The 72089-nt window shown below is 38.6% G+C and overlaps 1 protein-coding gene across 2 annotated transcripts; it reads left to right on the top strand.

Moving 5' to 3' along the window:
- Nucleotides 1-15326: 15326 nt before the first annotated feature.
- LYPLAL1 (lysophospholipase like 1) lies at nucleotides 15327-43331 on the top strand. 2 transcript variants are annotated; one of them, XM_074579307.1, is made up of 5 exons: nucleotides 15327-15701; nucleotides 19834-19933; nucleotides 30873-31042; nucleotides 42335-42450; nucleotides 43076-43331. In XM_074579307.1, the coding sequence occupies exons 1-5, from the start codon at nucleotides 15617-15619 to the stop codon at nucleotides 43307-43309; spliced, it is 705 nt and encodes a 234-aa protein (XP_074435408.1). In that variant the 5' UTR covers nucleotides 15327-15616; the 3' UTR covers nucleotides 43310-43331. The 2 variants fall into 2 exon arrangements, with proteins under 2 accessions (XP_074435408.1, XP_074435409.1); XM_074579308.1 differs by lacking the exon at nucleotides 15327-15701 and adding an exon at nucleotides 15898-16111.
- Nucleotides 43332-72089: the final 28758 nt, after the last annotated feature.

The raw sequence follows: 72089 nt of genomic DNA, 5'->3' as shown, positions 1-72089 counted from the left end.
TTAAAACTTGGTTTCATGGGAGCTGTGCCAGTTAAAACCAACGCAAGAGGCAGCCCACAGCCCACAGCTTTTGGCTTTGACCAAACTGCACATCCCACTACATGCCCTTGATGTGGAAGCATGGCCTTGAAGAATGAGCACAAGAGCAAAAAATCCTGAGCCACTTCATGCCTCTGCTCCAGTTGGCTTTTCTACACAACCAGTTCATTAAACAATACTTCAAGTGCTTTATTCATCCTCTTTTATGCCAATGAAATTGTTGGATCCAAACCAGCATAAAACTGGAGCCGCACAGGGCTCAATTAAGCCCAAGGATTTTGAAAGGATTGATTAGCTAATGTTTTTTCAGTTCTTGTTAGTATAAAGCACCGAATGTGTTTCTCTTGCAGAGACTTTTTTGACTTCCAGAAACTTAGGACATGAGGCTGGGGGAGAGCGGCAGTGTGACAGTGCCAGGTATCAGGGAATGGGTTTTTGAGACAGTCTATCTACCAGGTAGCCTTCTGTAACTCTGAGACTTCTGCTCTGAAAGGCAGCGTCAGTCCTGCACTCATCAGTTCAGGAAAAATGAATCCAACTTTTTCTGTTTATAGTCTCTCCCTCCTTAGCCTAACATCACTCCTTTCTCACTGTCCTACAAACCACCAAAACATCTGGAGTGGTGGCCCATGCCAGAACTCACACCAAGTTGTCCAGTTGGTTGGATGTTCCCAAGGATACTACAAATGCCTCGTATCAGATGTCTCTCCATCCCACTAATAGTTTTGCTACACTAAGAAAATAGTGCAATGGTTTAAAAAAGAAAAAAACCAGCAACACCACCCCAAAATACAACAGTGGGATATAAGCGGTTTGGGAGCCAAGGTGAGGAGAGAAAGAAAAAAAAAAGCCTAAATACAGTTGTGTGTGTGCATGCATGCATGCATTTACTCACACGTACACAATATATCGCATTCTCTCAAAATATATAAGATGGCCGAGAAATTTCAAGGGTGAGCACAGAATATTACCAGAAAGCATAAGAGAAATAAAGTAGTTGACTTTGAAAAGAGTGGAAAGTACTTCTGATTGAATTCCTACTAACTGTGGGAAAGCTACTAGGGGAAAAGTGGCAACTGTTGGAAAGAGTGCAGTTGAAATTCTTCCCACTTCAATCTAAACAGGGAAAAGTGCAACATAGGCCATTGTGGTTAGGTAAGGAATGAAATGCAAAGAGTTTTACAAGCAGAGAGCTGAAAGCTTTTAAAAAAGATAAACAAATCTGGTGCAGAGGATTTGGAGGCACTGTATGTAAAAATAAGCAGAAGTAAGTTAAAGGATAAAATTAAAGGAGCAAATGGAATTACTGAATGCTAAACTACATAAATAGTTCAACTGACAACAATGGGCTCTTTAGACATATTCACATTAAAGAAAAGGGAAAATATAATAGTGGGCTCCTAAAAATGCATAAAAATGAGAAACAGGGACAAAGGAAATGGTCTAATAATAATATAGAGAAGGAAGGGAAAAAACAAGGATTGTATTACTGTTCCTGATTTAGAGCCCAGTCCTACAGGAATTGAAATGCATCTCTTTACTCTTTTAGGGGCAGATCTTCATCTGCACCAAGTGGAGGCCAAGACAAACTGTGTCACTTTTTCCACCTTTTCTCCCAGTCGTGACTATGGGGCTGGTTCAGGCTGCTGTGCTTGTACAAAGAGGCATGAAACACCTGCAAATTTTGCCTGGCTGCAGTGATCCTAGAAGCACCTTTCTGCTATTTGTGAATCACTGGGAGTCAGCTGTTTTCTGATCGCTCCAGCCAGATAGTCAGCGACCTACATTTTCCGGACCTAGAAGGCTTGCTTTACGTGGCTCTCTTCTGTCATACGGACCTTCAAAGCTGGGCACTTACGCAGAGGAGAATTTACAGGGGGAGTGGGCTAGGAAGGCTATACCCCTCTTTGCTCATCTATGCTCATGCTGTTTGATGGAGAGAGACCTCTGCACTGCTCTGCGGTGGATAAACAAGTATTTTTCTTTCAAGCTCTCTCTCCCCATCTGGCTCCACACCTGTTATGTGTTAAGCTTATTTTCAGTGACGATGAAAAACATTTAGGATGACCTAATAGATGTGTACAAAATAATGAAGGAAGTGATAATGATGCACATGGTAAAACATCCTCCCATCCAAGAGGCCCAACAGCCATGAAATGTGGCAGAAGCATTCTAAATATAAACATGAATAAAATCCAGTAAGAACCTTTCTCATGAACATAAATAAACACCTGGAATAAGTGGTCACACTGGGCAATAAAAACAAATTGCAACAGTGATTTAAGTATTTTCATACTGCAAATAAAAACATAAAACACTGGGAAAGGGAATGAGATAAATAGAACAAGAAAATAAAAAGAAGACACTTGGACGTGTCCATGTGCAGACCGCGTATGGAATAAAAGCAACCATAAAAGAGCAACTGTTTATTATTATTAGAGTTATCATTACTTTGTTCATTCTTCTGACACCAAATGTATGTGAAGCCAAAGTCATATACTTACAGTGTAATTGTAAGTACATACATGCTTACAAGGTTTACAAGAACAAATCCTGATTTCTTATTTTGAGCAATCACTGTTGAAAAAGTTGGCACTGATGTGTTATGCCTGACCACTCACAAAGGATGTTAACCTTTCAGAAGTAAGAAAGACCACTGTTACCAAGAATATTTTCTGCTTTTAAAAACCCACCTGACCTCTCAAACCGATTTGCTCTATTTCAAGTTAGCCCTGAACCTGAACCACAAATTCAAAACCTTAAAGGTATGGATCTGTCCCTAAATTTGAAACTTGGACCCTTCTCTGGGCCTGGTTCTCAATAGCTTTATTGGTGACACATTGATTTACATTTGCTGACTATGGGGTTCTCTATGTTTATTCCCTAAAGACAAACCGAAAAAGTACATATACCCTGTGCCCAAAGTATGTACGTTTTGACACAGCCTTTGAAAGTGTAAAAGGGTAGTGTTAAATCCTTAATATCATTGAAAATATGGAAGTACATTCAATTTCTTCTTCAACAGCTCTGCTCTCTCTCAGTTCTGCCAATTTTTGCCCTGAGGCACAATGCTCACATGTTCAGATATTGCCCAAACACTCTGGATGACAACCCTCTGTTTATACACAGGACAACTCTCAGCCCAAGTTTCTCTTCTCAGGCTTCAGAAGATGTTTTCATGTTGTTCTCAACAGTGTCCTGGGGCAAGAAGCAACATGGTTTTGTTATTGCTTTGCTTGGATGATTGCTGAATACCGCCCACTATGAATGTGGGGGTTTCCGCCGTGTATTGGCTCACGTGTGCTGGAGGTCTTGCCCCGTGTCCCACGGCTAAACCAGCAGAAGACGGTGATGACTGTCACTCCCCATTGCCCTCTGCCAGCTTGGAAACCAGACACTGCGAAGCTGCATCTCATTACTGCCGCTGGACAGTGCTGAGCTGCGTTTGCGTACAGTGATTAATTCAATATATTTGGCATGCAGAAAAGACGTGTCTCAAAATTGCATTATTCCAGTGAAAACACCTGGATACCCTTAGGAAACAAATATAATAACACTAGCATTGAGAAAAAAAGATTCACTAGGAATTTTAAAAGGGGGAAATAATTTGAAGTCACAGCTTTTATGTATCAGAACCAGCTTGGTAAAACATCCTTTTGTAGTTTTATCAAATGCTCTGGCACATGGATGACATGCAAACTGCAGGCTTCCCGTTCTGCTAAAGTACTAGGGCAGGACTTCATTCACTGAAGGTTTTGCTTTACTATTAAAAACTTTGATAGGTGCTTTCTATGCTGCTATGAAACAAAACCATATCAAAAGGAGTTATATTTGTATGCCCCATAAATTAGACCAAAATCTACAACTTTGACTCACAGACAGTAATGTCTCTCTCCTCCTTCCTCCCCTAGCTTTTTGACAAGAGAAGGCACGGGAGAATTTGAGATTCACTGGTCTTCTTCCTTCTCCCTTAATAAAATATAGTGAAATTGAAAGCTTTAGTAAATCCACACACCCTGTCCTCATGTATCAAAAGGCTGAAAGGTACTGGTAAAACTCAGAAGTCAGGGTGTTTAAACCAGCAACTTTTCTACATCGTTACAACAAAGGCTCTAATATTAAAACACTTCAGCTGATTAAAAAGTGTCGTAGTGGCACAACTTTTTGGAGTCTTTCTGAAACTGAAGTTCAGAATTACAAATGGTCATACAATGCAAGAATCAGCAAAAAAGCTTTGTCTAACCGTTGTCATTTAGTATTTCAAATAGTCACCAAACAGAACCGCAGTGACCAGGACAGAGAGGAGTAGAAGAGAATTTCACCCCCAAATCTACTCAACAGGATTTTATTTGTTGTTTTAATTAAAAAAATAAAACTCTGCATTCCTGAGCATTGGCACCAGATACATAACAATTGATTGATACTATGTATCTCTCAGTTACCCATTTGTGGACAATATAATCTAATTTCAGTACTATGAGCTAATCAAGAGGGGCGAGTGTTTCCAGTACTTTTCTGAGGAAATCTCCTGTGGACAATTCTGTTAAAAAAATAGAGATTCCTTTTAAAACTATAATTTCTGTATTCGGTCAGTAGAGCTAAGTTCATATATGACCTCATGGAACAAAAGAAAGGGAATGTGATGATGTGACAAAGGTATTTATTTCCCATGTTCCATTGCTATGAAGACCTATCTGTTCAAGATCACTGCCTATAACATCAATTTAAATGAGGTATAACAGGACAATTCAGTCTTGTTCTGCAGCTTTCACCTAGCTTGCAAAATCCTTTCAGTAGTTACGATTCCTTATTTACTTTTCAGAACTATTTTTTTCAATTCACCGGTGTGATGAGTAAAGCATCTTCTTCACACCAATGGTCTCTAGAACATTTCTCTATGCTCATAACTTAATTAGGACCAACCATATTCAATAAAAATTCCTGGGTTCAAAACCCACAGGGTTTCTTTAACTGAAGTACAAGAACCATTTCTGCTTACAGTCACTGTGACAGCATACCCAAAGGTGTTATGTGTACATACAAAATACACCATAATCTGAGTTGCACTAGTCTTGCCCACACAATTGTACCTACGCGTATAGATGATAAATGCTTGCCCCATGTTACGGACTTTTACATTCTCTGTATCTGAATAGCAAAACGTGATATAAAAGCAATATCATAATTTGTAACCAAAGCTAAGCTGAAATCCTTACACATTCAAACTGTTGTTTGAGCCCCTGTAAACTAGCATTTTCTTGATTGAGATCTTACTGCAGTATTTTGGATGAGACTCTTCCGTATAAAATACTGATTTTGTTCATTATAAAACAAGAGACCATGACAGAAATCTCTTACCTCATCCTGTACTGAACTTTTGCTTAACTTAAAACTTAGATAGCAGCCACATTTGCTTCCACAGTATCTCTAATAAATAAATACACTCATTTGAAAAAACTTCACCCCAAGTTCGCCTTGGTCCTCTTCTTAAAGAAAAGGCCTATTTTTTCACTCTGACCTCTTTCCTAGCAAAGATAGATAGATTGCGTACAGAGTTTATTACAAGATCGATCAAGATAATTGAGGTATAATTTTCTCAGCTATTTCTGTCATCATTTTTAAAGGCAGAGATGATTATGTTTCTCTTTCACCCATCTGGGAAAACACACTGTGTTCTCATTTAATTTGAACATTTCAGCAAGGATGTGAGACCATCTTTTTGGATGTAGCTAATAGCTCTGCCGTTAGGCCATCCTCTCTCAAGACTTCATTTTTCTTATTAATAATTGCCAACACTATCTCTTTTTCAGAAACAACCAACCACGCCTAAGTCTTCTCTTCCTCTCTGGCACGCCACCAGCTAATATTAAGTCCAAAACGTGGCTATGGCTCTGAAGCTCCTTAAAGATTCACTTGCTCCTTATGAAAAGACATTTCATAGACAATCCCTTTTCTACAGCACACTTTTTCTTTTTAACAATGATTATTGAACATTTATGTGAAAACAAGCTTCTTTTTTTTTAAGGTCACATCAAAATTAAACTCCAAGCTTCATATTTTTGCTGAAGTGGCCATACACAAAATTCTCTTCTCATTCATGCCAATCTTCCAGTGCCATAATTTAAACGAATTACTCTTAATTGCACCTAACCTTTCAGAGAACAAGATCCTGATTGTTTGCTTTGTTGTTTTTCACTCAGTCCTTTTTTTTTTCCCCTCTGTGCCGTTCTATTTCTGGTAACTGTGATATCAGTTACCACAAGAAGCATTCCTGTTCTGAAATACATTTTTTTTGATTCAATATTAGATAATTTTCAGGATCTGCAATGAGAACACTCTGTTTCACTATGGTCACTTATATTTCAATCTATTTTAACCACCAGTTTTCTACCCAGGAATTTTGTATCAGTCACCTTCAGTCCATAACACTTGAAAAGGTTAAGACCTCAAGTGAAGGTTTTTGCCTCTGCTTTCCAGTAACGTAAAAACAAGGCATCAAATATGTTAACAACACATGCGTAAGAGTATATTATTGTGTATATCAGTGGTTTGAACCCCGACTTAGTTATTTTTCTAGAACTGGCAAAGATAAAACATTCCTACTGGATTTAAAGCCAGTAAGTTCCAAGCATGTTTGTGACATTAGCATATCTAAGCTTCAGTGTCCACACCATACCTAAGCACCTGTGCCCAGATTAAACATTCTTGTATATATATATACATATATATACACATATATGTATATCTTTGATGTACCTTGTGCACCAAATCCAGTCATTTTATAAACATAAGCAAATATAGCTGCTTGCTCTACATTTGGCTTAGAGAAATAATAGTAATAATTAATCCATACTGTTCCAGCTTATCCTTTAACAAGTTTTTTTCTCTACTACCAAAAATAAGGCACCTGAACTAAACAGTTTTGTGAAAATAACTACAAAACTGAAAAATCAAATCAAATCCAATAGTAACCTTTGAATACTGGCTTTTAGCTCAGCAGGACTTTTTTCAGAACTGTCAAAATCTCTTTTAAAATGAACCGCAAATTATTCACTATCTGGAAAGTTCAAAGCACATCAACACTGTAAAATTACCATTACCCACGAGTTTGCCTGTTCTGACTGGCAGCAAAATAAATATGATGGGTGGTCTGTTTAAGGCACCTGTCCAAGTCCAATCACATTACATTTTCATAGCATCAACATTTGAAAACACTATAGCTGTTGCGTTAACAAAAGTGCATGGGAATATCTCCAAAGCAGATGGCAACTAGCACATCACAAAAACATGCAGATTCCTCAGCCAATTTATATAGCAAAACAGCATCTACCACAGAGCAAAGGGAAGAATAATTAGCATATTCAAACGTTCTGAACTTCCCAACATCACATGGTTTATACTAAGGACCATGAAAAGTAATTGCTCTCACGTAATACTGGCTTTCATTTGGACAGGACCAACTTACAGCAGGGTTTATTCAACTGAGTAATTCCCTTTGAATCTGAAAGAATAGACAATTAATTTGAAAATATTGTCTAAATTTTGCGTAACAGAAAGCACAGAAATCCAGACAAGGATCGTCTTAATTCAAGCACTTAAGTATTTTGCTGTCAGTTCTTTTAAAGCAATATGTTTCTAATGTCGTTAATGTATCAAATTTTATTTAATTCACAGGTATCTAATAAAGGTCACATTTCAAAACAACAGCGAGCAGTTCGCCGCTATATAATGCATAATGCTTCATGCTGGATTTTCTCACGTAACACATGCTTAGGTCTCCTTGCAATTGTTTCTGAAAACACTCATTACATTACATTAATGCAATGTACATGTTGCACATTGTCTGAAAATCTAATTATTTAATATTCTACATAATTCTCTCTGTGCTAATGGAGAATGGAGTCATCCAGTTATCCACAGGTGGCCCAGTTTTGCAGTTTTCAAAGGTATGAGAATTCATTCAGATATGTAATGGAAAAACTGCTCTACACCCAGGCTTAGAGCAGATCCAACACCCTGGTGGGTAAGCTTTCTACAGTGACCTGTTCATATTTTTCATACTCTAATTCCATAGTTCCTCTACTTCAGGAAACAAAACAAAACCTTGTTATTGCTAGCTTGATGGTGCCGATTTTAAAAATGTAGGTACATTTCAGATGTGACAGAACTGGGTCACAATTAATTTGCTGTCACACAGCCATCACACTCCAATAAGAGTTAAGAGATCCAAACTGAGACCCAATTACATTTCTCAGAGACATCATTTTCAGAGGCCTGCTAATAATGGTACAGCCGTGACCTGGAATCCAACAACACAAAACCAAAGTAGAAATTTAGGATGTGCTTAATCTCACCTAACTTGAGATGTCCAGACTTCAGATGGATATAGCTGAGCTCATCACCACAGGCACCCTTTACTATAGACCATACAGAAGACCCACTGCCTCTACTGACTACGGAAAAGGGCCAGTGTTACTGAACCAGAAAAAGATGCCTAATGCCCTTAAAGCCCACTTAAACAAATTAGTAAGGACCAGCTATAGATTTCTTCCTCAGCACATGGGAAAAATAGCACATCCAGAACTTATTATCAGAGATTACGGAACTACTCTTTTTGGGACATATTCTCTTTAAGAAAAATAAATAAAACATAACAAATGGATATATGATAGTCACTCTGCATATTGGTTTTATAGTCAACCATAAATGTTCCTGTAGGAAAAATGTATTGATGTATCGTATGTCCTTACGCTATATCTGGTCTCTGATGAAAAAGACACACCACAGCGGTTCAACTTAAGGCATCACAAGTATTATCTTAAAAGCTTGGAGAACGGTATTGCACCGTTCAGCTTACCTCAATATTAATACTATATGTATGTTTGTGTATATAGACGTTGGACAGTCTCTTTTGGAAGAATTTGGTGCACTGACACTAAAATAATTTAAAAGATAATGTATTCAATTTAAAGAAATGGGGTTTCCATTAATCCACTGTATGAAAGTGGAACTACATATCTTTAGGACACCCTCTGATTTCCAGTCTTCCAAAGGTCTTGGTGGTTGATCTTGTCAAATAGTCACAAAATTGTACTGGAAATGGGAACAAGATACTCATTTTCCCAAATGAAATGCTATAAATTTAGGCCAATATAAACCTGTCAGAATTACCCCTCTATAAGTTTCACACCAGGGTGTGGTGCTGCACAGCTGAGGAGCTGAGCTAATAAGTGTTGAAAAATGAAAAACGCTGCTTTATGGCATCACGTAAATTGGCACCAAAAAAAATGCTTGCACCTACGCCCCAGTTTTGACAAATAAATGCAAAAACATGGAAGCCACACAAAGTCCCACTGGTACGAAAGCAGAAGGAAAGCAACAAATAGGTCTGTCATGGAGTTCTGTATTATACATTTCCAGTGTTGATATAAATTTCTACATTTTACCTGCTCAGGCTCAGAAGGAGTAAATTAACCAAAATCAATGTGAACATAGACACTTTCTACTTGCAGATTAAAAAAGCGATACCTGCTATTTCCATGTTCTAATGTCATTACAGCATTGTGAGTCCCAAAGACTCTTTTGTTGGGTTCAATTTATCTTTGGGTCAACCAGAGGGAGTTACTCCAGGCTGACAGTAATGTAACCAAAACCAGATTTTAGCATTAAGAAAGCAAATTTAGATTTTGTTGTGACTGTATAAAGTCTTGCCAATATATTTATATGAGCAAAGCCCTCTTTCAGACTTGCAATTTATACCGGCAAAAGTGCTCCACATTGACATGAGATACTTCGGTTGGATAGATTGCATTCCTACGGAGAAAACGAGAGAGCTTGCTAGCACAGCTATGTTATTTGAAAGCGTGATATATTTAACACTTCCGATTCACGTAGATACACATGAACACAGAACCGGGCAGCACAGATCTGGGCACACTCATGTATGAACTCCAGTGCAGTAATCTCACTAGAGCACTCCTGTTAATTTCAAGAGATGCTAATTCATAAGTCAGAACTCAAAAAAATGACTCAAAATTATGAGAGTTTTAAAATAGGAATCTTGGGGTTCTTTTTCTTGTATGTCTGGATTTTAAGGTTCATGTTTTCACAGCTTTTTCCTCCATTCAAAAGCACTTATGTCCTTTTAAAATAACAAGAACCTGAGATTAGTATTCAGTAACATATATGCAGGAACACTGGTCCTCAAGAGAAATACCAAAGCACACAACAAAATCACAAAGTGTAATACACTTGACAGATGCACAGTTTAAATGGATGAAGGATCCTTCATTCCGAGTCCAGAAATTTTACTGAAGACTGGAATAATATTGTAATCCCAGTACCAACACCTTCCCACAGGCGCAGCTCCAATGGGGCCAAACCCTCCCATGGCACTTTAAACTTCCCCTAAAAGTCTTGAACTCGCATTTCCTATGGCCAAGGTGAGATCACTACCCAGGGTAAGCATCTTTGAAATACTCTCTGCTATATAAAGCTGCTTTGCTAGAAATTGTCAAGTCAATGTAAAACCAGCCATACCAGTTAGCAGCCACAGCTCTAATCACCAACAAATTAAATAAAAGAGAGACACCACCAGTCCACATATTACTAGAAAACAGCTTTGCTATTTGCTGAGAATACTGTTAATGTGCTTTTGGTAAGCCCTGAGCACGTCTGTGAGATTCCTTAGGGGATTCTGGTTGAGGAACATCCCTCCAGGCTCCATCAGGCTATAAGCTGAACAAGACAGGCCAAGGAGCTTGCCTGGGATGCAGCAGCTGAGTGGACGTCCAAATGACTCAGAAGTAGCAAACCCGCTGCAAAGAACAAGCAGAAGAAACACACAGGCACCAGTAATGCAGCCAAGCCTGGATTTGTTTTGGCGGGGTGTTGGCGAGTTGCAGGCTCAGATTTCTGAAGAAGGGAACTGCCACCTGTTGTCCCTGGGATTGCGCCCTTATTTTTAAACAAGTTGCATGGCATGCAGTAAATATCTGTCTCCTGCTAGCAAAATTATCTCACAAGGCCCTAAATACCAATTATCTCTTAGGCCAAAAAGAACATGATTTGTTTATTTATTATTTGTTTACCTTGCTGTGGTAACCAGAAACATTGGGTCAAGATCTCATTGTGCCAGACAATACTCATCCTGCGTTCTACAGAACGCAGCCTGCTTTTCTCTTTGTGTATTGGTTTCCCCCACCCAACTCCCACCTTAAATCATATCTGTGATGCACAATATTAGGGATGTAGCCTAGCCAGGAAGCCTTTTTTCTAGTAAGGAACTGGGGAACTCGGCATCAAAATATATTTGTCACTGGACAGGAAAACAACTTTTCAAAATCTACATATTTTGAACATTGATCACTTGCAAAAACTCAGTTTTCTAAATAAAAAATATGAATGGAAATACATATTTATTTGGCTTGGTAAGGCTATGCATAGTTCAGCATGATCAACAGACCACTAGGTTGCGTGCCTGAATAGCAGCCCCTATAGCACTTCCTACCTCAACTGTAGCAATTGTGCAGGGAACTGTTTACAAGAACTTTTTTAGAATAAACTATGTCAAGATGTACACTTAAAGAGGAGACCTAAAAAAACCCCATGCCATATAAATTCTACATCAAAGCACTGCCACTGATTTCCAGTGAATGAAACCACCTGCAAATCTGAGGATAGCTGCTTATTTTTATCAGATCACAGTAACCAGTATGACAGTCTTAAAAATAGTGGACGTACCCTTCAGCACGTAAGAAATTGGAAGAAGGATAAGAGAGGGAAGGAATGTACAAAAGAGTCAAATCATTTCAGCGTTTAATTTCAATGCCTTAATAATGAAGAAAGTATAGGATAGTTATCACTCAAACCACAAAGACTAGATATTAATGATGTTATCTTCTAATATGGTGATGACAATGTCATGATACTGAGAAAGAAATAAAGGGTGTGTGTAGAAAGATCAAAATACTTGATATTTGTATTTCCATACCAAAATCTCTGCTTCTGTCAAAACCATCTAAATGTGAATATAATCAACTACAAATCAGATATACTTCTTTGTAATCATCGTCCCAAGTAACAGGTGATAGGACAAGCCGAAACGGCCTCAAGTTACACCAGAGGTGATTTAGACTGGATATTAGGAAAAATTTTTCCACTGAAAGGGTTATCAAGCATTGGAACAGGCTGCCCAGGGAAGTGGTTGAGGCACCATCCCTGGAGGTTTTAAAAGACGGGTAGAGATAGTGCTTAGAGATATGGTTTAGTGATGGTTTTTGTCAGAGTTAGGTTGATGGTTGGACTAGATGATCTGAAAGGTCCCTTCCAACCCAGGCGATTCTATGATTCTATGAAGCATCTGTGGAATAACTCACCTACCAAAAAAACCCAACAGCAACTGTACAATACCTATGAACTATTTTTCAATGTGGGTTGCAAGAGCCTTAGTTCTGCATACACAGTTATAATAGTATTTCTGGATGTTATATATGTACACATGCTGGACATAAAAATTACTCTGCATCATACTGTTTTCAGCTAAAGTTAATTTTAAAGTGCACAGCCATTTTAATGAGAAAAATATCAAAATGGCTGCGAGTAAATTAAACTCTTCTGGTTTCTTCTAAACAGAGTCAGTGTGAGAGAACGGAGTCGGAACAGAGAGCACTGTGAGAAAGAGCCTATCCTAAGGAACAAAAAGCAGCTCACACTTAACATTTACTTTCTTTAGAAAACTTAAATATGGCCACATATTTACATTTCAATACTTATTTAGCATTTAAATCAAAATTTAATCTGTTTATTTCATTAAGCCCAGGGGAAAAATTAAAAAGAGAAGCAATTGCAACAGAATATGTTTTTAAGGGTGTGGGAGGACATTTTATTGACACTGTGAAATGTAATAAATTCCTTTTGGAGATGTCAGCAGTGAAAGACTTGTAAAAAACCATAAGCATCAGAACTTGAGCATATGTTAATTTAACAAAATTTGCAAGCTATTTTCATATTGCCTATAATTTTCTACACATATTAACATACTGTTAATTCATTCAGGATAGTTCTTCCAGTTAGTAAGGCTAAGTTTTAGCAGCAGCCATGATTTTCATGGTGTTCATGGGTTACATCTGTCTGCTTCACATTCTTCATAGGTTTGGCCCAGGGAAATACTTATAACCCTTTTCCAGTTCCTACTCCAAGCACGTTCCCTCTTTCAGGTAGATGCCAGAAGACTGGCATCACCCCTTTAACAACAGAAAACTCCTAGAAACAACAGAATCATCTCCTGGCCATTTCTGAGCACTTGATTCAGACCTATCACGGTTACAAGGTTCTTTTGCTGCGGTTTGTGGGATTTTTTTATTTCAATGTCATTAAATTATATTTTTAATATCATTAAATATAATTAATATACTTAAACACACTCCAAGAAAATATTTTCCTCTGGTATAAATAACAAGTTATTACAGTAAATTTGTTGTCATCAGAACTTTAACTCAGCTCTTTTCCCTTTGTTTGTTCAGAGCTCCTATTCTTTCACAAGTTTCTATTCAGTTGTCTATTTTGTCTTTAATTTTTTAAAAATACTAGTCTTTCCCGTCAAGCCCTGGAGTCTTCTCCACTCAGGGAAAGACAAAGATAGCCCTTTGCTAGTTTTTTAATGGAAAAGAAAGAATAAATCTTATGCCTTGACAGTTTATTAAAAAAAAAACAAACACAAAAAAAACCAAAAAAACCCCAAAAAACAAAACAAACAAACAAAAAAACAACAACAAAAAATTCTCCAAACCTAGAGTACTATTTTTGCATCGTCTGATATTTTCGCCTTTGTTTTATTCCTGGCATCAAGTTTTATTTATTGGCACAAGGAAACCTTGTACCTCTGAGTTTGTAACTCAGAGGCAGGGAATGACAAACTATAAGCTTTAAAAAGGCTTGATCATGTTTTGTTGCCCTAACTGTGCAGAAGAGTTTGTCCAAAGCCACATGTCACTGTTGTACCTTTGTTCAGTCACCCTTCACATATAATAGCCCTAAAAAGTTACAAAGCTCATGAAAGATGGCAAGATAAATTAAAATATAACAAGTAAGTACAACTAAATGAGTATGTCCTATAATCATGATTAAACTGTCCTGCTAAGTTGATTTTGAAAAAAAAAAAAAAGAGCCTTTATGTCTCAAATACCACAATTATTTTCACATACTGCGAAAATAATAGCTAGTGCTATTAGGCACCAGCAATACTGACTTGTTCATGGTGGCACTACTTTGCTGAGATTTTGTATTCTTCAATCGGGCAACTGACACTAGAAATTTTTAGATATATCTTTCATCCCTCCCCACGATGCAATTTTCTCATTTCCCCAACAATCAGATTTTTTTACTTCTATTTACTTCTTGGACCCACTGCAGAATGTTCCTAGATACAGCTGCATACATTCTGAAGTGGCAGTATAACATGCCGTTTGTCAGTCTACGTTTAACTGGTGCCCTAAGATTTCATGGCCTAAATACATAGGAAAATAGTAGTCAGGACAGTAATTTGAACAGAAATACAAGCACAGCATGCTCTTCATATTACACACACACTGATGTTTCATCTACTTAACCCACAGGCCATTCTGAAGCTAATAACATGCTACCTCAAGGGGCTAAGGTTTCATTACATTTTTAAGGACTAACAGGTGTGCCCCTATGGCTTGCCAAAATACTTCATGATGAACTGCAAAACTAATCTGTAAACTTGCTGCTCACCCCCTGGCTCGCCCTGCACCTGGCTAGTGAAATGACAATGGCGGAGTTTATGCCTGGTAATCCTTGTTTCCACTGCCACAGAACTCAAAGCACCAAGGCAGGTGGTTAACTGACACACCACCAGGGAAAAAAAAAAAAAAAAAAAAGTCTTACAACTTTGAAAGTGTTTAGGTTACCTAAAAGTGCAAAAGAAAGCTCCTACTCCTTATCCCCCTACAGCAGTTCAGTAAACACTGCCAGGAGCACCAGAGTAGCTGTGCTCAGACGCGGATTCAGAACAGACAAGCTTTCAAATGTCTTTGACTTTCCCAGCCTTGGGCCTTGCACGCCAGTCGACTCCTGAAGTGCCTGGCAGGAGCCTTGGGAGCCCCCCGCCACCTGCCTCCCTCAGTTCCCCGACCAGTAGGGCCTTCGCTCCTGACAGTGAGCACCTGGCCAGGCCAAAGCCTCATTGCTTTTCCAAACGCATATTAGGACATGAAAGGGGCGACACCCGCCACTTCACCATTTGATCCCCCGTTCGATCACCATATGGGGCCTGTAGGGATGCAGCACTTTCTATACATAGATTTTTGGTAACGGCGCGGCCATTAAACGCGAGAACTTTTCGGGTTTGCGTCCAGGAGAGCTGCTGCTGGGCGCAAGGGCGCCCGAGGAAAGCCGGAGGCGGGAGGCAAGGCCCCGCGGCCGGCAAGCGCCGGAGGAGGCCTGACTCTCCTTCCCGGCCCGGAGCTGCCTCTGCGCCGGCGCAGTGGGCCGCGCTACAGGCCAGGCCAGGCCAGGCCGGAGCGGGAGGAGGAGAAAGAGAGTGAGAGTGCTGGGTATGGCGGCGCCCGCAGCTTTGCAAAGGAGCGTGGTGTTCCCCGCGGGCAGGCACACCGCCTCCCTCATCTTCCTGCACGGCTCAGGTGGCTGCTTCTCCCCCCTACACTCCCTTCTTTCCCCTGCTACCCTGCGGCGGGGCCGGGGCTTGGGGCTCGGGGTTCGGCGGGGCCGGGGGAGGCCGCCCTCTGACCGCGGGGCCGGGGTGGCTGCCGCCGCCTCCTCCTGCGCGGCGGGGCCCTGCCGGCAACCTGGCCTCTCGGTGGCGGCCCGGCGCTTTGTGAGGGGATCAGCGGGACGCGGCCAGCGCGGCAGCCGGCAGGCTCGGCGCGGCTGGAAAGCGAGGAGGAGGCGAGTGAGGTGTCCCCGTCCCTGCGGCTCTGCCCTCCCCCGGGGACAGCGCGGCGACGGCCGGCCAGTAGGAGCCTCAGTGAGCAAAAAAAAAAAAACGGTGTGCGGGGACTGGGTCCGGCGTTTGGGCCGCCCCGGGGCTGAGGTGGGTAGGCGGTGTGCGGCTTAGGGACGGTGCCGGTACGCACCAGCCCGGCCTTCTTTGCCATGAGAACTCCTTTTCCAGAAGATATTCCCTTAATCCCTCCGCTCTCAGGGTAGCCACGTGCGATTTACAGAATTAAAATGGCTCTTGGCCTTTTTAGGCTCAGGGTGAAAGTATTGTTGGCGCCTGTTAAAAGCCAGTGTTGATAGACTGACTTCTCTCCATCCAGAAGGATCCTGGCCACATCCAAACTGGCTTCATGGCCACCATCTGCAGGAGGCAGCCACTTGTATCAGTGACCAGACCGAGGGCAGGAGGGGAGTGTGTGCTTTGTCAGGGTTTTTTCTTAAAGGTTATTTCTAAAATGCTAAATAACAACAACAAAGTCCACATGACTTTACAAAAAACCCACACAACAAACAAACCCTGAAAAAAAACAGTCATCGTTGGTCTTTATTACATCAAGGCCCTGGGAATCAATTCTATTGAGCTGCCCACGTGCATGTGGCAACATGCTCAACTCTTTCAGTGTCTTTCTCTTAGTTTTGCTTTTAGCTGATGCTTCTGTTTAACAGAGATGTATGTGCTTATTAAATTAGTTTCATTTTTATAATCTAGTTTAATTTTGCTTTTCTCAAGTTCTGTGAGTTAAAGAATGAAAGAGTTCACTAGATGTGTTCAGCCCTCTTGGTAATGCTAATGCTTTTAATGCTTGAGGAAATAATTTTCTGTCATGTTGGAGGAGTAAGGGAAGATTATGGTTAGAGGTTGATTCCACATGTGGTTAAAGTACTCTACAATTTTTCATGTTTGATATGATTTCATTCATAATGTTTGCAATGGGGAAGTACAAGAGCGCTGTTACTTGGTTTTGTTTAGCAGTTCTGCAGAGTAGAATTTAAAACAGAAATAGCCGCAGTGCCGTTGCTGTGGCTGGCCTGTGAACCTGAATTGTAAACCTTCTGTACAGTGGTTGTGGTGGAAAGTGGCAGTCAAATGGCATGAATCCTTTTTGTTCATAATGGTTGCTCCAGATAAATTATAACAAGTGGAGAATGTTTTAGAAAGAAAATGTTTTAGAAAAATATTAGAGAATTCCCGTGCATCAAATTTAGGTAGAGGATCCATTTAGTAGGTCATCAGGGAAGGCAAATGGAAGTAACAAATGTATAATAGTTGTTTAGACTTAGATTTACAACTTTGTATCTTGTAACATGCAAAGAATCATAGAATCCTTTAGGCTGGAAAAGGACCGTAAAGATCATTGAGTCCAACCGTTGACCTAGCACTGCCAAATCTACCACTGAACTGTGTCCCTAAGCACCATATCTACATGTCTTTTAAATACCTCCAGGGATGGTGACTCAACCACTTCCCTGGGCAGCCTGTTTCAATGCTTGACAACCCTTTCGGTGAAGAATTTTTTCCTAATATCCAGTCTACATCTAACATGTTTTTAAGTTTAAACTTTGCACTGAAAAAAAAATTGGAAATTCAAGCTGTATTTGAAAGGAAAATAATTCGACTCAAAGCAGAATTTTCTGTGCACTCTTTTTAGTAGTGTTCAGAAGAGCATATAATGCTAAAATCTAAGAACAGCCTGAAAGACAAGCCTTTCAGAAGGTTGTTGAGTTTTGTTTGGTGTCACAGTCTCCCCTCTTTTCCCCTCCCCTTCAAATTCTATTCTTACCAAATCAAAATACAAATGCTCTACAGCAGTTGCAGAGCATTTGGACCATGGGGACTCTTGACACACAGAAGGTCGTAGTTAAATTTTCTCTTACTGAATGAGTTTTCTATGAACTTTTCATAGACAAACTAGCTTCGTTAACTGTAAATGTTTCTGCTGATCTTGGCAAAGCTAAAGAAATGTGAATAAATAATAAAATATGTGTCCAGCACCATTAATGACTTTGTAAAGATCTAAGTAAGTCCCAATTCTGTAAGCATTCAGATAGTTGCTTAGGTTGACCTACTTGAGGGTTGGTCCTGTGTATTTGCAAAGCCCAGACTTTTGCTTTCTAACTGAAAGAGGAGGAGTGTATAGGAAAAAAAAAATTATTTAAGCCTCCTTAAGATATGTTGTTCATAAATTAGGTGACAGCAACCATGAGGAAACCCTTGCATGTCAAGAGTGTCTGCTGAGAATCGGAGGTGTGTTTGAACTTCAGACCATACTGCTCACATAAGGAAAGTGTTTGTGGGAATGTGTTCTGAAGCATCCACTTAAAGATGTAACTTTGATTCTAATGTAGCACAGAATAAGATTTTTGTCAGTTTTGTGACCCTGTTGCTTATTTGTCACTTGGAGTATTTAGGCCAAACAGAGAACTTCGTGATTATGCCATTTGTGCTCAACAGAAATCCTTCTTGCCTTCTGTTTTAATTCTGAAGGTACATTAATTTGTGTGTAAATCAAGATCACTGAATTTTGTTTGAGTGCTAAAGCAAGATCACATCTTTTCCTTTGGGGAATTATAATCATTGTAACAATGAATCAGTATATTCATGGGACCTTATTCAGATGAACCCATGTAACGTGGCAGTAAGCCTGGCTTCGGCCAGTGGTATTTTTTCTTGTGGTTTAGCCATTTTATTGAAAAGAATAAGGTGAGTTCTAAAGTTAAACTGACCAACTTGAGATAAAATAATAGAGAATACTGTTAACTCAGATTAGCAGTTTGACTTGATAATATGTGGGAGCCTCAACTTCAAACAAGACTGAAGTCCTATGGCATGAATGACAACCAGTTAGCTGAATCCCCACCAATTTTTTAGGGTCGACATTACTCCATGTTGTATTACTGCCTACTGTAAACCATATTCCTTGATGGGCCAGTTTGCTCAAGCTTGAAGCATTGTTTAACTCATATTGTGTGTGCATGCTGTGCAGAGGGATAGCAGTGAAGTTATAGTTGAAGGTACCAGTGATGCAAAGACAAGCTCTAGAAACTGTCTGGTGTATATACATACATTTCTTAGAAAGGAACACGTGTTGTTGTCTGCATAAAAGAATTCATCCTGTGTATCCGTTCATAGCACTTCAATCTGCCAGGGTTTTGGCTATAGGCTGAGTTGATAAGACTTGGAAAAAACACATTGAGAGTCAGATCTCAACTAGCTTTCAAACGGAACTCTGGAATTAAGGTTTTTGAGGAGTCTGCCAGATATTTAAACCCAAACTCGTGTCTTGAGCTCTGTTACAAAACATTGGGAGTATTTGACTGATACTTTCCCTAAAGTCTACGTGTAATATTAGCATAATTAAATGTGAAGATCCTTTTTACGTTCTTGACTAGGTTTTGAGGTGGGTTAACATAAAATTCTGTAAGAAAAATAACTTTCTTTTTTAAGGGGAGCAGCAGGTATTTTATCTCACGTTTTAAAATATTAATCAGTATTTTTTGATTATCACTGTTACCAGCAAATAATGTAAACTGCAAGTAAGAGGTTAGGCCTTGTGCCTGATTAGGAGGTACTTAAGCCATTGGATGTAATAAAGTATTAAACTTATGCTGTGAGACTTCTTAAGTAGTCTGTTTCTAAGAAGTTTTGAGTCTGTTTTCATTGAAAAGGGGATTGAGGTTATTCTAGAAAGTTATTTGAGGATTAACTTTGTGATTTAGAAATTAGGTCAATCTGGTTTAAATATGTTTTATATTGTATAGTTTCTTTTCTAAATGCACTGAATAATTCTTGTTGTACTCTTTTGTGTGATACAGGTGATACTGGCCAAGGAGCAAGAGCATGGATAAAACAAATTTTGAATCAAGACATGGCTTTTCAACATATAAAAGTAATTTACCCAACAGCTCCTACCAGGTATTGTTTTATATATGATAACTGTAGTATTAAATTAGTCTATTCCAGTACTGTAAAATACATTTATGAATGTTGGTACGAACTGTCATAAGACTTCCTCCTTCTTTCTCATGTATATGTTTTTTGGCAAAACTGGAGTTCCATAGTGCATTGCTGCCCAAGGACTGTGATTTTTAAGTGTTTAAGACTCTAAAGGATTAAGACTTCATGGAAGTCACAGTCTCTAATTCAAATTCAGGTATTGTCCTCATAGTATCTTTCCATCTCCTTGATATAAAGAGAAGAAGATACTCCAGTGTGTGTTGTAATGGCATTATAGAGCCATGTTCTGGATCACAGTCTTACCTAATATTAATTCCCATAAATTAACCACTAAATTATTCTGTTGTATTTAGTGTCAGGTTTCAGTTCTGACGGTGGTCAGTGTTTTTGGCAAGTAGGACATGAAAGATCTTCAGCTGTTGGAGAAAGGACTGGGAATTTAGAATTACACATTTCCTCTACTTCGAATCCTGACCCAACTGTTTCAAAGATAATTGAGTTCAGCATTTGCTGTAGGCACAAATCTCATTATTAAATGACACCCTGTGTTCAGTGTTAGACCGGAAATACAGAAAAATATATTTACCCCTAGTGAAAGTTAATGAGGTCAAACCTAAAGGCTAAAAATTGGGCACCTACCTCCATATTTAGCTGTCTAAAGACATGATGTATATTTCAGAGATGTTTAATTTTTCATAATATAAATTCATTTTTAAGGTGTCTGTGACTAAGTCAGGAAAATGTTTCCTTGAAAGGTAATGGGGCTTAAGTTTCTGAGTTTGTGTGTAAGCATGGATGAATGCTGAAAAGAAAAGGAAACTGTGACATTCTACATGGACTGTCGAGGTACAAGTTTGAAAGTCAGAAAAAATTTTCTTGGAGGGTATAAACAAGTATAATAGCAGATTTTGTCTGGCATTCACTAATACATGAAAAAAAACTTTCCCATGTATTTTTTTATGATCTACTTAGGCAGGAAAAGCAATTGAGAGATTGCAGTGTGAATGTACTCACTGTGTAACAGAAAATCACGCCTGTGAGTGGAAGTCTTTGAAGCAGTGTGTTTTGGGTTAGCAGGTAGTGAATATGATTTTCTGTAAATAACATGCTCATTACTTCATTGAGGACAGGCTAAAGTGATGGCTAGAGTTATCAGTGGCACATCACACGTACTGACAGGCTCCATTTCTTCCCTATCAGCACAGCAGTTACTGGAGAAATGCAGGAGTTTTTGCTTCCCTATGAAATAGTCTTTCTTCGCATGTTATATGCAGCCAGAGCAGCTCAGGCCACATCTGTTATGCCAGTGCTTCATTTTTCTATCCTGCTGCACTTCTGGGGTCCAGTTGTTTTCTCGTTTGTTTTGGTTCCTTTGTATAACTACAGATGTAAACTATGTATAAATGATTAACCAGCAAGATCTCCTGACTCAAATGAGTGGTGTTTGTGGGGTGTTGTTATCTTCAGACTTTGGATTTCAGTATTTTAGTAAACAGATGGGAAGACAGATAGTGTTGTAATTAAAAGATGTGAATAAACAGTTAATTCCACTTCTTTGCTTTTTTTTTTTTTTAAGTCGAGGTTACTCTTCTTTCCTAGAGCAGACAGAGGTCATGCATGAGTTGATTCAGAAGTGGTTTTTAACAAAACTGTGAAAAGTTGTATATTCAAAGAATAAAAAGTACCCACACTGTTTGTCTTTGACTGGCAATATGAAGTACGCTTGGGAATATTACTGTACAGCCCTCTGTTGCTGATAAGCACCATTAGCTGACATATTGAAATAAAGCAGGTGCCCTTAAGTACAATAATATTTGCCACTGTTTGCAGCAATGCTGAAGTGAAGTTTGTGAAGATATGCATTATTGGTTGAAACCGAAATAACAGGAGCCTTTACAGACCCATTTCATTCAAGTCCAAAACACAGTATGCTTTTTGAAGCATTTGTAATGGTTGCTCTCCTTTCTTCAATAGAAAGGAAAAACAAGGCCTAGAACATCCAACCTTGAATGGCAGACATTAAAATAATTATATGTGCATTAGGAACTTAAATATATGGTCTGGTTTTGTGTGCGTATGTATATATGTTTTGATAAGAATTCATAAATGCTTCTGGCACCAATGAGGGAATTCAGCATCCTTGATAATAAGACCTGTAGCTAGATGGTTACAGGTGTGTAGATATGCTGAAGAAGGTTCTGATCCAGTCTTTTGGTCATGTAGAGACAGAGCGATATGGAGGGAGAAAGCTGCACTGGTGTGAGTGGGAGTTTCTGTGGGTGGCACAACCTGCCACTGCATTGTCCATTATAGGAGCAGAGTGCAAAGCTTTGCCAGCAGGTTTTTACACTGATGATGCAAAGAAAAGCTTGAAGTCAAGCAAGACCATACTAGGATTGCTTGGCTAATACACTCTTCTGGCGAAATACTGTTAATGTGGATGTAGTTCATACTCTATAAACTCCTGTCTTTTCCAGCATAACTTACCACATACACATTGAACGCTCTCCATCAAAGCAGTTATGCCAGTAAAAGCAGGTTTGATGATATTACTGCAACGTTAGAGGCTTTGGCAGAGTAAACTGCAGGTTGGGAGTATCTCTTCATGTGTTTGATGGATATAAATGATAGCTCTGACTATAGATCTATAGATTTGGCCTTATACATTCTTCATGTCTATTAAATAGAGTTCTGAAAAGCAATGGAATTCATGCTTTTCAACAAAACATTGAATTTTATTTTTTTTACTTTGTGGAGGGTGGATGGGGTTTTGTTTACGTTTTGTTTAAATTTTGTCCCAGGCGCTGAAACATACATACTTTTCATTTACTAAAACATCAGAGGTTCAGACATGTTTTGATTCAGGAGTGCGTATGTTTGAAAATTATTTTGGAAAACCAGCCCAGCATATAATCTAGGAGAATTCTAAAATATGTTCTCTGGCTTCATTAGCATTGATTTCGGCAAACACTAGAGAGGATACTTCCATTTTATGGGTAAAAGCAATAGAACATTATTGAACTACATTTTATAAAACTGTTTTTTTGTTTTGTTTTTTTTTTTTACTCTTCTCTATAGGTCTATTAAAAAAGTTACACTTTTTAAAAAAGATTTACTTTTCTTTAATCATTTTTATTATGTGCAGGGTATGATCATTAGATGTCCCCTGGACAGGTAAAGTCTTTGCAGTGTTTTGTCACACTCATCCCCCATCACTTTGGAAAGTCCTGAGTCTCGTATTTGTTTGTTTCCTGAGCAAAAATAACAGAATGTAGACAGTGCAATTTATATCAAAAAAAGAAAAAGTTGCAAAATTTCTAAGTAAAAAGCTTGTGGTAAAAAGCATGCTTAAATAAAAAAGGGAAAAATATGTGGATTTGAAGTCTCAGTGTGATGTAGTAAGGGAAGTGGCACCTGAATTTGCAATATGTTTGGAAATTAAATACAGGTATCTAGTACATGCAAATTTTGCCTTACAAATGAAAATGTTTAGACATAGCTTAGAGAGGTTTTGTTTTTTCTCTGGTAACATAGGCAACTGAGATACTTGAATAGAGAACTTGTTTTAGTAGGTTGTTCTTTTAACTTTATCTAGCTTTCTTTCAACATCAGTGCATCCGTACATAGATTAAACTTGTTAAACACAACAGAATTCCATTTCTTCTCCCTCATAATGCTAATGTGTATCTTTCAATTAAAAATGAGAAGCTGAAATCATAGTCCCAGCAGCTGATGCAATCCCTAAAGCCACATCTACAGTAATAGTTTTAAAGGAAAGAGTTTCCTTTTTCCTTTTTTATTTGGGTCAGGACGTATACAGCTTTAAATACTGTTTCAGCTGCTACAACTGTGACTTAAACATTGGATGTCTATTGAGTTTCTAAATCAGAACTGAATACCACCCAATTTAACCTTCTTTTTTTTTTTTTTTTAAATAGAAAGCGATAGTTTAAATTGGCATTGCAGGAGCTAACGTGGTAAAGTTAAAACGATTTAGGCTCCACTTGTTTTAATAAGTATACCTTACCTTCTATAATTCCCTTAAAAAATCTAGGTCAAAGATTCTTTGCGTTGTCTAGCATTCCATTCTGACAGTCTTTCTCTTTTGCAAGTCAGAAAGTAAACTTCTGAAATTAATAGTTCTTCGGCTATTTTATGGATCTTTTTGACATTCACTCAATGTACCTTTCTGTGGCCAGTAAGTCTCTAAGCAGAATTCGTTGTCTGTTTTTTTTGTTTGTTTTTTTTTTTTCTCAATTTATTCTAATTTCCCTTGTCTCTAAGTACGTGGCTTGTAAGGACTGCTCAGCTTTATATGGCCTGGTACCCCAGCCTTTCCTTTAAGTTCACATCTTTGCTCAGCTCATGGGTGGAAATGAGTTTCAGCTCATCGTAGTCCCCATTTGGCTGTGTCACAAAACCACCAGACAGTTTGGCACCGCTCAGCTACATTGGCAGTCTGTACTTGCGAGAGGCCTAGGACTGGAAAAGCAGCAGGGGTACTGCAGGTCAGACTGGAGATGGATTGGCGGAGCTGTGTAGGGGAGCGTGCACCGTGCCTATCATACTGTTTTTGGCTCAAGCAAGTGTTATTAATCCTTCACTTTTGTAAGCCCTAACCTCATTCATAAATTTAACACAAAGTCTTTCTAGAGGTGGAAATTTGAGGGACAAATGGGAAGGGTTTTGGTTGATGTCATGGGGTGGTTCTTTCATCTCCTGTAAGTCGAAATTTAACATATTTTGCATAATGAAGATGGAAGCGTGCTTGGATAAACTTCTTATTTTCCTTTTATTTCTCCTCTTGCATTAAGTGAGGAAAACATATGAATATACATACATCTAATGCTTATGTCATGTACTAAATGCCATGTGGAATGCAATAAGTACTTGTCAGAGATACTTTAGTCACGCTTGGGGAAAACCAAGTAGAATATAATGGCAATAATCTTGGATTTCTAATCCCTTTAACTACCTCATGCTCTTAGACATCCTTCCTCTTGTTTTTCTTCTCTCAACCATTTTCCAATACAGAAGAGCTGGAGACAGTGGTTTTTATATGGCCCCTCCAGCAAGCAGTTTTGGGTTCTAAGTTATGCGTTGTTCTGTGCTCTTGTTTTACAGCCTTTTCAGGGATTTCTGTGCTTAGCTAGTGTCATTCATCCATACTCAGTGTTGTTTGCCACCAGCTTGTGAAAGATACCACTTTGAATCCCAGAGTGTCTTTTAAACCCCGTAATGGAGAACTGATGCAGATTGAACCCTGATTTGCCTCTTGTCACTTTCTTTCAGTGAATTCGTAAAGCAGCCACTGTTAGCTGGTTGCCGAAGAACTGGCAGTGTGTAGAAAAGGTCATTTATGGTCTTTTGTCAATCATAACGTTATTGACATTTCTCTGATTAGTACAAATCCACACAATTTATACCCCTACCCCCCAAAAAACCCCACAACCCAACAACCAAATAGAAACAAAGAAACAGGAACAAACTTGGAATTTGTCCTGCTGAGTTTTATGTCAGCTTCTATTGCAGCTTCCTTTGTCTTGAATAAATAAGATACTGTCCCAAGTAACAAAAGCTGTCAACATTGTATTTCTTCAGGTGACGATTCTGTACTGGCTCAGGTAGCTCTCATTTCAGGCAATATATATCCAGAACAACTCTATCAAAAGCATTTGCATGTGTTTAAGTGAACAGGCACAGCCTTTTCTGAGGAGCAGGTGAAACTACTCCTCATGGAGATGACTTTTGCCTTCATTTCTAAAACTTTTTAAAGTATACTTCCAAGTTTAAGCAGTTTGAATTTCTGACACATCTTATGCTCTGTTACCATACTGCAAAGCTTCGTTATTAAGATATGTTGAACCTCAGTATAACATAAGATCTACCTTGGACTAGAGCGTTGAATTAACACTTCTGATTTGAATAGGTGGATTCTCTGCCTTCCCCCTCTTTTCTTTTAAAATTCACTTTCTGCTTCTAGCAGATAGTGGGAATTAAAAAGCAGAATTATGGACCAGATTTTCTACTGCGGTGTACTAGTATCAGCAGTGAGATTATGCTAGGAGAGAATTTGGGAGTGGGAAATAAATTTGCTTTCATTGGAAAAACCTGCTATCAGCTTTAGGAGAGTCAAGACTTGCTTATAGAATAGTTTGAGTTGGAAGGGATCTTTAAAGGTCATCTGATCCAACCCCCCTGCAATGAGCAGGGACATCTTGAACTAGATCAGGTTGCTCAGAGCCCCGTCCAACCTGACCTTGAATGTTTTCAGGGATGGGGCATCTACCACCTCGTCAGGCAACCTACTTCAGAGTTTCATAACCCTCCTGATAAAAAATTTCTTCCTTGTATCTAGTTGAAATCTACCCTCCTTTAGTTTAAAGCCATTACCCCTTGTCCTGTCATAGCAGGCCCTGCTAAAAAGTTTATCCCCATCTTTCTTATAAGCCCCCTTTAAGTACTGAAAGGCCTCAATAAAGTCTCCCCGGAGCCTTCTCTTCTCCAGGGTGAACAACCCAACTCTCTCAGCCTGTCTTTGTAGGAGAGGTGCTCCAGCCCTCTGATCATTTTTGTGGTCCTCCTCTGGACCTGCTTCCACAGGTCCATGTCTGAGGGCTCCAGAGCTGGACGCAGTACTCCAGGTGGGATCTCACCAGAGCAAAGTACAACTTAAGCAGTCTGGCAGTGTGCTCTGTAGATTTTCTTGAAGGGCTCCACAGTCTTCCAAAAGTCTTCTTACAATGTCTCGTGCAACTCTGTGCCTCCTAACTGAGAGGAGATGGGTTTGAGCTGAAAGCAAAAGTAAGGATTTAAAAATTTTTGATCTTTTTCTTTCTTTCTTTGATTCTTGAAGCCTAACTTCACTATAAATTCCCAGTTCTGTCTGACATCTCAGGAAGTGCTGTCTGGAACTTCAAGAAAGCTGTAAGCCAGCACCAGTGGTCTGGGTTTTATGTGACTGCATTAGCAGGGTGATCATAGCACTGAGTGTGAAGGTAGCACTACAATTGTGCATCAGGAGAAAGAGTTGGGGGAAGAATATTTACTATTTATCAACATGCTGTCTGCTACTCTTATGTTTCTTATTTACAGCAGCTAGAAGTGCTTGCTTGTCTTTTAACTTAAAATGTTGGACAGGGACAGTGATTTATTGGATAAAGAACAAAAACAGCTGTAGTTTTATGTGAATTGCTATGCTATAATAGCATCATTTTGGAGATAGGATTTGACATGTTTTTAGAGCTGAATTTAAACCTTGTGTAGCATCATTCAGTTGTTCTCCATTTCTGTTAATTTAAGATAATTTCAAACTATTTAGCAGACTTCTAAATGTGATTAAGAAGGTCTTGAGTATATAATCTTCAGGAAGGCAGAAAACGATGATGTTATCGCTTCCTGCTTTGATTATGTTTTCGTGGTTAGTATATAACTCACATTAGCAGAAGCTAACCTATTTTCAATTTTTGAAAACTTGAATGATCTGTATTACTTTGAAATTTTACAGTGAAATCAACAGTGAAAATTACTTCTATCTGAACACATGTTTAAAAGATTGAAAGGATGCTAAATACTTTCAGAGATATTACAGGATCTATTTTCCTCTTAAGACATTGAAATGTTAGGTATGTAGGATCTTCTTGAAACTGCAGTCTCATCCACACCCTTAAAAAATAAGACCTATAAAGTAAGCAGAAAGCATGGTCTAGAGTGATTTGAGGGTGTTGGGAAGCATTTTAAAGATTCTTTTCCTCAGGGTGCCAGCAGTTTCTTAAATCCTGTTTAATATTATCCATGTCTCCTTTACGTCCTCTTTTCTCTTTTACTTTTAAGTGTTAAGAGTTAGTTCAATTCATAGGAAATTGTTTCAAATGTCTCTTAAATATGAGTACAAGTTTTGAAGTTGTATATCCCAGTAGAGAGGGTTCTTGATTCTTGTTTTGTTATACGGGTTTGAATCTTTTGTGTGCTTCAGAGCAAGCAAAACAAAAACACATACCCCTGTTAAAACTAAACAACAACAACAAAAAACACCCCCACAGAACTTGGGGGCTATATATTCATTCCGAGTTTCAACAGCACACATTTTAGAGACATGGAGCTTTATTTTTAGTATCATTTTAAAAAGAGAATAATGGAAGTGAGGCACAGAGGAAAAAATCATTGGGGCTAATGTTTCAAGTTTTGATTAAACTTAAGAAAACAAAAAACACACAGACTTAAAGGTCTGACACTGTCCTTAACAGACCATGCTGATGTTAGCGGATGGAGTTTTAACTCCACTCTGTATTTCTTTGCTTTTGTGTATTTTAGTTCAGCCTCTCGTGTCACTGTAACATAGGGATTCTTTTTATTTTTTCTTTTGTGGTTTAATTGTATGAAAAAATTTTGTGCTGTATTCTTGGAGCTGTACAGATGGTTCCATGCCAAACATATTTGTTTACCGTGGTAATGTCTGAGTTGTAGTGTGCCAGCTAATAAAGGGATTTATTTAAGGAACAAGGTGAATGACTTAAACAGATGTGCCAGTTGGGTGAACCATTAAAAGAATCTTACTTCTCAGCTTTATGTAAAGGTTATTTTTAATGCATTTTTGAGAAATCAAGAGTGGTTGCAAGGATGTTTTTGAGACAGCTGAAAGCATCTTGTCCAATTTCTTGGGGGTCTTTTCCTGTGGGGTTAAGAAACGTTAGTCTTTCATCTATCTCGCTGAAGAATTTGCAAAGACAGTGGGTAAAAGTCCTGACTTTCATTGCCTGATCAAGTATTATAATCTTATCATGGGTTTTGTCCTGTTTATAAATTGTATGATTCTGCCTTTCAGTTGTGGGGAAACACATTTTAATATTTCTGTAATGTAATACAAATATGTATCTTCATTCCATGGAAATCCTGAGACAACCTGCTGTAATAATAAAACCTTACACATCTTTTCTCACACAAATATAAGGTACTCTGGGTTTACCAGAAAATGAAGCACTCTGACTGCTAAACATTTTAACCAGGATTGATGTAAAAATGTTTAAGAGAGAAACTAAAACCATGAATTAAATGCTGTTTGCCCAAGTGCTTAGTCTGTTGTACATCACATCATCCAAGTGACTTCCAGAAACTCTACTGATTCTGCTGTTGTTGATATTTTTGGCTGGAATGTCTCCTCTTAGAAATTGATTTTTGTTAACTAGAGACCTTTTTTCTTAGGTGTTGATCAATTAATTGTGAAGAATCCTGGAGAACAGTGGTAATGCTAAGGAGAAATTAAAAAAGGAAAAGAAAAGCACTTTTTAAACTTAGCTTTAACTTGTTGGGTATACAAAATATTTCCACTTTAATTTAGGAGTTACCTTTTTTAATAAACAAGTAAGGCTTAACTTGAAAAAAAAAATTGTTAATTCTGGTGCTTAATTATATGGTTTGGTTTGAATTAAGCAAATGAGGGGCTACTTAAGGCACACACAGTACTAAACTTGACTACATAACTTGTGTGCCATTTTGAATAACATTTGATTTTAGGTACTCATTCTTGAAGCTGTGCTCAAAAAGATGAAACAGTGTAGTCTGTCTGTACCTATCGTTGCTGTTTACTGCCTCTTTCTTTCTATTTGGCTTACCAGCTTCTAAGTCATGGACTTTATTTCATGTTCATGGCACCGGGCAGAAGAAAATCTGTGTTCTCTCATTTTTGACTTGTGTGACTGAGTAATGCAAATAGTATACTGCCTCTTGTACACTCATACTAGTAGCAGTATTTCTGGTTAGAAATAGCCATTTACATATGTGAAGCCTCTCTGATATTAATAAAGGCAGAATTTGTTCCTTCATTAAGAATAATTGAAATAGTGGCTCTTTCATTTTAGCTTAGTTGTGTTTTTGTTTAATCCTAGTACTGAAAAAAACCACAGAGACAGCACAGAAGTCAATTGAGCGTTTTCAGTGGGTTCCCATTCAGACAAATTTATCAAAGGCCGTCTGTTTATCAGCAGTGATTGTAATCTGATCTGAGCTTAAGTAAAAATGAAAAATGTGCCCCCTGATTAAACATCGCAATTAAGGATTTTAGGGGGCTTGGTTTTGGGATGAAGCATTGATCTCGAAGTAGTGAGTTTGGTATTAAATTGTAGGGCCATTGCAAGGCAATTAGATCACCTTTCTTGGGATTTCAGGGCTCTATTCATCTTCTTTATTTAAAAACAAAGAAAAGGCTGCTTTGAATTGCAGTTTCCCTGATTATCTGAGGATTGATCAGCATGTTGAAGTACTTGAAATACTAATATGACAGCACAGTATTATGGGGGGTAAGTATCATCATGTCTCTGATTTGTGTCTGTGCACCAATCCAATAAGGAACATGGCGTTTCTTTGAGTTATTTTTATGAGATACCTGCCCCATTAAGGTGAGGATGGCTGTATGTAAGGAAAAGAAAATAAGACGGAGAAGAAATTTTTGTAAATGGATATAGGTTTATGATACCCATCTTCAGTCAATTTCAACAAGAATAAGACAACTGAATGCCATAAAGTTAGTTCCTGCAAAGCTGTCTTGTTTAGCAGTTTCTTCAGTTTGTCCTTTTCCAAGGTGGGTCTCAACCTTAATTTTGTTTAGGTTTAAGAACTTCTTGACAGGGTTAGGATTTAATATGTTTAACTGACCTGATCAACCTTGACAAACAAACTTGTATTTTATACAGCTTCCAAATGTTGTCTTCATCCTTGAAGGACAGTGTTTTGAATGCAAGAAAATGCAATGTGACTGGATGTGAATTGAGTTAGACCCAAAAGAGGTTCCTTCTCTCCTTTGCTGGAGAGAAACTGAATTGTTTTTATTTATCGGGTATGCGGAAGGCTTTAGGTCTTATGCTTGGTTAATCATTTTTTTTCTTTCCTTCAACCACTCCAGGCCATATACACCTATGAAGGGAGCGTTATCCACTGTGTGGTTTGACAGGTATAAGATCTCTAATGACTGTCCAGAACACATCGAAAGTATTGATTCTATGTGCCAGCGACTTACGGACTTGATCAATGATGAGATTAAAAATGACATTGCAAAAAATAGGATACTAATAGGTAAGAGAGGCTTATTTTTAATGTGTTTGTTTTAATTTTTTTTAATCCTTAAGAGATCCTCTACTTTGAATTTAGTCCATCCTGAGAGCTCACGAGCGTGCCTTGCAACTGCTGAACAACGCCTTCAGCAGCCAGTCCTCAAGAATATTGAATCACTGTTTAAACCTGTATCAGGTGGGAAATGTGGCTAACTGGAAGCAGTGTCCTCAAAAATGTATCTTAAAACTGTGTTTATTGTAAATAGTCATTTGTAATCATTATTTAGAATACAGAGTGGGCAATTATTTATTTTAAAAAGGACATAATTTCATGTTTTCCTTTTAGCTCCTTTTCAGGATGGAAAAGCATACTCTCCCAAAATGACTTGTAGCATATAAATATGTAGCATATAAAATGACATGTGGCATATAAATAATCATGAGGTTTTCCTTACTGCTCTAATCATTTAGGGTTAAGTTAATTCATGGGGAAAAATTCATGTTACACATCATGAAGGCTCAACACTTGATAACAAATGAAGTATTAGCTGTCATAATTCTTACGTGTCTGTCTTCCTGTCCCTCTTAATTTCCACAAATTTCCAGTGACTTTCACAGTACTTCTGTGAAACAGTGGGATTTTGATGCAGAGGAGTTGAGGGGATGGAGTAGCTTGTGTCAGAGGAGGAATGAGAATTCACAAGTCTTTGGCTCCCTGTCCCATCCCTAGACCACAGACTATTTCAGGTTGGGGGGAAAAAACTCTTAATGTGGGAACTTACAAATTTATGGCCAGCTGAGTCAAGCCAACAAAATCCTGCGTGGTGGAGCCACTACCATGCAGCCTACACGTTTTCTTGGTCCAGCCCATGTTGCTCTTTGAAGACCTCTGCTTACTTTCCCTTTCTGGCTTATTGCCCTGGCTGCAGAATGCATTGTTTTGGATGGCTGTCAGCGCAATCTCTTTGGTCTGTCTTTCCTGTGTTATACCTGCTGGCTTGGAAACAACTGAAGAAGCGCAGGTGCTTTTCTGTAGGCTGTGCTGGGAGGTGTGCTATGTACAGATCCAGCTTGCTACTAGGCTTTTCTCCTTTTTCGGTAGCCTTCAAAATTAGATCTACTGAGACTGCAGTTGATCTGCAGTTGATGAAAGTTGTTTTACAAATCATAAGCAGAGTAAGGAAGTTGGTATGCACCAATTGTTTCAGCCCATAGATTCTTTGGAAGTCCCCTTCTCTGTGTATTTGCATTCCTTATCTGTAAATCAGAAATAATTATGCTTATTTTCTCACTCTTGAAAGCTTTGATTTCAGGCTTCTATAGTAAGGCACTGTTTCCTTGCCTCTGTGACAGAGGCTATGTGCATACATGCTCACAGTTGAATCTAAGGTTCGTACAACAAGCAAAATAAGGCAGCCTTGAATTAGCTCCAACCAAAGTGCAAAAGGGGAACCATGTGGATGCATAAGAAATTCACTAGTGGAAAATTGTGTCACTTGTGGCTGCACAAGATTAAGTGTTCTTCCATGAGAACTTTGTGCCTTCTCTGCACTGGTTTTGATGATTAACCAGTGTGTGATGCAGTGGAGAATGAAGGTTAGAAGTCCTGTAAGGTTTTTGTGCGTAAGGGTTGGGTTTAGTATCTGTCTGAGTCAGCATAATGTGACATTCTTAATTGTTTTAGATGTGACTTTGTGCAAATAATTGCCCATCTTCTGACATTGTTTCTTACAGGAAATCAGGAATTTTGTAAAGGTACCTGGCAGCTTTATAACATTTTTGATCAAAAGACAATATGAAGCCAAGGTTTGGTTATGAAGATGTCGTCAGTATGTCTGCACCAAACTGTAATGCCCACTGGAAAGGGAGAAGTGTGTGGCCTGAAATTTTTCAGAGTTTGAGAAGGATTGGTGTGCAGAAGATGATGGAAGATACGGTCGCTTGCTTAGAATGTCTTAAGAACTAACTCCTGTGAGATGTTTTTAGGTTTCTCCTTGAAAAAGTCAAGAATATTCATCTGGTACGAGAAGAGAAGGCTTGAGGTAATGGGTAGGGAGGAGACATCAGATTTGTGAGTGCTAGTGTGATAGAGTTGGAGGAGGCAGCCTTCTTGAGGTGAAGGGAAAAATAAGACTATTATAGCAGAGGAAACCACGGTGAAATGTTGCTATGAATATTTCCCCAGTGCATTCAGTGATGTTGAGTTGTGTCGAAGATTCATAATGGGAATACTGGTACGTATCTTATTATGGAAAAGAGACAAAATAGTTGACAGAAGAGACTGGAGGACTTGGGAGTCTGTAAAGGGCAGTGGGGACCTTTTCAGGTAGGTCACAGAAGCCAAGAGAGCAGAGCAGTTGCATGAAGAGCGAGTTACAGGGAATGAGATGGTAAAGGGTTAAGGAGAACTGGGTTGTGGGACTGTCTATTTTGTCATGAGTGGGAGTTTTAATGAGTGGAAAGAAAATGAGGAGGGTAACAAGATTGAAGGTTATGGTTTTATATGGAATAGCGGACTAGAAATTACAGGCTGAGGATGAGTGTCAGATATTGTTAGATGAGGGTGAGAGAGGTGTTAGGCAAGCAGTAAGGTGGGTAGCTGCTGACAGCTCAGAGGTGTGGGATAAGAAGGCAAGATCTGAGGGAGCACTGTGCAAAGGAGGGCAAGTGGGAAGACGGGAAGCAGGAGCAGGCTCTCAAGCAGTGGAAAATGAGAAGCCCAACACCTGGTGTTCTCGGGGGTGATTCTCCTTCTGGAGCCATTCAGACTTTCCACAAGGCTCAATATTGTGGACACAGTAAGATCGTTTGTTCTGAAAGACATTATAGCCTGCGCTGTTTGTTTCGGTAGCACAGTTAAGCTCTGAAATCTGCAAGTGGCTGTTTGTAGGGCAGAACTCTAAAGCTGAGGATGGAGTCCAGGTTGTGCAATTCCACTCCTCTTTTTCTATATCAAGAAAAATATTGGTGCAGCCTTGTTTCTAACAGCTGCTCTATGAATCTACTTCTGAAGAATTAAATTACTTAATTTACTGGACCTAAATAAAGTCTTATCATTGAAACCTTGATATCAATTTAGTGTAACAACCAGCACACAGCACACCAACACACATGGCTTATCTACCCATTCCTATTTCCTGACAGTTTCTGAGTTGCTTTCCTAATAATACAGAAGTCTTTTGAAGGAAGTGGACTTCTGGTTTATTAAGGCTTAGTTCCCCTGACCTTGGAAGAGGAAGGAAAGGAGACTGACTGATAATTATATCATCCCCAGAATTTGATAATGGAAGTCACTTTTTAGTTAAACATTCTTGTTGAGTTACTCTTGCTGGTCTTCCTGGCTAAAGCACTTCTTGCAAGTAATCCTGTAAGTAGGTTTATATTGACTTTGGAGATAAAAGAGGATGATAAAATCAGTCAAATTCTGACACTTGAAGCTTTGATAGTGTCCCTTCCTAAAAACTGGATGTATTCCTTCTGTATAAATGCCTGAATTCATTGCTAAATTAGCTAAACAAGCAAATAACCACAGTTTGAAATGTGTGATGGTCATTTCCTTTTCTGTTTAAAGGTGAGTTGGTTTTTCAGGTGGTGGTGGTTTTGCTTTGTTTTGTTTTCTTGTATTTGGTTTTGTCGGTGTTTTTGCACTGCTTCCATAGTGATAGCGCACTACAAAATAACTCCACTTAGGTGGAAATTGTCAAAAATTTCAACAATCTTATTCAAGAATATGTTAGAAACTCTTGAAAGAAATGGCCACTTCACATTTGGAGCCTTCCGATAGTGCTCAGTTCAGTCAACTACACTTCAGTGAAAGGCAGTCCTTTTGTTCTCTTTTCTTTGTTCTTAATTTAGTGCTAGTTTCGTACTTTTACAGGTCACTTTTTGTACAGCACAGAAATGCTGATCCAAGCGTGTTGGTCTCTGCCACCTGTAGTCACTTGTGTAAGCAGCCAGTGAAAATAAACTTTCCATAACAGTCCTGTAGATTTGACTGTATGCCAAGAAACACATACATGATTCCTGACCCCTTGTATTGTAACAATAACACAAGACAAACAACCACTTTTTGTTTATTGCTACAATTTTTACATAGCTACTGAACCATGGTGGAAATAACATGAAAGCTCTGTGCTTCTTGTAAATATTAGCATTGCCATCTCTCTCAGTGTGTGTGAGAATGGGATGAGGAGGAACTATCTTGGTTTTGACATCTCAGAGAAAGACGATGATGTAAGTATGGGAAGATAAATCACAAATAAATAGTTAAAATGTTAGGCAAACTAATTCACCTATAATCTTGGTATTTTATGTCTTTGGCTTCTAAGTCTTTTGCTGTCACTCATACAATCTTATATCTCCTGTCTTTATTAGGAAATAATTGTCTGTCATTTAAAGGCGCTTACTACCTTGCTGTCACAGAGTAAATTAATGGTTTTATATTGCCATTTGTCACTGCAATTCAAATGAGATTTCTCTTCCTGTAGCACCCATTACATGGCTTTGGGGTTTATCTGAATTATGCCTGAGATGCTGGTCTCAAAACAATGGTGTTAGTTCATCTCCTCATAATACCAACAAACATTTTCTTCATTTTCATTATGTCAGTGTAAATTTGCATTGCATTTGTACTTTGGGGAAAATGTTTGCTCCTCTTGTTTGTTTGCACCCGAACTGGCCATTTATTTTTCTTTTGGATCTCTACTACTCTTTTTACTTCCTGATGCGCAAGCAAGAGACATTAACAAATGAGTTTCTGTTACCTTCATAAATCATTCAGTAGAAGGTTCAAATGTTAATAATTTTAACCAGAGAGTAGGATCCACCACTTGTCACTTTGTTTCCCGGATCTTGACGATGTCCACACTAATGTATCTAGAAACAAGGGTTTTTGAAAGGTGGCACATTCTCAGTTTCGATCTGCATGGTGAATGACAAGTTTAGCAAACGATAGTGAAGATTAGGAGTAAATAAGGCTCACAGCAATAAAATCAAAAATAATTTAATCATGATATTGTCATCATATATTATCATCAGATAATGGCTTTGGGAAGAAAAGAATTATGAAGTGAATCAAATTCTCATCTTTTCAGCCTTAGTAGAAACTCTGTTGAAAACATATGCTTACTCATCTTTAATATATGCCTGAATTCTGTGCAAAATTAAACAGGTGGATGGGCTGTTAGAATGCTTGAGAGTCATGCGTAGACATGCCACAGGGCGCACATTAACCTGTACTTTCTTCACAGTCGTGCCTATAAGATCATAGAAGAGTGAGGCTTAACAGCATTCGCTAATCCATCTTCATGTGTTGGTGCAGGTTCAGCTCTATTTAGGCAAATCCTTACCATTGCTTTTCTGACTTGTTCTAAAATATCTACATTAATGGAAGGTTCGCAGCTTTCCAAGGCAACCTGTTCCTGTGATTTACTATTCTTTGCTTTAAAGAGCCTTTTTTCTAGTTTCTTTTCTGTGATTCAGTTTAAAATCATTAGTACTGTAAGCATAAAAAATAGGCTATTCCTTCCTTTTTCCATGTTGTGCAGTTATGCTGACTGAAAATGAGAGGTAAGTGTTGCAGCAGCTGTGCTGTCATCCTCAGAAACAACCAAGAAAGCGCACTAGGTAAATAAAGCAAGCTCTAGATTTGATAGAGTAACATCTTATTCAAAGTTGATTTGAGAATTTTCATGGATTTTATTTTCCTTCTGGTACTAAAAATTCCTTGGGTACACATGTTGGGTTCTGCTCTACTACCCATATCAGTTGAAAATAAAACCATAACTCGGTCTGGTTTTTACAGTGAGTTGATACATTAGAAACTATTGTATACTTGTTTTTACAAGAAAGTGGTAAAACTTGTACCACTTAAATACACATTTCAAAATGTGTTTTGGCTGGTGAGAAAGTTGGATGGCAAATTGGCTCGTGTTCCTAACAAGAGGAAGTGGCTGAGCGAGTCCAGGGAAGTTGCCTTTGTTCTTGTAAAGACTCAGTTACTGAGTAACAAACAGAATAAAAAGGCTATCAAAGGTGGAAACCATTCATTGCAGTTTTGCTAGTGTGTAAGGTTAGTGCTTAGTGAAGTTTCATGAATAGATTAAAAGGAGAAAATCACTGCCGTGAGGAAATTTACTTGAGATAAAGTGCATGTTTGAGCGCTTACACAGGAGCAGTGTTCAGGGAGTTCTGTGGAGAAGGGAATTTGCAATTCCACTGGCATTTGTGCTCTTCACTGATCTTGATATATGAACACTGTTAAATGTATATAATACTTACATTCATGGTTGAAAAGGGAAGGTCAAAACAGAAAGTCAGCTTCTTCGCAGATGATGCGTAGAACAAGGTTTTGCTGTTACCATTAATGGAAGGTAAATCCCAGAAAGTCCCTGGGGAGACCGGAACGTAAACTGAAACGTAGATTTAGGTAAAAATTCCTGATAACAAGCTGATTAAAGTATACTCTAAGTTGAAATACCTAAAGAAAGGAGAAATTGAGAATGAAAAGTGCTGGGAGAATGCAAAGAAAATGAGGCAAGAATATGTAATGTATTGTGATGATAACAGAATGGGCAGACAATTTCTAACTGTGTTAGTGGAGCCTTATACAATAGGAGAGTATTTGTCTCTCCTTGCAGTGTTCTGGCACAGGCACTGTACGTTGTAGCATTTATCTCTTGCCACTCTGTTACAAAAGCTGTACTGACGTATTTGAAGAAATACAGGGAAGACGAAGAACAACTAGTAGGGAGAAACTAGTAAAGAAATGGTGCTTAAAATAAACACCCCAAAACTCACCCCTAAACCCAAGTCCCAGTCCTTATCACATCAAAGTCGGGATCTTAGCTTCTTCTCTTCCTCTTTTGGTTCTGTGCTGTAATGAAGCAGTTTCTACCTCTGCCACTCCAATTCATGCAAGAACAGCTCAAGGTCCGTCTCTGCAAGGAGCAGATCTGTACTCCATGCAGATCCCAGAATTCATGCACTAAATGTGATTAAAAACTAAAATTTGTTTCCTACGTCTGTGATTTCTAGTGTGGAAAACAGCTTTGATCATGTATTAAAATTATACTGGAAAGACCAAAAAAGTGATCTAGTTTGTTGCTTCCTAAGTCCATAATTGGTATCTATAACAAATTGACTAAGGCATTTTGCAGTCAGATCTATATATATAAGGAAGCAATTGGCAATGTCAGACCTATGTTTGTTGGAGAGGTGTTTTTTCTGTAAAGAAAAATGAAAACCTAAAGAGCTTTCTGAACTTAGGAATAGGTCATTGTAGGCACTAAAGTGGAGCATGGGGGAGAAGGCAGCGTTTTTAGCATGCTCTCATGTATACGGGACACAAGAGAGAGACTAAATAAAGAAACCTTTGTGGTAGATAATAAAGCTAGTCATTTTCTGAGAAACAAACTCAAACATTGTTAGACCAAGTACAAAGAAATGAATAAAGCTGAAGTTTGACAGTAGGTAAATATTTGGTTTCCTGAACTGATATAATGTTGAAGTGTCATCATGGACCAGATTATCATTTCAGACAGATACAAAGGAGGGGCAAATTAATATAAATCAAGATCTTTACCAGAAGTGAGCTCAAGGTTTTATACAAACACTATGATGTTTAAAAGTCTCCTAAAGCCATTTACAAGCTCTGTAAAGAAAGTTTTGTCACTGAAAAATGGCAGCTGTGATGAGGGTTTCTATTTTATTCAAGCAGAATTAAATTACATATGAGAACTTCAGTTTCTGTTCACTCTGTGTTACATCATCGTATGGCTGGGATTACCTTAACATAGTTACAGATGATATTCCAGCAAAGAATGTTTTGGTTTTAGTAAGTATTCCATGGGAGTTTTCTTCCGAGTCAAATTCTTTAATTTGGAAGTGTGACGATCCTGTGATTTCAGCCAATCTTTCTCAACTAGCAAAGCAAGTTACAAGCAGCTTTCTTCTCACTGCAACAGGGCTATTGCCTAGAAACTAGCACACAGAAGCAGATTTGAGGTCATAAATGCGTACTTGAGTGAAGTTTCTTTGCAACTGAAAGAAGAGTGCTTTACTTAATTGAGTCTGGTTTGTATGTGCTTACCTTTTAGACTGTGTGTAAACCACCTTTGTAAGGCAGGAGAGTTAATGCGAATAGTTAGATGCTTTCCTGAACTGGTATCCTGAGTATTGTAGCACCAACACTCATAACTGTTTAGAAGCATTATTCATAGATCTCTTTAAAAATAGAGATAAAGTCAAAAACGGAAAATGAACGTAGCTTTTATGTGAAACCTTTTGGAAAATTCTGAACTTCTATGCACACATTTTGCCTGTTGGAAGTAGATTGGTCTCAAGCAAAGGGTTTGCTATATTCAGCCCATGTAAGGTTGAAATGTTGCCGTGTCATTTTTGATCTTGATTAACACTCCTGACACAATCTTCTTAGCAATGATCTGAGATTTACGTATTCTTTATGCTGAGAACGTTTGTGTACGTAAGCATACTTGCACTTTTCTTTTGTGTTTTGCTTAAGTTCTGGCTGTCATTTCGTGCTTTTGTTTTGTGTAATATCTGTACCTGACTCTTATTTTTCCTTAATCTAAAATTTGAATTCTTATACAAGTCCTTGACTGAGTATGCTTTTTATGTGTTATGTCAAATTTACGCTTATACCGAAATATTTCTTGTAATTGAAAAAGTTTGTCTCCAACTACAAATGCTTATTCAAACTGTTGTTTCTGAAGGACCTACTCTATGGCGCTTACTTAGAGGTTGTTGCGGTATCAAGTGATAAACTTCAGGCTTTCCCCAGAAAACCAAATTCAAAGAACTAGTCCTTTGTATCAGATTTTCTCATAGTGGTATGAGCCACATAAAAGAACCATTACCTAATATTCTTCTAAACAGAAGGTGACTGCATTGTCAAAGACTGCTGGTGAGTAATTGCAGATAGTGTTGCCAGATTGTGACTAACTGGGTACAAAATTTTAGATTAAATCATTTACAAACTAGTAATGAGTTTTCAATGCAGCTTTTTTCCTGTACTCTAAAATACTTGAAATGAACTTCATTTTATATCTGGACAAAGTATATCTGTATGTCTTTGTAAACAAATGCAAAATGGTCTCTTAAAGTATAAGTGCTACTTTTTGGGTTTGGGGATGACAGCATCATTCAGAATGATCAAAATGAAATGAGGAAGTAAATGATCGGATCCCACAGAAGAGAATAAAGGAAACATTAGCACAAGATGTTGTTGTTTACATAGTAACTTTGCATAATGTTTGTGGTTTATATACTTTCTCAGAACGCTGTATCTTTCTCTCTCTCCGAATGTGGGGACAATGATGCTGAATTTTTGTGATTACTATGACACTTGTGCAATATATTTACTTTTTTTTTATTGTAGAATTCTTGTACATGTGACAAAAGAACATGTCTGGTAGGAAATAGTGATGCAGATGAAAAGTTTGCGTTAGAATTTTCATTGTTTTTATTTTTGTGAAAACAAGTTTATTCAACATTTCATGGGATGTGCGCTGTGTGAGTTTAAGGTGTGCTGTGAACCTGTTTACCCACATTCCCACTTTTTCTCAACTACCTTTATTTCTGAACTGCCGCTGGGCACTTAGACATACTACATCTTACTTTGAACTGGTTAAAGATTGATTCGTAGTGTAAATAGCAGGCCCTGGTTTTATTTACCAAAGATAAATATCAGGGTATTATCAGCCTCCTGGCTGCATAGCTAGGGAATCCCAGGTATATCTCCTAGTTTGAGGACACAACTCTCCTTACTCAATTAAGCACTGTGTTTGAAATAGGAAAGCAAGACTCCAGTCTTCCACGTTGTGTGGTCTTGTTCTTTTTCCCTAAGATCCAAGTTCTGTAAGTCAGGAACCTGCAGTTACGGCTTTTGGCCATAATCATCTCTTAAGACTGCAAGGTGAAAGTAAGTAGAAAGAAGAATCAGAAATTCAGTAGAAGCTCTGATCAGAAATTCATCAGAAATCAAAAAATAATGTTGTATGGGAGAAAGTAAGAAAACACTTCGTGTCTGTGTTAGTCTAGTGTTTTCAGGAAAATTTCCTACACAGATCCAGCCAAGTCTTCCAGTCATGATGTGGGATAGAGTGTGAGCTAGAAGGGCCTCGGACCTACTGGGACTTGCAGAAAACATGCTGGAAGAAGATTCCCCATTAGGAATGGTTTCACTGTGACCCGGCTAATATTTATGAAGTGTATTGTTTTCTGCTTCTGAGCTTGTGTGCGCCAGAGATTTCCTCTATGGTGCCAGGATACAGTGAAGTACCAAAGTTGCAGTGTGTCGTTGGGCTCAGTTTCAGTGGTGCAGGGGCACTGCGTCCTGGTTGGGTTTTGTGTAGCACCCATGTCAAACTTCTGCGCAGCATAGAAATCAGCCCCAGAGGGCTTACATAGTAGCCCTTGAGAAAGAGCTGTTCCCACTCTGGAGTCTCATTTTAATCACTTAAAAAAGATAGGAAGCTGAAGTGTTTTGGTATTTTGTCTACTACTTTTGCATTTCTTCTTCAATCCCTTATTTCATGTCTCTTGCGTGAAGAGGTCTGGGCTCAGAATTTTGCAACTAATTAACACCAGTTAATTACCTGGCACAAATGACTTGTATCACCAGTATAATGCTGCTCGAAGTAGAGCTGCAGTCATAACCTTTTTGCTGATTACCGTCTCTGTGCTAGAAGAGATTTCAGCAGCCAGTCATTCTTCACCCTGGTCATTATCTGGATACAGTCAGTATGTACTGTGTTCTTGTGAAGTAATGTGGTAGTCTGGATTTCTTTCCTAATGAATAAGCGTTTGTCATGTAAAAATCATCCCTGAAGAATTACCTCGTGTAAGGAATTAGTGCAGCTGAAGAGACATACAGAACACAGAATGCCATTAATTCAGAGATCCTTTTAGAGCTCAGGTGGGGTACATTGCAATTTTTCCCTATTTATTACATATCCTAAGGTGTAACAACAAAACACAACCTCTGTGTACTAGTCTGAAGTGGTGAATGTTCACTGATTATGTACAGTAGTGCTACAGATCTTTCACATGTGAATGCTACTAGCCTAGGAGAAAAATAAATTGAATAAAAAAGCAGTGAGAATTACCTGTTCATAGAGTTTTGCTTACTTGAATCATGCTTTGATTTAAGATTATTGTTACCCTTATATTCCTCAAGATGTTTTTTGATTGCGTTGTGTATAAAAAGAGAAGTCTGAAGATAAAAATAAATTGGACGCTGGGTTACAAAGGCACATAGCAAAATCCAATCTTTGTTTCTTTTGTTGCATCCTAGGAGGCTTTTCGATGGGAGGTGGAATGGCAATGCATTTAGCATATAGGTTTCATCAAGATCTGGCAGGAGTCTTTGCTTTGTCTAGTTTTCTCAATAAAGACTCTGCGGTTTACCAGGTGAGTGTGTGGTAGAGTTTACAGAAGAACTGTGTAGCTAAAAGAAAAATGTGATAATTTAAATCAAGTACAGAATGTTTATTCCTCTGAAGCAGTTGATTAATATTCTAAACTTGTGACATTTCCTAGAAATAAACAGAGTATTAGGGAAGTGAGGCTTTAAAGCTGTCCTTACATGATGTTTCGTTGCTTTTTTGCACAGAGAGTACAATTATTTTATTCAAAGTAAGTCAGCATAGAAGGCAGATTAACAAATGAAAGGCTTTGCAAGTTTGTCCTTAGTTGTTAGAGAGTCCACGTAAGTGTAACTATTCTTTGAAAGTTTGTGATGAATTATAATACTCATGGGCTCCATCTACTGTCATGATTTTTTTCTATTTCTCTTATTTGGAGAGGGATATAGATCTTAAAGTAAACCCTATCATTTGTCAGGAGTTTGCACATTTGAATTAGAAGTGCAGGGTTTTTTCCAGTATTTTTTTGTTTGGTTTTGTAGAGATAGTAGAATATGACCACTAAAACACAGGTTAATAAACGAAATTCTATGTAAAATGTCACCATGTAATTGTAACTATTGTTTAAAAATTTTTAGTGGTGTGTCTGACAGTGTTTCTTCTTCATTTAGGCTTTGAAAAAAAATGAAAGTGTTCTTCCAGAATTATTTCAGTGTCATGGAACAGCTGATGAACTAGTTCTCTACTCATGGGGTGAAGAGACCAACAAGATGTTAAAGTCACTGGGAGTACCAACATCACTTCATACTTTTCCAAACCTTAATCATGAGTTGAGCAGAACTGAAATAGAAAAGCTAAAAACCTGGATTGTAAAGAAATTACCTGTTGAAGCAACAAACGAATAAAAGAAGATGCAGTTTTCATATACTTTCTGATTTTTGTGGCTTTAAGATCATGCGTGGCATGTATATGGGTGTCCCATATACATTATATAAGCACAGCTTCAGGTAGACACTGTTGTATTCCATAAAGTTCGTTTAAGTGGTGTCATGATGGTGCTGACGATTAACACTCATTTTATCATGTGGGTTTCTTTTTCTGTTTTCTCATCCAGTTTTTAAATAAACATCCACATCAGTCTGTGGAAATTAATGACTGATAAGTATGAAAACCATTCCTAAGTAATCACAACAGTATGCAGGAAGCATTATTTTGTGTGTGTGTGTGTGTGTGTTACAAGATGGAAAAATATACAGTGGTGCGGTTGTCTTTCTAATGGCATTACAGCAGAAAAAGGCCAGTCATTAAAACAATGGACTTTTACTTGTAGGAACACATGCATATATTCAAGTTAGTTCACAGAGAGGAACAGCATTGGCTTCAATTGGATTCTCAGCATGCGGGAATGAACCTGCATCAAAGCAGAGTTTTATGTCACCTCAAAATTAGCTGAGGTTTGACCTGTATTTTTAAAAGTCATAAGTAGCTGTGTCTAGCAGTACCACAGGCGCTTGTTATTACCCATTCTCATTGTTTTGTTACTCAGAGACCTAGCTTTATGTGAGTTGCTTGATCCTTGTGTGGTTTATAGTGTAGGTTTAAAAAAAAAAAAAAGTGCCCTCATAATTGCTGAGATCTGTTCTGTTTTTGAAGAAATCATTCCTTGGGCACTGTTCCTGTAGAAATTTATTTTTGCCAACAGTTTTATTTTGGTCTGCAAGATCACATTTTAAATTAAAAGATGAGGATACTTGACTCCTCCGTGAATATTTAAGAGTTGTAAATAATGATTGTGATATAAAGAAAACTTGTATCCCGTTATTTTAATGGTGGATGATTCATCTCCGTGTCAGTTCGATAAATTAACTCAGAGTATAAATATCTATTCTTATGTAATTTAAATGCTTTTTTTTATTTCCCCCCCTCTGCCCCATTTTCTCCTCCCCAAATTCAGTAATTTTATTAGCATGACAAGGTATTCAGCATTTTGCCAAAGTCAATAGATCCAAGTCTCTTGCTTAATCTTCTCCTTCCCCCTTTTCTGAAGAGTGGATCTAGGACACTGTTGTTTGCTCTGTCACAGCAGAGTGCTGCCAGTATTGGCTATGACTCCAGAAGTGTCGGCCAGCTCCAGGGGACTAAGTTTTGTTCGAGTCCTCATGCACCGAGACCTAAGCCAGCTTTTACCTATCTTGAAAAATAAGCAAAGGGGAAAAAATTTCACTGTTCAAGTACAAGGCATGTAATTGGCAGTAGCAAGTAACAACTTCCTGCTGCTAAAAATATTTTGCTTTATTTCATTTTGCTAGCATTAGCAAGTCAGCAGTCTGTTCTGAAAAACAGGATTTTAAATGGCACATGAAAACTTAGCTATTTGAAACAGTAACTGGAAAGCGTTTTTTCCTGGTGCCCTAGGCTTCCTAATTACTACAAATTAAATTGAAACAGGTGTGTTCAGAGGCAGCTGAGCTAACATTGCCTTGGCCTAACTCTAATTACAATCCTTGACAACTGAAGTTACAGCATTTTAGCGATAATACATCATTTTGAGTTTTGCACCATTTTTCTGCTCTTCCTGCAGTTCCTATTAATTTGAATCACTAATGCAAGGGAGTAATTCATTTTGGTGACAAGTGCATTCAGATGGGAAAGTGGCGGGCTCCTGGCAAGGTGGCTTTTAACAAGCAATGAGGATAGCATAAAACAGTTGAAATAAGGTCAGGGAGGGAATAGAAATCATTACTAAGACAAACCCAGTTCTTTCAATTGTTTTTGTGGTCTCAATACTTGCAAATACAATGGATACAGAGTTTGGTTTTGTTCCCTTGATACAGGCTGAGAAGCAATTACAGAGATTTTATGACATTCTCAGAAAACAGTGAAGTCCCCAGTTTGCATCTGTCTTCTTCCATCTTCCTCAGCTTGTGAGTGAAACGCAAACTAGTTGTGACATAAGATTGGAAATCTGTTAGATATATGCTGCAAAGGGGTCCCAAATCTCAAGAGTTTTCAGGTCATTTTGGGGATGTTAGAGAACATCTCAATTTGAGTTTTCCTTCAGTCTACAGGTAGCTACAGGGAGGAGAGTGTAACTGGCCTAGCCCATTTGCTGCGGGTGGTGTGGCTCTGTCTCCCAGGTGGTGCCTAGCTCAAGTTGGACAAACCGATTGAAGTTTATCCCAGAGAAAGCTGGACTGCTGGTTGGTATTGAGAAGCAGCCAGAGGCAATATTAGTCCTTGAAGACAGTGGGCCTGCTGTTAGATCTCTAGTCAAGTGAAAACTTGAATAGTCAAAATTAGCCCAGCTGCTTGACAGCATGTTTCAGAAAGTTATCCATATAGGTTTTTGACTGACGGGCCCCTTTTTACTACACTTAAAAAAATTCATTTTCAAATTGATACTGGAGCACAAGGTAGGGGTTCATTTGCCGAAAGGGCATCTGAACAATGTTTATGGCACTACAGCTCCAGGATCTACCTGTTGATTGCTGGGTGGACTGTGAAGTACTTCGTAGAATCTTTAAGGATCAAAAGGAGTTCTGTTTTGACTAACTACTTGCTTGTTGTTGGGACAGTTACAGTGGCAGGTGCTGGGGCATATAGAGCCCTGAACTGGTCTGTCTTGTCAGTTGTATCTAGAATTAGATGAAGAGAATGCAGCTATTTTCATTCATCCCTCATCTTTCACTTCTGATATCGTTAGGGATGTTTACATGTCACTTGAAGACGTAAAGGAGATAGACGCCATGTCCTCCTAGGAGAAGCAAACTTGGGGCTCTGGGTTTTTTTCCTTGTACGTAGGATTTCTTCTGTTTCTTTCTTACAGATTGAAGGAGAAAAAACATATTCATCTGTATTACTTGAGGTACTGAAGATACAAGAACACAAACTAGAAAGAAGGCAGCTCTGTGCTGTGCTGATCCAGAGGAGGCAGGAGCAATTAGTTGTCATGCTGTTTATGTTTCTACTGTAACTCTTTCAAGATCTCAAGGTTTTTGTTTTGGTGGTTTTTTTTTTCTTTGAAACTTAGAGGAGAGTTTGGCATTTAAGCACAAACTTTTAGTACCATTTAAAAATATAACTGAAATAAGTGGGTGGGTAAATCCATTCAGATTCATGTTAATTTGTTGGAGCTTGGTACTGTTTTGGTGAAAAATACAATTCAGTAAGCAAAAGAAAACTGGTTTAAATTAAACTTTAATGCTCTTGGTCTCATTTAGTGTGTTCTATACTGCTTCAGAAACAAAGCAGTAGTGTTTGGTGAGGTGATTTTTTCCTTTCTAATTTTCTGATATTACACGTTTGTATTTCAGATGTTTGAAATTTGTGACTAAGTCATTGCTGTGAACTTGGGTGCCTTCTGAGTTATTACTGTGCTAGTACAGACATACAGAGCCAGAGAACAAATGTAAGGCAGAAATCAGCTGATCAATGTGGGAAGCCAGAAGTCATTGGTAATGTAATTTTGACATTAAAATAACAAGTTCTCTATTTAAATTAATCTCTTTTCATGTTAAATCTTTAACTCTAGCGTTTTCAGTAAATCATCTTTAAAGCCACTTAACAAGTCTCTACAGATGAAGTGAGCCAAGTGGGTGAATGTAACTTGTATTTATAAAGATGAGATCCAGGTGGCAAAACATGGAAATGGGAACCTAGTGGACGATACTAGAATGAAATTTGTTAAGACATAGGTGGAGGAGAGCTTTCCAGTTGACACGCCTTCTAGGACAACTGAGAATGTTGTTTAAGAGATCTTAGAAGAAAAACCTATTCTGGGAGTTTTCCACCTTGAGACAACCTTCATTTGTGATGCAGCTGGTTAAAGGTGCTCTAGAGAAAGGAAATAACACAATTACCAATTCCTGTAGTATCCTACTTTTGTTTGTTTGTTTTCCAAACCCCCTTTCATTGTGGGAACTTGATATCGCTACTCAGAAGAAACAGCAGCTGGCGGTTGTCTTTTCAGTACCAGATTGTCTGCTCAAATGTTTCTCTACACATGCAATGGGACTTAGCAGCATCCTATTCCTGTCTTAGTTACAGACTGATCAGTAGCACTCGCCCAGCCATGTAAGAGACAAGCGCTTTTCCGCTACAGAGCTGTGAGTGAGAATATTTGTATTTACAAATGAGAGCCAGAGAAAAAGGCAATGGTTCCCCCCCCACCACTTCAGTGGCTAATGTTAACTGGGGATGTGAGACACCTGGGTTTAATTCCTCTGTCCATCTGAGCATGTTCACCTGTGTGCCAGGCCTTAAAACGTTACTAATGTAGTCAATTTATCTTGTATCTTTTTAGTATAGACTGTATTCATTAGAACAGAAAAGGTATTCCAGATTTGCCTTTGTTTAGGTGAGTACCTGCAAAAGAGTTACGCCTGTTCTCTACCTCTCTCTTAAGGAGTGTTTAGCTGTTGCAGATGAAATAGAGGAGATAGAGCGTCCTGCATCAGTTTACTGATCACTGGTTTGAGTAATTGCCTGTGAGTGTGGAATACCAACCCGCACCCTCTCAGGTAGAGGAGGGAAATGAGCTTGTTCCCTGTGTCTTGAGTGAGCACTGTGTTTACTGAACAGTTAGAGTTAAAATAATTAACATTTTAGAAGAGCCAGTGGCGTGGATCTAGTAAGGCCTCATATTCCGCAGGGCACAGCAGTGAGCCTGACTACGTTAGCTAACCTGCCGTTGTCGAAATAGGTTCCATTTCAAGTACAGAAATTCCACTCCTTGTTAAGCATGTGAGGGCTGTAGATGCTGCTTTGGTGAGGAGGCACCTGAAGGCTTTTGTGGGTTCATTGTGCAAATCTCTAGGCTCCTTTGAAAATGCAAGCAAAAGCTGGTTGCTCTTATATTAAGTTCTCAAAAACAGTTGTGTAATGAGTGTTAAATATTATTCTTGGATCATTAATTGCTAGTGACAAGGAAGTTAGATTCCTGAGAACAAAGCCAATGAGACTTTGTAACCTGGGCCTTAAAACATAGTGAAGACAGTCAAAATAGAGTAGGGAGTATACTTACAACTTTTCCACTACTTCACAGGGCCGGTATTTTGTGGTTGGAGGATATGTTGCTCAGAGTTCTTGAAAGTGCTTATTGTTTTAAATTAAATGCGACATGAAGGAGTAATAATCTAATGCTCTGAAGCTCAGAATAAAATGACAGAAGAATTAATTGGTTGCTTCTGCTCTCTTGATTTAATTAAAGGTGTTTTTCAGGATGTGTATTGGTAGACATCAAGCACATCAGGTTGTAGTTTGCATTAAAAAAGCCATAAAGAGATGTTACTGTCATGTATACAGTAGATAATTTATAAAAACATGACCTTGCTGATTCTTGGCCTTTAAAATATGCAGAATTAAATCTGACTGCAGGGCTTACCTGCTGTCATAGTTGGTCTTAACGTAAAAATCCTTTCTGCAGCGCATTTCGGACAAATCCTGATATTCAAGCATGTGAACAACCTCTGCTGCCTTAGAGCCTATGGTTCCCACTGATGGATCTATGTAGAAAGTCTGGCTTCAAAGATGGAGTTTATTTTGTTTGAGTTTGGAGGGTTTGGAGTGAAGTTCTTGATGTAGCCAAGGTCTTGTGGGGGGCAGCCAAAACAGTTACGAACCTTAGTCACGGTAGTATGCCAAAAATGTAAAGGCTGTGATTTAGTACTTCCAGAGTAATAAGAATGGTTGAATGCTCAACCATCCTTCTCTTCCATGGCTAATCTCTAGCCCAGTTAAAGTATGCTTATATTCGAAGAAGGTATCTCTTTTGGGTTTACTTTTTTTATGAAGTGTAACTTAGAATAATTTGCAGGGTAATGCAATACACCATTCTGGCAGCAAACTTCATTTATACGTAAAGGAAAATGGAGCTTCCCTTTATTTTCTTTGCACTGCAGAAATAGTAATGGCTGATTGATGACCTTCTGGGCAAGAACTATTGCGTTATCATCAATAGGATTTTTCCAAATATGCAATAATTTAAATTAGTTTTATCCATAGACCCATCTTGACTTAAGCCTTGATCCTGTACCTTTCAGAGAAATGAATATATTTCAGGTTACATTGAACAAGTCTAAATCTGCTAAATAAATGCCCAATGAGGACCTCAGGGTTTGGAAACGGGCTGAACCCTTTCTTTGGTATGTGTCAGAGTATTTTCCGGTTAGGACTTAGAGGTGCCTGACTGCCACCTTTCCTTCCCCACTGGTTTGGGAAGGGAGAGGAAGCTTGTTTAGAAGTAGGTTCCCTCTCCTACTGGGCAATAAGCTTGTAGAGAAATGTTTGATCCCATGACACATACATCAGATTTACGCTTAGAATCATTCAGATTTTTCTTTACAGGAAGAGATTTTTGTACTGTGGACACCCACAGCATGTAAAAAGGTGGAGTGCCATGTGCTAATTTAAAATAATTTCCTCAGTAATGAACTGGATCAAAAATGAAGGATGGTACTACCAGTATTTTTAATAATATGTTGACATATTTTTTGGAAACAATGTGGCCCATGCCACATTATTATGATTTAGCATGGCTCATAACCAGCAGTCAGAACTGTCCTGGTGAAAAGAAAAGAATGGATATTAGGATTACAAGTGCCAAGGCAGATTTTGTGTATCGAAAGCTGACAAAAATGACAATTTTCATAGGTTTCAGTAAGTGCATCATTAAATCATCCTTGGCTCCTTCTCAATTGTTTTTTTAAAACAATGCTTCTCTAGGCAAAAATATAAACATGCGAAACACTGAAGGTGACTTTCTTGGAAGAACTGGGTTTTTTCCCCACTAAGGAAATATATTTTTTCTGAAGATGTCCAATTGATTAATGCCAGACTACACGGAATTACTAAGTGAAATCCTCAAGATGTTCTTTTGTTTTTATAGCACAACTCAGTTTCCAGTGTTTTTCTGCATGTGAAAATATTTGGCAGCTTTGTTGACCAGATAGGCAATGGTATGTGAATTTTGCATTTTATATAAAGGCCCTTGGTTTTACATCTAGAATTTAGGGGTTTGATGTTTATCTAAAAGAGCGGGTAAGTGATTGCCTTCATAATTTCTGTGGAGTGTCATGAGAAAGGAGAGCCTCGTGTCATACTCCATTCCACCAGGACTGGACATACATGTTTGGTTTTCCTGAAAGCGTTTTCGGATGCAGCAAGCTGTCAAGCCTGGAATTGCCTGTAGTCCTGCTGGCCTCAGCAGCTCTCCCCATGGCCTGTGAGGAGACTTAGGTCTGCTCGCCCAAGGTTCCAAGCAAGTTCCATCTTCATAGCAGAACCCCCTTACTATGTTTGCCATAAGCAGCCCTGGGAAGCATACGCATTATATAAATTCCCTTCTTGAAGCACTACCAGTACTTTGGTTAAGCCACTGTAAAACTACTGGTATGTATTTGTTCATAGTTTGGAAAATACTGTTTTCATTACAGTAAACCAATATAAACATCAGCAATATTCCTATCAAACAAATTAGTTCTCATGTGAAATGTATGGTAAGTAAATTTGTTGTGTAGCTGAATACAGTGTTATTTAATGGAACTTGATTTGGTGCCAAACAAACATATGGATTTTAAATGCATTTCCCCTTGTGTCTATGTTGAAATCATCCACCAATAACGTGTGCTGAATTCCCTTCCAAACTTGCAGGCTGCCTGCCCTTATTGTATGAGGTTTTGAAATGCAACAGATAGTTTTGGTAAGGGGGGGAAAATGCAGTGCAACAATTCCTGTTTTGTTAGTTATTAAAAAAAATATATAAATTGCTTCACTAAAGCTTTTCTTCTCTCACTTCCCTTTCCTTTCAGCCTGGAAAATAGTTTTGTTTTGTCTTCAAAAGCCATAAAGGCTCTTCATTCCTTTAAGGATTTTTGTCTCCATTTCTCTTCTACTGCTTTCCTTTTTACCAAGGAAAATTGACAAAAGAGAAAAGGGGGTATAAATGGAAGACAGGGAAAAACTATTTTCCTTGCCTTTTTACAATATTAAAATTAATACTATAGAAATATATATTTCTGAAAAAATAATTTTTCAGAAAACACTGCCTTTTTTTTTTTTTTTCTTTTTGTTTTGACAGTCTATGTTCTTTGACAGGAAGCAGTATTGGGAAAGCTACTTCAGCCATCGCTTTCTTAACCACAGAACTTTAATGGGCTAACAGAATAGATTACATTACTCTTGCAGCAGAAGTAATAGCATAGATCTTTGTCTCCCAAATGCTTCAGTGCGTACTTACATTTATTGCTGTGTGTAGTAGCATCTGACATCAGTGTCATTCCCTTCTTGTAGTGAAACACATACACAAGTGTCAGAAAGTTTAGTACAGTGTTCCTCCATAGCAGTCAGTGCATTAAGGTGGGCTTTAAAAATTACTGTACTGTAATTACCTCAAGTCATTTAAATTTAACTCACTGCAATTTCTTTAAAGCTTTCCCTTTGTACTTAATCAAATGCTGAAGTGATGCTAAGAAGGATGGGCCTCATTTTACTTTGTTGAATTGCTTCCAGTGCTTTAACCACAGTGTATAACATCTGCATGTGCTGATGTCTCTTGTAGTCGAAATTGTGTTTTGGCTTACTGAGGCAATTAAATGGCACAAATCGTGTTCTCGAATATGTGCCCGGCATCGTATTCAGAGCTTTGAAAGCGTTTAACTTCTGGCTGGCTGGCCAAACCTGGTAAGGTTGCCTGATGGTGGCACACACAATTTGCAGGCATTCAAAAATAGCTTAACATCCAGCTCTAGGCACTGGATTGAGACCACCTTGGAGGGACTTGGCTTTAGAGCACATCAGGAAAATAAAACGTTCTTTCAATAAATAATTAGGAGGACCTGTTAATGCTATATGGAGTAGAGCGGAGTTGTCTGTGCCAGTTCCTTCTGTAAATTGATGTAGCCCCTTTGGGACTGGTTGACCTATGCCAATATACATCAGCCGAGGACCTGACATGAGTGGAGTTACTGGGGGTTTGACCCTGTTCCAGCTGAGGAGCCTCTTCTCCCGAATGGTACCTCAAGTAGAGGAGGATGTCGAAGGGGCAGTTCAGCTGTGTGGTTTTTTTACCACACAGGGAAAATGTCGGTGAAATGGTGGCATGATGCTGGCAGCTGGGAGGGGGCACTTGTGTTGCAGTTAATACAGCAACCAGTGGCAAGCTGAAAGATGTTCTTACTCTCACAAAAACAAAGTTAGGGGCTAATTATAGACCCGCTGGTGTAATGGGAACATTCTGACCCACCGTTATTGTCATAATCACAGTTGTAAGTTTGGTAAATTAAAAGGTCTGTTTTCCTTGCTTTCTGCGTACAAATTTAATTTCATAACATTCTGGGCTATTTCAGGGAGGTTACAGGGCTCCGTAGGTGATTAAACTTACTCAGTCATCAGCAGCTTGACTTGTAACCCACCCAAGGACTGCTTATAATAGTATTGCTTCATTTCGTTATTTCTCTTGAAAATTTCGTAGCTGAAGGTGAGATGTGGCCTAGAGAACATCAAGTGCCAGACTGAAAAATGAGAGTTCTGTGCAGCTAATACATTCTGCTGTCTGTTTTGTTAAAATCTTGGTGGGAAGGGGATGATGAGGAGAGGAGACGGTCTGGGGGTGAATGAGTTTTCTGTGTTGTCCTCTTACGGTGCAGCATGGAGCAGTGTGTGTACGGGGCGCCATCCAGAGCAGGACCAAGAATGGGGGGGATCACCTGTGCCCTTCTGTGTGGCTTCAGTGTGTTAATCCAAGCTCAGCCAGACGTCTGCTGACACATGGGCTTCATGCCCTTTTTTCCCAGGTGTGTGCATCAAGTCTGTTCGCAACCTTATATTTAGGCCCATGTTTCTAGAAGAAAACTGTGGCTCATGTCTCAGGCTCTCTCTAGTGGCAACTGACTCCTGAATTGTTTCAAGGCAAAATCAGGCCTTCAATGCAATCTGCCCCATCACAGATCACTTAAACTGATTTGATCAACTTTGTTCTGAAATGGTTTTGAGGTGCTCACCCTGAGCTCTGTTTGGTCTTACCTGGGAAGAGATGTCTAGTCCCTTCCTTAGTGTTTTCAGATGGGACCCCAGCTCTCTCCATGTCCATTCGGTGAGAGCGGTGATTTGGACTTAGTGTAGAAGGGGCAGGAGCCAAATGCTCAAGAAGTTTCTTCTGCCTGCAGGGGCATGTTTGCCATATGGATGACAAGGGTATCGTGTCTGGGCAGCATCAGACTAACGTGAGCCTGTCAACATGCTGTTAGGTTGGCTGGCTGCGAGTAGGTTATGATCTTACCCATTCAGTCAGCAGTAAGCTGGGCTTAACTTGCACAAGCCAGATGCAGAGACAAAAACGTCTAGGTCTTGTGTGTGTTTGGATCTGGTGTTGCAACGTGAGGTGTACCGAGTGCGGTGTTGTTGTAGCAGCACGCAGAGATGAGAAACACGGTGCTGGAGGATTTGATCTTCTGGAAAGAAAAATGGTGTTATCCTGTGTTTCATATCATTAATGAAGACACATGACTTTTTTTTTTTTTTTTTTTTTATTCAAAAGCAATATATAATGTGGTGAGCCAACATAGTGTTTGAAGTTGACAGTCAGTACTTGGGAAGCAGATATCAGAGGTACAGGCATGATGCAATCCAATGAGACGTGACTGGAGAGGGTGAGGGAGGACAGCAGAGATGGTGAATAACCTGCAAAGGAAAGACCCTGGGGCCCATAACCTCAGTTCAGAGAAGACGTAATACTTAAAGGGGCCAAAGGTGGAGTATAAAATGTCAGAAGACTTTGAGAGGGGCAGAAGGTTATGATCGGTTCCCCAGCCACCACTTGGAGATAAGCTTCTCTTTAGGAAAGAATCAGCAATATTTAAAATTTATGCGATGTGCATAAAATAAAATGCTTTCTCAGCTGATCCCTCAGCCAAATGTAATACATAGAAGCTTTGAAAAGCTTCATTATCTTTTAAATTATAAATCAATGTTTTTACACTGTATTAAAATTACCATAAACTCCCAGCCTTTGTGATAAGCTACCACAGAAAGGACTATAAGCCAACAAATATTTCTTGCTAATAATCTCAGAAGAAACTCCTAATTCTTTCCCAAAAGACTGAAAAAATTGGTTCCCAAATTCTGTTCAAACTGGTGTAGATGACTCTGGCGCTTTGGTTATGTAGGGAATAACTCTTTAGGTAAAGGTTAGAAGATTGGTAGTTAAAAGACACTCAAAATTATGTTAGTTTAGCAAAGTGAAACAAATGTCACACTGTAAAAAAGAGAAACTGCTCTGTCTAGTTTCTCTGTCCCAAATAAAATGTGAAAAGAAAACCAACAGCGTAATGGAATAAATATAGAGCTAAAACCTCATTGTTTGGGTGAAAATGTCATGATTTTGTGCTGTATTTCATAAAGCTGTAGCTCATATAGAGTCATGATTATGTGAGAATTTTTGCTTATTAGCATATCAAGTTTTTAGTCTGAATTGCACGGAAACTGAAGATACACTCTTAAAACTCTAGAAAATCAACAGAAAGGGGAAAACCCCTCCACATTATCTTAAGTAAAAAAGATAATGTGTGGGTTTTTAAGCTGGTCATGCAACTTCAGGTTAGATATCTGAGTGCTATATTTGAGTAAACTGTATTTGAGTGCTGTGTTTCACCACCAACTTCAAAATAATTATCCAAACTCAAAATAAATATTTGCTAAGTAATATGACCAGACCAAGATGAGGGTGATTCCACTGCATGACTTCACTGCCATGTGAATTTACAGGCATGTAACTTAAAACTTCATTCTTGCAGATAAACTTCTTTTCTTAGTCTTTATGAAGTAAATCCGGAAAGCGTCTGATCACCATTCTCCTTACATTTTTTTTTTTTTTTTTCAAATTGGGAAACTATTGCCACTTATCCCTTGATATTCTGTTCCTAGGTGAAATCTAAGCTCTTCAGTCTTTCCTTATGTCGTGTTTTGTAGGTCTGCATAATTTTTATTGTTCTTCGTGGCTTACTCCTTTTTAACACGTGATGCTCAAATTGGGTAGAGTGCTCTGGATGAGACCTCACCATTGCAAAGTTGCACAGAATAACTACTGCCTGTCTCTTAGGATGGTGTTCACATTTTTAATGCAAACCAGAAAGACCTCTGCCTTCTTGCAGCATAATGATATTGACATGTATTTCACGTGTCATCCGCTATAACCTCAGATCCTTCTCAGTTTATCTATATTTTGTAATAGTACGAAAAGTGTCAAAAAATTATCTTTTTTTAACTGCGCTGTCTTAAAAATAAGCAAATTTAAATTAACTCTCTCCTTCAAAAAAAAAAAAGGAGGGGGGAAGAACTAGTTTTTGGATGGAGAGCTTTTATTTCTAGTTTCATCCCAAAACAAATTTTTAGACTGAGTTATAAACCCCTGAAAATTGCAGTTCATAATGGAAACGTTGGCAGACCTTGAACGGCGCCACTGTAAAGTAGTATAAAGCTTTAAGTTTTTCCACTTTTAGACCTGGAATAAAACTAAATTACAACACTTTCCATACAGGCATTTGATTTTCCCCCCAGTAATTTCTGCTGGATCTGCCCAGTGTTTCCTGACTTCCTATGTTGCCATTGGACTTCTTCCTATTGACTAGGCCGTTGGTTTCATTCAATCAGTAGATTTACCAATGGAGATACTCGAACAAAGTGTTTGTTACTGGGGCAGAGGGTGTGAGGAAATGTAATGCTGGCTTGAGGAAAGTTACAGTGCAGATTTATGGAAGACATTTTCAGCAAATGGGGCTGTAACAAGTGTTATGGGACTCACAAAACATGTGAAATGATAAGGGTTCCTACAATGTTGTTCTGCAGAATAGAAATGTTCTTCCGGACTCCATCCAAAGCAATTGACAAAGTGGAGGCAAAGGCACTCTAAGAAGAGAATATCAAGATTGTTTTCCTTTCCCAGGAAAGGAGAAATAGAGCAGCAATGTGATTTTTCATAGCATTGCAATATTCTAGGGTATTCCAACAGGAGCAATTTTATCTGAAAGTGGATGTGAAAGCAAAAGGCAGAATGGAAGTCAGCAAGTGGACAGGGCTTTTTTCTGGAATTATTCCTGGAGTCATTTCTCATACTGGTGCAGGCTACAGGAAGCCAAAGATCATCATATGGGTTATTTATAGCCATTTTCTAAATTACTTCAGTGCAAATGATCTGTTTAGCTACTTCAGTCCCTAGGGCAAGAGTTGCAACGCCCCTCATTTGGCCCCCATGGTGTTCCTCTTACAAATTATGGAACCAGGGAGTAAGAAAACAATGTACCCTTGTTTTTTGTTTCGGGTCCCTCCTTGAAGATGACTTTTTTTGTTTATTATTGTTGTTATTGAATCCCGATGGATCTCTGGTGGTTCCTGGCATGAACAGCTGAGAGCTATGATACATTCATAGTAGGTTTGTATTTAGCAGCTTTGTCCAGGCAATTTTGCCTTCAGCCTTGTGACAACTCCCCAGGCTGTCAAGGTGTTTGGGATTTTGGCATGTGGATGTCCTCATTGTTTCTGGACTTCTCCAGGGGCAGCAGGTAAATTTCTTTGGACCATAATGGGAATGATTCTACCACAAGATATGGGAGGCAGGTGTCTGAAAATTAGCCTTAAGGTAGAATCATAGAATGGTTTAGGTTGGAAGGAACCTTAAAGATCACCCAGTTCCAACCCCTCTGCCATGGGCAGGGACACGTCCCAATAGACCAGGTTGCTCAAAGCCCCATCCAGCCTGGCCTTGAACACTTCCAGGGATGGGGGATCTGCAACTTCCATGGGCAACCTGATCCAGTGTCTCACCACCCTCAGAGTAAAGAATTTCTTCCTAATATCTAATCTAAATCTACTCTCTTCCAGTTTGAAGCCATTACCCCTTGTCCTATCACTACATGCCCTTGTAAAAAGTCCCTCCTAGCTTTCTTGTAGGCCCCCTTTAAGTACTGGAAGGCTGCTATAAGGTCTTCCTGGAGCCTTCTCTTCTCAAGGCTGAACAGCTCCAACTCTCTCAGCCAGTCCTCATAGGAGAGGTGCTGCAGACCTCTGATCATCTTTGTGGTCCTCCTCTGGACCCATTCCAACAGGTCCATGTCCTTCTTGCGCTGAGGGCTCCAGAGCTGGACCTAATCTCACTTCAAAAGCTTTGAAGCTGGCAATGCACTGAGGAGGATGGAGCAGGTGACCTCATGAGGTCCCTTCCAAACTAATTTTTCCTATGAATGTGAATTCATTTTATCAGAAGTAGCATCAATATGGAAGGGGGGAAAAAAAAAGTACCAGAATTGAGGATTTGAGAAACAGGTGTGTATAGATATACATGCGTGTATAGTATATGACATACTGAGAGAAACAGATTTCCATCTATTTACCTTTAGTGGTTTAGTTTTCCTTTGGAAAATAAAATCAGGAATAGTCGAGTCTGAAAGTGAGAAATTCAGTTATAATCAGAAGAGCTTAATATTTTTAGCTCCTGTTTTTCAAAAGGAAAACATCATTAAAGTGTATATTTCCACTGCAAAGCAGAGAAAGACTGTAATGTTTCTTAATATGCATTGAGAAGTATCAGTCACATTCTCCAAGTGTGTTTGCGTATGTATGTGTATATTAAATACATATAAAATTTGATTTATACATTTGTCAGTCACTTAATGTACATCATTTTGCATTTTAAAAATAGTGAGCATGGAGTCGTCACATAGGATGTTTTGGAACACAATGCTCTCAAAAAATTATATAGCCTTATGAAAAGCTAAGGTGATTTACACTTACTACTGACTTTTTTTTGTTTCCTTCAGCTGAAGCACAACTCTGGAAGGCAAGAAATTTGAAGAACTGGCCTTTTGCTAATATATCACCTGTAGAGGAATCAATGTCTTGTCACTTTACATTAGCTTTACTTTAAAGCTTACCAAAAAGATCACCTGCCCTGTAAAACAGTTTAACTTGACCAGATGAATAGCAACCAGGGACACAGTAATTGATGCTCCACAGTGATCTTTGTGAAGCCTCTGTTGTGCAGCCTCTGTTGTGCAGGAAGCCAGGAGACAGATTTGGGATCAGAAACCAGGTCTTCTGTACTCTGGGCTAGTCCAGCTTACTTTTCTCTGTCCCACTCAGTGCTTTTGTTGTTAACACAGGAACCCAAATCAACCAAAAGCAGATAACCTTCTGTTATAGGATCGTGATTGTTTTTAAACACTGATAAGGGCACTTTGTAAGATCAGCTTTTGATTTGTAGCTGTTTACATTTGGAATAGCCTGAGAGATGCTAATGTCCCTTCTGGCATTTGTAGCTATTTTGCTTTCTGAAGATTTGTGGGTTTTACATGGCATAAGATCAAGCAATAACAAAGCTGTGAGAGACAGGATGGCTGTTGAGGTACAGAATGAGTCTTTCGGCTCCGAACACATTGCCTACTTTGCAAGTCAGTGTCTACTCACTCCAGTGACTCCTTTTGCTTAAGGGTCATCACTTCAGATGTGAGATTCTGAAAAAAAAATACACAGTTGGGTTGCATCTGTGAGTGGATGAAAGAAGGCTCTGAGCTGGGATTTCTTTTCTGCTCAGGTAGGCTTTTTCCTGCGCCATAGATGTCCTCACAAGACAAGCAAACATAGTCTCTGTTATTAAGCCAAAAGGAGCAGATAAATTTGACAGATTTTGCTCTTCTGCTGTTTTTCTCTTCTTGGTTTATAAAAGGTCACAGTGTGAAACACTTCAATGCCTTCCACTGTTCTCTTTTACATTTTATAGTGCTTGCATGATCTCAGCGAGGGAGTGTATTTATTGTGCATGCCATTCAATTTAGATTCAACTGCAGCACATGATTACAGCAACTTAGAGGGAAAAACTGGAAAATAAGTCCCTGATGTAAAACTGGTAACCGAGCCAAAACAGTAGTGCCAGTTATTTCAATGCCTCACACAGTGATTTACGAATTCACTGCAAACACATTTAACAATTTATTGGGACAACTGTGCATATTAACCAGCTCTTTCAAAACCTTGGATGCAAACTTCTTTTGATGATAATTTTTCCTTTTAATATTTTACAGAGAAGCATTAGAAGGTGGCAGTAGGGAAAGCTGGTGTTTGCATCATACTTTTCAATGCCACCCGTGAGTTTATCCCTTCAGTCTCCACTGTATTATTTTAATTGGGAAAACATATGCAATGTCTCGTGGAAGAATGAATACCTACAGGGCTGATCTAAATCCTATAGATAATTAGTAAGCTGATGCATAACCCATTATTTTCACACACGTGTATTACACTTTCATGTGCTTACATGGCTATTTTAGGCTGCTGAAGAGCATGAGAAGCGATTTGTAACTGGCATCACTGGTTTTCTTCCAGCCTTTGCCTGCTCTTTCCTAATTTACACAAATTAAACCTGCAGGTTTTACAAGGACACAGTTGAATGGAGGATGGAGGGTTGCAAGTAAGGACAAAATAATTTTTAGGAAATGTCTGCTAGCATTTACTTAGCTTTATAATAAGTTTCTATCACAAGCTTCTGGTCCAAGAAAGATACTTCCAAATTGTGCTTGTGTTGATGGTAAATGCAGAAGCTCTGTCAAACCTTTCAGACCATGTATGAGACCCCAAAATACCTTTTTACTAAAGAATATTACAGCTCCCATCTTCCTACTAAGCCTGCCGTGAGGAATGACTAAATGCCGCATACAAAATTTTTTAAAGGTAAATTAAATCAGTGAAAGCTCCAGGTTATTTCTTTATGTTCAGTTTAGAGGCTAAGAGATGCTAAACCTCAGGGTTTTTTCATCCAATAAGGTCCTGTCTCACAACCTTATCTACATGATGGTAAGGTAAACACAGAGCCAAGGGTCAGCACAAAGTAGATAGTAAGAATGGTCTAAGGGTTGTAGGAGGAGGTTTGATGTAAAGACTTGTTTTTCACACAGTGTGAAAGCTTAATCTTTATCATCCCATCTGGCTGATTACCTGCAAATAAGATAAATAACATTAAAATCACTTGGGAAGATATTCTTATTTTTGTAAATGTTCAGCGGGGCTTGGGTGGTAATGACAGTAGAAAAGATCATAGAATCACAGAATGGTTTGGGTTGGAAGGGACCTTAAAGGTCATGTAGTTCCAACCCCCCTGCTATGGCCAGGGACACCTCCCACGAGACCAGGCTGCTCAAAGTGACATCCAGCCTGGTCTTGGAACACCTCCAGGGACAGGACATCCACAACTTCTCTGGGTAAAGAATTTCTTCCTAATATCTAATCTAAATCTCCCCCCTTTCAGTTTAAAACCGTTACCCCTCGTCCTATCACTTCACTCCCTGATAAAGAGTCCCTCCCCAGCTTTCCTGTAGGCCCCCTTTAGGTACTGGAAGGCTGCTATGAGGTCTCCCTGGAGCCTTCTCTTCTCCAGAGACAACTCCAGCTCTCTCAGCCTGCATACATACTGCATGTGTCTAGGGCTCAAGTATCTCAGTCCTGTTGCAGATCTATTTTTAAAAGCTATATTTTTTATAACTTACATACAGAGTCTCCAAAGCACATTTATGTGCTACAATGAGGTCATTTTTCTGGATAATTGGGAAAGTTAAGTAATTGCTTGAAAAAGTAAACATTTCTTTTAACGTCCATGAACCAAGTCTTAGAGCTGTTTGATACCTATACTCCTGAAGTTAAACAGTGGTTTACATCAACATGAAATCCATCTTGAGCTATCCTATGAAGTCATATGGCACTGCCAGGGCATGTGCAGGCTACTTCAATACCCTTCGTTCATGATGGGGAGCCTCATTGTGATTTCACTTTTCCCTTAGACAGGGAAAGGCAATATATAAAATGTGGTATCCATATGATTTGTGTGTATTCGTAGTGTACCTGTTGACAGCTTAAGACACCAGTGTGACAGATAGGCAGCGTTTTCTCTCTATCTTTTATTGCCTTTATGCTCCCTAAAGCATGACCTTGTGGCTTTAAAGTAATCTACCTGTTGGCATACTCATGTGGCAGCAAGATGCTTTGAAACAACCCCCTTTATTTTTGTGTGTGATTGTCATATTTATTCAGGACCAAACAGAACAATCTTGGTCTGTGTCTAGGCTTCCTTATTTTGTGTGGTTTAGGGTCATAATTTCCCATTTCAGCCCTGCTGATTGCAGCTTCTATGCTGATATGCCCAGCTTTCTCTGGGACACTTTTGTACCTTCTTCAGTAGAATTTCCCATAAAAGTTTGCTAATTCATCAGTCTCTGGATAGGATTTAATTATAAGATCAAGATTTGTCTTTGCATGCCAGAAATGTTGATTCTGCTACTAATGTAGCATTACAGTCTAATCACTTCTTGCTTCCACCCACTCTTTGTAGTTTTTACTACCTTATGTCATTTGCCAAATTCTTAGACTCAAGCTCCATCAGACAAGACTCATCTTTTTGTCATCTCAGTTTGATGGCCCAGGCTCTGACTGGGATGTCAGTTAATAACCCACAGTTATTAACTGTGTATTAACAGTCTACTGTGGTTATTCCCGGTAAACAGTAGTATTCAAGACATTGAGACAGGGATGAATTTAGGTAGCAAAAAGCCAAATGCCAGTTCGATAAGAGAAGGGCAAAGTTTGTGATCTAAATATGGAAAGGAGGGAACAGATTTTAAATTTTGTTGCAATAAAGATGGGTGCACTGTATGGGAAGAAGGGAAATAATCTGGTCTCAGAGGCTGAGATTCTGCATAATGGAGTAGACAGTGGAGCCCTCAGTTACACTATGAAGTCTGAGAACAAATACAGACTTGGGAGGTTTTGACAGTGTGGAAAAATAAAACGTCCAGGATGACTTACCACAAAGGCCAATGAAGGGGAACCATGGCTTTAGTAATCATTCTTGACAAGAGGGAGCAAAAAGCAAGAGGAGAAACAGAAAATAAGTGCCAGATGTAGATCCTCAGCAGAAGTTACTGATCAACTCAGCCCTCTGATGGGAGGTTACATATTCTGTAATACTTCAGAGGATGCTGATGTGTCCATCAGCTCCTTAGTCTCTTTGATTAGTTCTGAATAGTTCTTAGGTTAATATTTGGAAGCTTTGACTTCATTTGAATTCTTTTTGAAAAACATGAATGTAATAGACAGTTGTTGATTTGTATGCTTGATGTAGCTTCAGTTACTTTCTCCAAGGGAATCAAAACCTCCCAGGATTTCAACAAGTCTGGGTGGATCTTTCTGCTGGTGATAGAAATCAGTCACCTTAATTTTGTTTTTCTGAAATATCAGAAATGTCTGTTATAGACTAAGTAAGCTTGTGTTGCCCTTTGCACTCATCACCTTCCAACCCTGCATAGATTTACCTTTCAAACCCACACGTTCCCTCAAAAACATTAATTAGATTTGCCACTGTACCTTACCACACTTCTCAAACTATTTGGTATGAGTTTCTAGGTCATTGCTTCAGGAAATGAGTGCATAATAAGCTCACAGCTGTTAAACTATGGTCGGCTTCTTCTGACACTTAGTGGCACCATCAGCGCTATGATGTATTAGGATAGGCAATACAGAAAATAAAATTATGTGATTGTTAAGTGCTCTGTTTTGAAACAGATTTACACATAAGGAGTGTAAGTTATCAAATAGCATCTAATGATAAGTTGACCAAAAAATATTTCTAATAAGAGAGCTAGAAAACATCACCATAGACATACTACATTTTTTGTAGAGTTGTAGAAAAGCAGAAAGTATAAATGCCCCAATTTTCCAAAACAGAGCTACACAGTCTCTGAGGTCTCTGAGGTGAATCAACAAAGAACAACAATTAAGGTTGATTCTGCATTCAGTTAGAGGTCGAGCTGTGCAACATCTATGGATACTGCACCCTTCCACTTCAGGTGACAGCTGGATTTTTTAGTTTGCAAGAATGGGGGGCAGGAGTGGGGACAAATATCATATACTTAATGACCTATTGTCAGATAAAGAGTGAAGCCTTCAAAGTTGCGGACAGCCCCTGAACACTAGCTGTTAGCCCGGTTGTGTGAAGTGCTGTCTTTGGTGCATATCAGTAAGTGGGGCAATGAGGTTATACATAGCAATGGACTCAAGAGTTTGGGGGTTTTAATTATAGAGAGAAAAAATGAAACTTATTTTGCACAGTAAAGTGTGTAATGAGAGAAAGCATTAAAGTTAATATGATATTTAGAGACTTAGAAAAGAAAGTCCTTCAGTTATAAATGCGTTATAAATTTATGTGCACTCTCTCTAGCAGCATCATTGGATGACGGAATCTCACTTTTTAATAGCTTTGGGTCATCATGAAGCAATTGTTCTGTCATCAGTCTTACAAATGTAAGCCAAAGGCATGGTTTAAGTGTAGGACTTCTCTAGCAAAAAAAGAAATTAGAATTAATTCTAATTAATTGCAACAGCCATGTTACCAACAGTTCTACAGGGCTGAAATCTTTTGCCAGCAGTTAGCACTAATGGGGTGGCTCTCAGAGTTGGATATTTTCTTCATTGCTTGACCAAAACGAATTTTAATTTTGACCTATTGAATATTTTTACTGGGGAACAATATTTTAAAACCAAAACACATTCATCTACTTGTAATAAACTTTCAAAGCAGTAAGGTCTATGGAACAAGATGTTGTAGGTTAGCTAGTCGCGCTCCCTTCTATTGTTAAGTTACGGTGCAACCTATATATTTAAAAGAAAGCATTGACAACCATAGAAGCACCACCGTAGACCATATGCTGGTGGTGATGATCTTCATCATAATGAACAGGCATCTCATTAGTTTTCCCTCATTCCAGGGATGATTAGGGCCTGCATTTTAAAAACGGCCGGAGAAGGCTTACTTTAATTTGGTATGTGTCCTTTTACCTCCTTATTTCATCAAGGGGCTAATTCAGACATGGGCTTAGCCATGTTTGATTTTGACTTTAGTTTCTCTTCCATTTCAGTCAGTGATAGTCTGTTTTGTGTTAAAGTTTATGGTGGAAAGTCTGTGCTTTTTGCTTTCCTCAAGGACAAATGGAAGTCACGAAGGAATCTTTAGCAAGTATTTCAGTATCTTGGTTGGAGATGTGAAGTTTTGAAACTTATGAGAAGTTTCCTGTGTTGAAATGCCTCTCTCTAGGAAAACAATAGAGGTCTAAACAGCAGTGTAGAAATCCATAGCTCCTGAGGCTTTGTTGCAGTAAATTAGGAAAGAAGGGAACAAAGCACAAGCAGCTTTAGAAAGAAAAAAAGTTACAAATGATCAAGAAATGCAATCCAATCTACTTTCAAGCTTCCTCTGAGATGGATGTCTCTGTAAGAATAAAGATGAAGATAAACCAGGACGAATGAAAATGTTTAAAACCTCTTTTGCATAGTAATAACTGCAATTACAAGTCATGCCTGTGTTTATTTTATATTTCTACACATGTAAAAGTGTGTTCATAATCCATTTGTTCATTCAGACGCCAATCAAACCTGACTTACATACTGACCAAGCAGTTTTCATAAAACCTGTGATCATGAGCACCAGAGAGCCAAATATAAATCTTTTTTTTACTGGGTTAGTTTTTTTTTAATCCTACAGCCATTAGAAAAGTGTTAATAAAGCATTTATTACGGCACTTCAGTATATATATTTAAATTAGGGACAATATGTAATTTTTTTCCAAAAGAAATAACAGAACAAATTATCTTCCAGATGATGTTATAGCTAATTTCTAATCAGACCCTTCCAAATATTTTTATAGTTCATTTCAAGACCCAGACTTAACCAAATCTCGAGAGAACCTGTGCTGGCTCTCTTGGCACAGAACGGAGTTTGCTCATTAACAGTTAAAGCCTTTGAAGAACAGCCATATCCTGACTCCGAGCAGTCAGTTCACTGATCAAAATATGAGTGTTTTTCTCATGCTCTCGGGGTAACCCCCCAGCTGTGCAGGCTGCCTGCAGAAGAACCTGCCTCAGGTGCTTTGTACCCACATTTGCAAACTTCTCCAACTGCAGAGATCTTGGAACAGGAGGGAAGTGTGTGCTTGAAGTCAGGTGTAAAATTCCATTACCTTGAAGTTTGGTTGCTTTGCCCTGCCCTCATTATAGGTGAGCAATTGGATTTTTTGCACACACTTTTGATCCCAAAGAGGGCAGAAATTATTTAGAAAACATTCAAGTGCTTCACTATGAAAGTTTTTAAATGCCGGATTTTCTTTCAGGAATGCCTTTTTTTACATTCCTTTTTAAGTTGCTAGCCATTTTTCGTGACTAACTCATTACCAAGGTTCAGTTAAAAATTTACCTCAGCTCTTAGAGGAAAATAACGTCTTAAAAACTTAGCTGAAGAATGAAGCAATGCACCTTGCTTTTTGTGCGAACAAAATGTTCTCAGTTGAAGTTGGATTATTTTTTTGAATATTATTTTTTATTTAAACAAATTAGAGAAAGATATTAATGCTTGCTTGGAATCTCTTGGCCTTTTAACTCTTTTTTTTTTTTTTAAGTTCAGCTGCTGACCTAAGAAGAGGGCTGGATGCAGAACAGATTTTTGACTGTTATTGTGCAACTACCTTAATTCAGATGAATCCCTGAACTTGTTCCAAACAATGCTGCTGCTGGAGCATCGCAGAATCAGTAAAAAACTTGCTTTCCAAATTCTGGCCCCAGCTAAATAATGGGGGTAAAACTGAAAATAAGTATTAAATTGCTTAGGATAGAAGTAGTTAATCAGTCAAATACAGGTCTGATTAGGACCATGCCTATTTCGTCTTATACAAATAACTTTCAATAAAGTAGGGATTCACATTTCTAAAATTTCCTAGAATGTAAGGAACTGGTTGATTTCCTTTAAACTTTTTGGGGAAGTTTTCAACCTTCCTTGCTTTACTAGATTTCAAAAAGAGAAGGAACAATGCCGTTGTGAAGGGTGCTGGTGAGATAGCATCAAAACTGCACTACACAGTTCTGGTCATCTGTGCTCTGGAAGGATTAACTAAATTAAAGCATGTGTCTCCTGTGAAGGGAGGGTAAACACTTGGTTTTCTGGTATAGAAAAATGAGAAAGATGACTGATCTATGTGAGCCAGTCATGGGGATTAAGGGGAAAGGAAAGAATTACTTAAACTAAAGGATACTCTTGGCCCATGAACAAATGAGCTTGAAGAATTCAAGAATAAATGAAGCTTTCAGAGGAGGCTTAAGTACAGGATCTGGAACAGTCTTGTAGTCAGGAGAAATGGGTGAAAAACTGACCTACTTTCAGTTGGAGCATTGTTAGTTATGAAAGGAGCTTGTATAATGCAGTTATTGAGTGGCCCAAAGAGCCCTGGAGGTCCCTCCCCAGCCTGTGGTCCCGTATTGCAGGGAGCACAAAAACAATAGCAGCATCCTGACAGGGATGTCGATGACTATCGCTTTCCGCAATGTTCTCATTGCTTTTCATATGTACCTTTATTCTTCTTTGAATAAACAAAAAACAAATTAACAAAATCCCCGCACTTCAAAGATTTTGACTGTAAAACATTTGAATAAGGCAGCAAGAAACGGAACTACTTGTTGAAAGAAGAAAAAATATGGTAGAACTGTCTCTTTCTTATCCGTCTTAAGTTTTTCTGTTCCTTGTGCATGTTTGTTATCTCACCAAGAGCCTGTGTTGTTGGCCAAGTGTCTTCAGTTTTTAGTAAAGTAAAATAAGGGTAAGGGTCAAAGATACTTGCATGATACAGCTTTTTTAAAGATTCTAATTTTTTTGAGAATGTGGCATTAAAACTTTCTACTCTGATTATGATGGCTAAAGTTCAATTTGCATTGTGGATGACGATGATTTCCATCTAGCATTGCAGGTGCCTTCTGTCTAATGATCCTAATCAACTTTCTTACTGGATAAATGGCAGGATCACAAATTCAGTTCTGTGCAAAATGCTGATTAACACCCTTCAAAGCAATTTGAGCTGAAGCCAAGCGTTATTTGGGCCCAGGCAAGGATTAATGGGCACAGCTTTTTGTCTGTAGCAATAAAGTCATTCAAGGGAGATCAGAAGTACAGTAGATTAGCGTCTCCATTATGTGCCTGCCTCCTTTCTGAAAAAACCTCCAGTCAAGGCAATAAAGCAGGCTTCTAGTCCCCATTGCTGTTCAGCTGAGGGCCACGTCAGGGCACATATATCAGCTTTCCAAAGCAGTAACAACACATTAGCTCATTAGTAGCTTCATACAAAACAGATCTGGAGTCCCTTGGTGAATAGTATGTAGCTGACTTTGTGTAGCTGTGATTTTGACAAAGCACTACAAAGTGTTTCTTAAGCTCTAAGGAGGAGTGAGACAATGACAAAGAAGAGACAATAAAACGTGATATATCCAGTTATGTTATTGCCATAAACCTTCTTCCCTGATTAAATCTCTAAAATATCCGTAATGTCTTAAGACAGGCACCCATATGTTTAATTTGTTGATTTGAAGTAAAAAAAAATAAATTAAAGCACCACATCTCACTTTTCTAATTCCTTAGGCCCTCAGGGCTGAAATCACATAGATTTCTGTGAGACTGAGGTTTTTAAGTGTTACTGTCCCTTTTAAAAAAAAATGGGGTTTTAACACAGTCAATTTAAAGCCCAAAAAATAAAGGTGAAAATTGTTTTCAGCTCAAAATTTCACCCCATTGTCCATACAAGGTAGGAAATTTTGGTTGAGGCAGAGATACAGGGTATTTTGCTTATTACAAAATATTTTGAGATATTTATGTGGAGAGACCATTGATCCATATTTTATGGATTAATTTTTTTGTTTAATCACCAAAAGAGACAGAAATAGAGGGATCCTGTTGAAACTTTCTTTGTGAAATAATTCATACATGGTTAGGCACTTTTGAAAAACCTACTCAGACATGTCTGCATTTTCAGAAAAGCATCTAAAGACCTTTGAAATTTAACTCTAATATATTCAAAATCTAGTTCCCATCAGACACTATATATTTCCATGAAAATGTAGCATTAATTTCCTGTGTGACCAGAAAGCCAGATGCTTGCCACCTTCCTCAGAAGACGTACCTCCCTTTGGTACAAAACGTATTTGTTGCAAGCATGTATTTAATGCTGCAAACAAATGTTGTAGCTGTTGCAAAGTCTGATTAAAGAAACCAAACCAACATCACTTTCATGCAAATCTGACAGACTTGGCAGGAGTTTAATTCTAAAATGCCCCTGGTAAAGAAAAATCCATTCAGGTGATAGGTATTGTAAAACATCCACCTCATGGAGTGCTCTCAAAATGTAAAGGCTGAAACTGATCAGGGTGATACAGCACTGAATTCTCTTACAATGAAAAAAATTTAAAAAGTAGCATTCATTTACTTTGGTTTGCCCTGTCTTCTCAGCTGTGCTGTTTAAGGATAGTGACTGAAAGAATTAGTTTACTGTGAACAGGTACAACATTGACAAAGGAAGGATCAATGAAAAACAAACAAAAAAATGCATTCTTTATACAGAAACTGGAATTTCATGTTCTTTCTGAAGACATTACAGAAACACAGGGTGACATTTGAAGATATTCATCCCCCAACTATGTGAATGAATTCCTACCGTCGTGGGACTGGATTAAGGGTTGGAATTTATTGTAAAGGCTCTGAACCTATTTTTTTTTATTTATTTATTGCTTGCTTGCCACAGGCTATTTTGAAAGTAAGTGGTGAGTGCAATGGAAAACAACTTGAAGCAACCACAGCCAGTCATCCAAAACCCAGAAGGTTTGCCCACTGGCTTCTCTCCCTGTTGCCAGTTTCTGTGAGCATGAACGTCCGACTTCAGTCATTTCCTGAGCATTTGTCTAGTCTGCAAGGCAAGTGTCTCAGTTTAGCTATTCCTTGTGGACCTTTCCATTTAGTTAAAGAGGATAGCTAAGCTGTATTTAATACGGCTTTATCAGTTTGAACTCTTCATGGAGTCCTCAGTTGTGAGAGGGGACTATGCATATAACTTCAATACTGATCATAAAGTAGTAATGATAAAACGCAACTAACACCTTCCACCTCATATGTGGTAGCTTTCATCTGACCTTTGCTCAAAATTGTTTTGCTCTGTTTTTTTAATACCACTATTAATCTATTGAGTTTCCCAGAATTTGCTTGAGGTAGATGATATTATCGATAATTTGCAGACAAGGAAAATATGATACAGACGCTGCATCGCCTCTTGGGAAATACCAGTAACTTGGCTACCAGTGCTGCTATTATCAAGGGAAGTTTTACAAAATTTGCTGAGAACAAAAACACTAAGTGACTTGTCCGTGAGTCACTGGAAGAATTAGAAATTTAAACCAGGAGCCTTGTTACAGCTACGTACTAACCTTAGGCAGTGCTTACCACCATACTTATGTGATAAATTGCTCAAATCAAATGATGATTCTTCTACAAAATATCATATGGCTTATTTGTAAGTGCTACAGCAATCATTTTACTTCTTCCTACATAGAAATTTTAAAAAAGGATGCCATCACTTCTTATCAGAAACAAAATTTCATTCAAGAAGGAGGTTGTAGAGAGATGGGGATTGGTGGGAGTCGGTCTCTTCTCCCAAGTAACAGGCAATAGGACAAGAGGAAATGGCCTCAAGTTATGCCACAGCAGATTTAGACTGGATATTAGGAAAAATTTTTACACTGGGGTGTACCTTTTACAAAGGGTTATTAAGCATTGGAACAGGCTGCCCGGGGAAGTGGTTGAGGCACCATCCCTGGAGGTTTTTAAAAGACGGGTAGAGATAGTGCTTAGAGATATGGTTTAGTGATGGTTTTTGTCAGAGTTAGGTTGATGGTTGGACTAGATGATCTGAAAGGTCCCTTCCAACCTAGGCAATTCTATGATTCTATGATTCTAAGAACCCATATTTACTATCCATTTCTTTTCCTCTTTTGTTTTGTTTTGTTTTTAAATCCAGATATTGACCTCCCTGCGACACAATAGCTAAGCTGAAACTTTGAAATATAGTGTTAGGCCGAATTGGGAAATAGCAAGCTCTTGGGTTCTGCTTTTTGTTTTGGGGTTTTTTGTTTGTTTGTTTGTTTTTAATAGCACATTACCAATTCTGTCTTTCAGAAAAAACTGTTTAATTAAGTACATTTTTACATTTATATAGGAAAATATTAATTCATTAAGATACTGTAGATGTCAGAATTAGTAAACCTACAGATTTTTTAATTTTAAAAAATTTTCTCATTTTTAATCCCTTACCCCTGCTAACCTGAAGAGTCCATCGCATAAGCCATCCGGGCTGTCATCCCTTTAAAACTCCTTTTATGTCAGGTCTTCCAGAAGTGCCTTCTGTAAAGGGTTTCTGAGAACTGGACAACTTGTATAATCATCTGAGCCTGTATGTATAATTGAGGTGGAAATAGTATATCATAATTTCCTGGTAGCTTCCCTTGCCTAAAATACCTTGAAATTAGTTTTTAAATGCTGTAATGGCATTTTTGGTCCTGAACCTAGACAGAAATCAATGGTGAAAACAGTCTGAGGTTTCATAAATTGTTAAAACAGGATCTGCCTCCCCTTAAGCATCACCAGTATTGAGAATGAAACTGGAACATAATAATCACCTTATTATCATATTTCAATGCCATAACTTCCCAGATCCGTTCAGGTTTTTTTATAAAAATTTTCCCCAGTTGATTCAGAATGATGTTGGACACGAATGCTTGTTAAAATATAAGTACGAAGAAAAAGCCTGATTCACCTTCTGATGCAGCCACGAACAGGGCAGGAGCAGGCAGAAATGAGGAATCAAAAGGCCAGGCTGGTGGGAAATGATTAAGGACAGAAAAAACAGAACTGAAGTGTAGTGACTTCTCTTTATCCTACTACCCTCGTTCAAAAAATTTAATATAAAAGAAAAAAGTCCTCTCTTCATCTCCCATTCCACAACAAGGAAATACTTCCACTTTCAGGAAAGTAGAAATCAAGTCCTAAAAGCTCCTGCCTGAAAGCAGAAGTTGGAATATCTGGTGGGAGCTGTAATTTGCTCATCACAACCTGGTTCTTTTCCATAAATCAGGATCTGCGACTGGCTTATATCACCCATAAAAAACCTTGGCCAGAGGTTCCACGGTGAACATGTCTCCCCTCATCCTGAGTGGAGACCATGCTGAGAGCACTCTGGTAGTAAATAAATGCAGAACACAAGTTGTTCAGCTGACTCTCCAGCTTTCTGCTGAAAGACAAGTACAAATGTCAAAGTTGCTCTGGAGAGCAGGAGGCCAGCACGAGAAGGGAGAGTTAAGAGTTCAGCGTATTTTTGCAGTAGTCAGGGCAGAGAATTAAGAAAGGAGGATGTGAAAAGAAAAAAGCATCCTGTCTTCTCAGAAACCACAGAAACAGACTTAAAGTGCACTTTTGAATGTTCACCAAGACGTTGTCTGTGCTGTTTGTTAGCCATACCAAGCTTCTTAAATCCCCTATACAATTATTCAAAACCTGTGGCAGTGAGAATCTGTTTCAAACGAGTCCCAAAACTGCATTTGTATTTGCCTACCTGAGGAACTGCTTTGCCTCTCCATTCCCACCAGAGTACGGATCAGACATACACATGCAGCACGGGCAATGAGAGCTCAGGTTGAAGCCCAGGTCCCAAGCCCACAGTTGCAGGGTCTACAAATAACCTCTAAAGATCGCTAGTCATGGCTGGACTCTTCATTTAACCTCTTAGAATGGCAACTGATACTAAA

Source organism: Larus michahellis, chromosome 3, assembly GCF_964199755.1.
Source record: "Larus michahellis chromosome 3, bLarMic1.1, whole genome shotgun sequence".
Taxonomy (NCBI): domain Eukaryota; kingdom Metazoa; phylum Chordata; class Aves; order Charadriiformes; family Laridae; genus Larus; species Larus michahellis.
The sequence above is the reverse complement of the archived record's forward strand: the minus strand, read 5'-3'. Positions and strand labels throughout refer to the sequence as shown.

Coding starts and splice junctions, on each gene's coding strand:
- LYPLAL1 (XM_074579307.1), top strand. CDS start 15,617: ATGGCGGCGCCCGCAGCTTTGCAAAGGAGCGTGGTGTTCCCCGCGGGC. Junction 15,702..19,833: donor CATCTTCCTGCACGGCTCAG/GTGGCTGCTTCT, acceptor TGTGTGATACAG/GTGATACTGGCCAAGGAGCA. Junction 42,451..43,075: donor AAGACTCTGCGGTTTACCAG/GTGAGTGTGTGG, acceptor TTCTTCATTTAG/GCTTTGAAAAAAAATGAAAG.